This window comes from Xenopus tropicalis, chromosome 4 (genome assembly GCF_000004195.4).
Source record: "Xenopus tropicalis strain Nigerian chromosome 4, UCB_Xtro_10.0, whole genome shotgun sequence".
Taxonomy (NCBI): Eukaryota; Metazoa; Chordata; class Amphibia; order Anura; family Pipidae; genus Xenopus; species Xenopus tropicalis.
This window is the reverse complement of record NC_030680.2, coordinates 84,416,143-84,488,231: the sequence shown is the minus strand read 5'-3', so window position 1 is coordinate 84,488,231 and position 72,089 is coordinate 84,416,143. Positions and strand designations below refer to the sequence as shown.

The following is a 72,089-nucleotide window of genomic DNA, read 5'->3' as shown; positions in this document are numbered from 1 at the left end:
TTATTGAGAAGACACTTACAGGCAGCGCTCGCTTGGTGAAAGTATCTTGATGTCTGTGATGTGGGGGAGGCACAGACTGCAAGGAAGTAAGGGGAATAGAACCGCCCAGCTTCAGCTGACGTCAGTGAAGTGAAACAGTAATTGACAGCTTGAGAAGTGCCAGTCGGGTTTGCAAAACAGTCGGGTTTTAGACATTCATGTAACTTTACTAAATAAAGCAGACATCTGGGCAAAAAACAATCAGTATAGCCCATAGCTAACTTTTGATGTACACCATTATTTTGAGGACTACATTTTTCATGTCAGTATCACTTTAAGATATACTAATCATAAACATATTACATATTATGTACCTGTAATATATATATATATATATATATATATATATATATATATATATATATATATATATATATATATATATATATATATATATAACGAACCCAGGGTGGCACTCTGCTTCAGCTCTTAGCTCGGGTGCAAGGTAAATGATTTAAATATCCAAAAAAGAGCAGCAACACTGAGTTATATTCCAAAAACAATCAATTGTGTATTAAAAACGCATGAACAGCCAACGTTACGTTTCGGTCCCCATCGGGACCTTTCTCAAGGCAACCATGCTAACCAACCCCATGTTCTATTTATCCATAGTGAACCAGCAAATAGGAAGTGACATCAGTGCACACATGCCATAAAGTGACTATTGCAGTAAAGCATGTAACCAATGCTGCAAAGTGATCCGTGCCATAGATTATCATTAGATAATTAGTGCTCACATAAAGTGTCTATTGCACACATGCCATAAAGTGACTATTGCAGTAAAGCATGTAGCTAGTGCTGCAAAGTGATCCGTGCCATAAATTGTCATTAAAACATCACATGCCATAAAGTGACCACTGCAGTAAAATGTGCAGCGAATGCTATATAGTGATCGGTGCCATAAATTATCATTAAAATATTCCAAGTGCAAATCTGGTGCTATTAAAATTAATACCCCTTTAAAACAATCATTAAAGTACAGTGAAGTGATTCGGCAAAGCAATCATTAAAAATCCGTGAAACCGTACAATACATCATGTTAAAAATATACACATTACAGTGTCATGATTTTATAGTGTGTACACAAAAAAGTGAATAAATACAATTAAACTTATATCAATATAAGATTAAAAACATCATAACATGTATGTACGCTGCGCCAATCAATTCAAACCAAACACTATCCTAATTAGTGGGGGCCCCCAATCTAATTCAAGATCTGCCTATTATTACATTCACATGCATATGCACATATCAGTTCCACAACAAGATATACCAACTTGAGGATCCCATTTACCTATATCATATAATAAATTGTAATAACAATACCAGCACAATCCCAATGTGAAATTGGACAGAAGAACTCACAGAAAACAGTTCAGCGATAAGGAACTATTTAAGCCCCTAGGAGCCACGCAATCCAGTTCATATGTCCAAAATGCTTCTCTTTGGAGTAAAATACGATCAATGTCGCCACCCCTTTGCACACCTGAAATACAATCAATAGGCATGCATTTAAACGATGAAGCTGGATGCTTAGCATGCAGCCAGTGTTGTGCCACAGGTTGTTTGGATATATCCTGTTTTCCCTCCTTCTTTGCAGGTTTAGGGTCCAGAGCAGCCCTGATAGTAGCACGATGCATATTAATCCTTTCCTTTAATTGTCTACAAGTCTTGCCACAATAGATCAGCCCACATGGACACTTGATAATATATACCACATTACGTGTGGTGCATGTGAGCCTGTGTCTAATGGAGTATGATTTCCCAGTGTGCGGGTGATGAAAGGAGTCCCCTACTATTAAGGTATTACACATTACACAGTTGCCGCATCTGAACACACCCATCTTGCCCATATTTGTTTGTGTGCTATATTTGCTTACCGGATCCGCAGAGGATAATAGCTCCTTTAAATTTTTGTTCCTCGAGAGGTTCCTCGAGAGAGGGTATCCGACGGAACTGATCACAGGAATTACAACATGGGCTAAATCCCTAGACCGGGAGGCAATTTTGAGGGATAAACTGGAACAGGAGGGGGATGTTGAAAATGATGTTGTGTACTACATGACCACTTATGATGCGCACACCCCATTTATTCAAAAATCCATATTGCAGCATTGACCCATTGTGAAAACTGATGCTGAATTGACAGCGATCAATCGAAAACGGGTCCGGTTCGGATATAAAAGGAACAAGAATTTAAAGGAGCTATTATCCTCTGCGGATCCGGTAAGCAAATATAGCACACGAACAAATATGGGCAAGATGGGTGTGTTCAGATGCGGCAACTGTGTAATGTGTAATACCTTAATAGTAGGGGACTCCTTTCATCACCCGCACACTGGGAAATCATACTCCATTAGACACAGGCTCACATGCACCACACGTAATGTGGTATATATTATCAAGTGTCCATGTGGGCTGATCTATTGTGGCAAGACTTGTAGACAGTTAAAGGAAAGGATTAATATGCATCGTGCTACTATCAGGGCTGCTCTGGAACCTAAACCTGCAAAGAAGGAGGGAAAACAGGATATATCCAAACAACCTGTGGCACAACACTGGCTGCATGCTAAGCATCCAGCTTCATCGTTTAAATGCATGCCTATTGATTGTATTTCAGGTGTGCAAAGGGGTGGCGACATTGATCGTATTTTACTCCAAAGAGAAGCATTTTGGACATATGAACTGGATTGCGTGGCTCCTAGGGGCTTAAATAGTTCCTTATCGCTGAACTGTTTTCTGTGAGTTCTTCTGTCCAATTTCACATTGGGATTGTGCTGGTATTGTTATTACAATTTATTATATGATATAGGTAAATGGGATCCTCAAGTTGGTATATCTTGTTGTGGAACTGATATGTGCATATGCATGTGAATGTAATAATAGGCAGATCTTGAATTAGATTGGGGGCCCCCACTAATTAGGATAGTGTTTGGTTTGAATTGATTGGCGCAGCGTACATACAATGTTATGATGTTTTTAATCTTATATTGATATAAGTTTAATTGTATTTATTCACTTTTTTGTGTACACACTATAAAATCATGACACTGTAATGTGTATATTTTTAACATGATGTATTGTACGGTTTCACGGATTTTTAATGATTGCTTTGCCGAATCACTTCACTGTACTTTAATGATTGTTTTAAAGGGGTATTAATTTTAATAGCACCAGATTTGCACTTGGAATATTTTAATGATAATTTATGGCACCGATCACTATATAGCATTCGCTGCACATTTTACTGCAGTGGTCACTTTATGGCATGTGATGTTTTAATGACAATTTATGGCACGGATCACTTTGCAGCACTAGCTACATGCTTTACTGCAATAGTCACTTTATGGCATGTGTGCAATAGACACTTTATGTGAGCACTAATTATCTAATGATAATCTATGGCACGGATCACTTTGCAGCATTGGTTACATGCTTTACCGCAATAGTCACTTTATGGCATGTGTGCACTGATGTCACTTCCTATTTGCTGGTTCACTATGGATAAATAGAACATGGGGTTGGTTAGCATGGTTGCCTTGAGAAAGGGACCGAAACGTAACGTTGGCTGTTCATGCGTTTTTAATACACAATTGATTGTTTTTGGAATATAACTCGGTGTTGCTGGTCTTTTTTGGATATATATATATATATATATATATATATATATAATCTATAATATATATATATCTATAATATATATATATATCCAAAAAAGGACAGAGAGCCGCAGTCCCTGAAGAAGAGTACAGTCAGTACTCGAAATGTTGGATTTTTTTCAATAAATTTTTTCACTAAGTAATAAGTCCTTGTGTGTGCGGCTCTCTGTCCTTATATTTCCTCATTTTTGCCAGCACCCGAGGCAGCTGAACCTCAATAGGGTGTGCTCCACTCTTCATATATACATATATACATATATATATATATATATATATATATATATATGTCATCATTTCAACCAAACCGGTTTTAAGGCTGGGCTTTCAGGAATATTTAGTAAAGATTGAAAGCACACACACCTTTTTCTTCCTAACACATGTTGTGCATGGGCATCCAGAATTATCTAGTATAACAAACAAGCACGTACCACTAATCTCCAACTAGCTGGACTACAGTCTAGGTTTAGGAATACCAGGGATATGAAACAATAATTCACATATAATCCCACCAACTGCCATTCAGGCTAGATTCCCAATAATGAAACAAAACAATTTTTCAGTGTGAATGAAATGTATAACCCACTCCAGATACCTTGTGCTTCGGTTTAAACAAAAAAAAATACTTAACTCTGGAGCGCCCTCCTCTGTCCAGACTTCTCAGATGAGGTCTTATGGGGTAAAGTAAAATAAAAAAAAAAAATAGCGTAATACAGTAATGAGATATTAATAATCACCCCTCTAAAACGTGTTTATATCTAAAACAAATCTAGTGAACACCACTACTAAATTTACTTCACTTTTCTGTGAAAACACATAAATACAATCCACCGCGAAATGTTTAAAGTTCGTGTCTATTTAAATAAGTGAATTTCTGTATTTCACACTCTTCCGTGACTTATTTTTATCCTTAGCCAATTGTGCATATACTTACAGACCAACACTGTGGTCTTGGAGCTTGTAACAAATTCCCTTGTGGTTGAACTATAACTCCCAGCTTCTCTTTTTCCACTTTCTCCTGCTGCTGGACAAATATACAACAGACATGTGTAAAATCCTAAAACTTTATTCTAAAACATATTAAAAGTTTAAACTCACAAACGCCATAAAAATTGCACCCATCGGGAGTCCTTTTGTAAACAGCGTCGGATCCTTGCTTGCTTATCAGTCTCTTTATGCGATCTGCAGTACTCGCTTTGATCCTGGCTTGCAAATCTCTCCGTTCGCGTTCTCCCTTTGGTGTCTCTCTCCACCGCTGACGCGTTTCGCCGACTGGCTTCCTCTGAGCGATCCACCATCATGGATGACAAACAATTCATGGATGATAAAGTGAGAGAAGAAAGCCCTCCATACCGAGTTACTGGAACACTTGCACAGTGATGGATTTTCTAGACATGGCCCCCGGTTCTCTCTGGATAGCACATGTGCAGTACAGTCATTGGTTACAGGGTAACTCCAGCTCTGCTGCCAGATTTAGCCATGATTGTCAATTGGTGGCCAAAGGGGATTTTTACAAAAATCTGCAGGTTTTCTATGTGTTACTCTATGGGTGCCTATATAGGGAATACAGCCCTACATGCATAACATGATCAGGCCCCGTTACAAGTACTGACTATTTCCGAGTGGCTCTTGCCCCCATCTGTCTGGTACATGAGTGCCCAATATAACTTTTTTGTTGCTATGAATTCTCTACAGGAGGAGAGTGCAAATTCTGCAGTGGTTTAGTGAAAATATTAACTGAAATATGGAATTTTGGCGCACATCCATACCTTGGAAAAAATTTCACTCATTACTCATGAGCAATCATTGCTCTGTAGGTGATTAAGTAACACACACACACACAAAAATATATACATCAGTGGATAAAGCCATTCTGCTGACTTCTGCACCTCCTAAGTGTTCACCATCAGGCATTAGCAAACACACATGGACATATTTATCAATTTTCAAATTTGTGAATTTGAGTTTGTTTTTCTAAATCGAATAAACTCACATATCAAATGCTTGCTTATAAGGAGCACTCGAAAAACTCGAGTTTGAAAATATGACTTGACTTTGCCTAGAACAACTCCCATTTACCTCAGAAATGCTCAAGCTTTCAGATGGCAAAGTTTTACATTTGAGTTTTTGTTATTTTTGCATTTAAAAAATACCAGACATTCAAGTTTTTGAACTATAAATGAATAACTTGAATGTTGATACATCACCCCTTTAGAGTGGCTAATGGTGCGAAAATGCATACCTTAGTAGCCAAAAGAATAACAACACACCAACAATGGTGTGTGGTGCTGAAAGCAGACAATTGCCATTGCTTGTTAATATACACTAAAAATCCTCACCTGTGGGGATCCTCCACTTCATACTACACAGCAGAATTTAACCACAGCTAAGAACTTGAGAAGCTATTCAGGGATATTTAAATGTGGAAAGGTACACAGTCACTGCTATTTACAACAGTTCTGTACTGCTTTGTTGCTCTCATTGGTAACTATCCAGTAGCTATTTCTCAAAAGTAAGGTATTCTGCCAGATCCCAATTTGAATCCTAGATTTGTTGAAACCTTCCAAAAAATGAAATGAATACCAATGTCACCGAAAGCAGATAGCACTGCATTCAGAGTGAGGTGCAGCTCTTCGTGCTCCACTATAGAAGTGAAAAGAACTGTGCTTTAGAGTACAAAAAGCTGGGCAACATGTGAAGTGTAGGGTTTGTTTCATTTTTTGTAAATGAAGCTGATAAGAACTGGCATATAGCTATTTTCTAAATCTCAGCATTTAAAACATGATATATTCACTTGGAGACTTCCAAGGTTTTCAAACAAATACTTCACCATTTATTTGTTTTGCTATAGTGCCACCTAGAGGTGTATTTCAGTTACAATAATGAGATGAGCTATTTCTAACCCCAACATTTTCAAACTGGCTGCAAGTTGCCCTTATCTATGGCTGTTAATTAAACAATGACATATGTGGGTTACATCAGTTTTCACAGATGTTTAGCTGAAAATGATATATCTATACACTGCTCAAAAAAATAAAGGGAACACAAAAATAAGACATCCTAGATCTGAATGAATGAAATATTCTTATTAAATACTTCGTTCGTTACATAGTTGAATGTGCTGACAACAAAATCACACAAAAATTATCAATGGAAATCAAATTTATTAACCCATGGAGGTCTGGATTTGGAGTCACACTCAAAATTAAAGTGGAAAAAACCACTACAGGCTGATCCAACTTTGATGTAATGTCCTTAAAACAAGTCAAAATGAGGCTCAGTAGTGTGTGTGGCCACGTGCCTGTATGAACTCTTTACAACACCTGGGCATGCACCCACACAAATGGCTCAGGTAGTGCAGCTAATCCAGGATGGCACATCAATGCAAGCTTGGGTTTGCTGTGTCTGTCAGCGTAGTGTCAAGAGCATTGAGGCGCTACCAGGAGACAGGCCAGTACATCAGGAGGAGGCCGTAGGAGGGCAACAACCCAGCAGCAAGACCACTAACTCCGCTTTTGTGCAAGGAATAACAGGAGCACTGCCAGAGCCCTGCAAAATGACCTCCAGCGGACCACAAATGTGCATGTGTCTGCTCAAACGGTCAGGAACAGACTCCATGAGGGTGGTATGAGGGCCCGACGTCCACAAGTGGGGTTGTGTTTACAGCCCAACACTGTGCAGGACGTTTGGCATTTGCCAGAGATTGGCAAATTGGCAAATTTATTAAATTAGATTTTTCAGAATGCAAGGTATATATGAATGAACAATATTTAAAAACATACCTTGGAAGTGCCAGAATCATTTTATTATTTATAAGGTTGTGGGATATATATTATGAGAGATGCAAGCAGTAAAAACACTGTTTGGTGTATTTTCCACTATTGTTAAAGGTAGGATAAAGATAGCACCAGGTAAAATGCCTGGTTGTGCAGCAGCTAATGGTGTTAATCATGGAAGCGGCTTCGGAAAAGCCAGGTAGGTGATGGCTGGAGTAAATGGAGGGTGAGTAGCTTAGGTCCTCCATTCCGTACTCCAATTTAGTATTTTGATTTGGCCAGCTGTAAGTAGCTCTAGCAAAAATGGAAAAGTTGTGCTCAACCACTAAATTTGAAACTATTAGGCGGGGGTGCAATGAGTTTGTGATCACAAAATACATATAGACAAGATATATAAACAATACATAAACAACATATAAACAAGATCCTCTGCACTTACCCATTATCAATATATATAAGACCTTCTGTGCATTAAGCTTCCAAGAAATGCCTTCCCCTTTAAGCAAAACAGGGATTGTTTGTCCATATATTGCAATAGACTTCAAGCTGGCCAACTACGTCAAAGTCATCCTTTTTGGCCAGTCCTACACTGACTTATGCGATTCATTACGAATTCTACTGCTTCAATATACATTTAGCCAAGGGTCTAATTTTTACCTGCAACTTACTTGCTTTCAAGGTTAAAACCCCCGTATGGTTGCCCTTTTATTGGCTCCACTGGGATCACCTGACTATAGCTGGGAAGGGTGGGAGCTGCAACATGGAGTTGGCCACTGCTCCTGTATAAACTATAGCAAAAAAGGGAAATTTTAAAGGTTCCAGAGTGTGAGAGTTACCCTGGAAGGAGAGAGCCCTGAAGAAGGGAAAAATCATAATTATGTTTGCTGATGAACTGTGAACTGTTATGTTTATGTTGGGAGGAGTTTAACCCAAATAAACTTATGTTTTTGAGAGTAAAAACGTGGTGTCACATGTTGTGTCCCTGTCTCTTATGCTCCTGATCCTCTGCATACCTGCCTACCATAGCTAATTCAACCAAAAATTACATGTACAGGCAGTCAGCATGTCACAGTATATATATAAATACAAGATCCACATGTAAAATTCCCAAAAATATCAAGGAAAATAATTAAAAAATAAAATGTATTCATTAAGGGGCAAATTATTCTTGCCAAAGGAAAAATACCTCAGTACTTAATTAGTCGAGCTGAAGACTGCAAACACTTTCTGGCAATATGTCTCCTCTCTAGAAGCATATTTACAAAGGTGAGTGGAAAAACTTTACTGGTATGTAAAAATAAATGGCATGTTTAGAAACCTGCATTGCTTCATAAATATGAAATCATGCATTGCAATCAAGGAAATAAACTTTATAGAACTGATCATGTGATTTGTGAAAGGTGTGGATTTTTTTTTTTACTTTAGCAGAAATTGGCAGAGCAGACCATATCCAATAAAGGTAAAACCCCTCTGTTTTTATTGCATGAAATGCAATGTTTCAGGAGCACTTCCCTTCATGTTTTGTTTTGTTTTTAATTGGACTAATATCTTATATTATAGCATTATTTTATACCGCCCCAGACCAGATATAATGCTTTTAACTCACAGAGACAAATTCAGGAATCAATAAAAATTTGTATATTTAGTTTAAAATTTGACATTTAAAATTAGACATATTGTTAGTTTCCCAGATGCCCGTAGCCATGTGACTCACATGCTCTGATAAATTTCAGTCATTCTTTAATGCTACGCTGCAAGTTGGAGTAATGTCACACTCCTCCTTTTCCCCCCCCCCAGCAGCCCATCAGCAGAAAAATGGTGCCCTGTGCTCTTCCCAGATGAAAGCAGGTTCACACTGAGCACATGTGAGAACGAGATGCCGTGGAATGTTCTGCAGCCTGCAACATTCTCCAGCATGACCGGTTTGGCAGTGGGTCAGTAATGGTGTGGGGTGGCATTTCTTTGGGGGCCGCACAGCCCTCATGTGCTCACCAGAGGTAGCCTGACTGCCATTAGGTACCGAGATGAGATCCTCAGACCCCTTGTGAGACCATATGCTGATGCGGTTGGCCCTGGGTTCCTCCTAATGCAAGACATTGCTAGACCTCATGTGGCTGGAGTGTGTCAGCAGTTCCTGCAAGATGAAGGCATTGATGCTATGGACTGGCCAGCCCGTTCCCCAGACCTGAATCCAATTGAGCACATCTGGGACATCATGTCTTGCTCCATCCACCAACACCACAGACTGTCCAGGAGTAGGTGGATGCTTTAGTTCAGGTCTGGGAGGAGATCCCTCAGGAGACCATCCGCCACCTCATCAGGAGCATATGCCCAGGGGTTGTAGGGAGGTCATACAGGCACATGGAGGCCACACACACTACTGAGCCTCATTTTTACTTGTTTTAAGGACATTACATAAAAGTTGGATCAGCCCGTAGTGTTTTTTCTCCACTTTAATTTTGAGTGTGACTCCAAATCCAGACCTCCATGGGTTAATAAATTTGATTTCCATTGATAATTTTTGTGTGATTTTGTTGTCAGCACATTCAACTATGTAACGAACGAAGTATTTAATAAGAATATTTCATTCATTCAGATCTAGGATGTCTTATTTTTGTGTTCCCTTTATTTTTTTGAGCAGTGTATATATATATATATATATATATATATATATATATATATAATATCTGGAAAGGTAATTGAGATTAATATGGTGCCAGGCCAAAGGCAAGTACCCCTTGTCCCCACTCCCAGGACACTTTAACTCTTGGATATTATCTGAAAGAAATCCTAGCCATTGTGTTTTACCCAAAGGTTTAAACAAATAAATCTGGCTTGCATCTTATGGGTTACTATTAGATACAAGTACAGGCAAGCTATTCACCCTCATCAGGTTTGCTAGATTTGTTTGCTCAAACTTTTGCTGCTCTGATCAAGACCATTATAAGTAAAATATTTAACCTATTAAGAGAAACATATGGGCACCTGCTTAGATTTACCCCTGTGTCAGTCTTAAGTGCCAGATTTTCCTTAGTAACAACAAGTACTATAACACTCTCAGGGCTACATTTTTTTAAAAAAAAAATACAACTTAGATATACAAAAAAAAGCAGCAGCAATGTCCTTGTCATCGTTTCTTTAAAAGATGGGCATTTTGATCTCAAACTGAAATTCATTTCTTAAATAAATTTCCAAAGGTATTACTACAAAATTTGTAAAACAACCTATAGTATAGTATTACTTTCCATTGCAAGTACTTATCATTTTTGATAAAATTTAAATTTTGGATAGTTTCCTTTTGAGTATGACTGCTGCAATTCTGTAAATTTACAATGCCAAAGCCTTTCTAGAATATTGTGCAATTTAGATTCAGCCATGTAATTTTAATTTTTGCCTTTCTCCTTATGTATCGTATCCCCTTGGTTTTGCCCTGCTTATACCAACACACATTTCAGCATTTTAAGTTCTATCATCCCATACATAAGAATATTACAGAATTAGTAAATATGTAGTGACATCTAGGAAGTGCAGAATGGAAAGTGAAAGTAAATGCCTAGCAAAGTCTGCATGACAGCTGAAATTTATAAATACGTTTATAACAGGTATGTATATTTCAATAACAAAAAAAAGTGGGTTTCATGTTTAATTTGAAAAGGACTTTTATTATACAGCTTTTTATGCCTGCTTGAAAGGTCCCCTTTAAAGGCCAGTTCTATCAAAATTCAAACGTGCTTATAAGAGGACTTCAACCACGTTTACTTTAAAACTTTTATATTATGAGGAGAATCAGTATTCTGATAAAACACCAGCAACTTTCTCCTAGCAGGATCTGTGTAAAGCATTTTGTATTATATTGTTGAATGCCTCTCAACAGACGTATAAATCCAAATATTTAGAAGATTATTATTTTGCATAATTTAATTATTAGCAGAGAATATGTAACCTTTCCCAAAAGCCCATGTACAAGTAGACATTCTGATATTACTTTACCTAAATAACATAAAGATGAACAAGGACCAGCTAATTACAAGTAATCAACATCAAAGTTCGTTTACTGGGGCAGGTGGTTTCCAAGAGCAGTGAGGAAATCCACAAACTCTATGCACATTCTGGCACTTCTTTGTTATGATTTAATTAGACATTTTTATTTTGACTTAAAAACATTCCATTACAGTCTTCTGGTGAAAAGCTGAAGTTAAGATGGCTACCATCCTTCAGTTATCACAGTACTGTACCTTTAGAGTAGACAGCATCAGCACTGTGATAACTGAGCCAGGGCAGCCTGTCAGTCACAATGGCCCTGTAAATTACTATTACATATACAAAAGCAAAAAGATCTGAATGATAACATATCTTCTGCAATCTCTTCAAACATGCTGTTATAGCTGTGGAACACCGGTTGCAAGATTTTCCATAATGAAAGTGGATGTAATTCTGAACTTACCAATATATATTAATTACAGATTTTGATGATTTTTAAATCATTTGTAAATGTAATTACCACTGAAGTGTCTGTCTGCCCTTTTTATTATCTGCACAACTGGCTCTGACTACATATATCAAGTTGCAGTAGTCAACTACCCTCCAGCCAGGGCTCCAACTTCCACAATGCCTTGCATGCTCTGTAATAACCAGACCTGAAAGAAAGATTGCAATACAGACTTAAAGGTAGCATTCTGTTTCACACAAAAGTAATAATCTATGACTCCTAAATATACTTAAAGGACAACAAAACCCCACTCCCATTCACTGGTGGGAGGGTGACAATTGATATAAATATTTAAATGCATTCATAAAAAGTAGGGATGGAAAAAAATGGTTTACGCTCATTTGTTCACATTACTGATTGCATATTTCCTGCTTTTTATAAATTTGGCTATTTCCAGTGCTGTGATTCAACCCTGTTATTTATTGGTATGAAAAAAAAACTATTCCTTAGCAATAATATCTTATTTTTTATGTGCTTTTTTTTAAACCTAAAATCCACCTGTCACTGCTAGTAACAAGCAGCTTCCATACATTCATTCACTATGTGTGTTGTCATACACACACTGCACTTTGTGGTGTTTCTTTGCTAACTGCTAGCTAACTTTGCTATTCAGACTGGAGCTGCAACCTCCTGGCGTCCCACCCTAACTTGTGGCTGTGAATAGGTGGGAGAGCATCCACAGGGTGGCCATCAAGAGAGACTCTTGAAAAATGTAGTAAATTCCACATATTATTTCTTACAGACAAAATCAATATTTGGCAAGTAGTAAAAAGAATTTGCTCCTGAAGGGGGTGGGGAGGCCTCATTGCATAGCCCACACATGGGTCCAGACAGGCTTGGAAACATTGGGACTAGTGGGGTTTTTGGACAAATTTTCAATAAATCAGCCTGAAACACTATGGTTTAAACATTCCTTCTATATTTAAATGAGTACAATTCATTGGCACAATATTGTTTTTCACACAATGTCTCCTTAAATATTTTTTCCAGATAAGGGATCTTTCTATTAGGATATTCATATCTAAGGTCTGTTAAAAATCATTTAAACATTAAATAAACCTAATAGGTTTGTTTTGCCACAAATATGGATTTGTGCAGCTTAGTTAGGATACAAGTACAAGGTATCATTTTATTATTATAGGGGAAAAAGAAAATCATTTTTAAAAGTTTGAGTGCTTAATTTGATTTGCTTGATTTACTTAAAATGGACTCTACGGAAGATAGCCTTTCCATATTTTGGAGTTCTCTGGGCAATAATTTTCCATATAAGGGATCCCATACCTGTACAGACAACGAGGAAAGCATATGGCTGCTTCATCTCCCACGGACACCATTACCAAAAGGATCGGCACATTTTCTTGTCCATCTCATTCCAGATCCTGGGGTAGTTAAACGAGATTTTGGTTTTCCCCTTTGAAGTTATTCCTTTTCTATCTCAGCAAACCAGTTCTCTGTGCATAGGAGCATTATCCTGCTTAAAGTACCTTCCAAAAACCGTTAGGACAAAGTAGTAAGAAAGTCAACAAATTAATTGTACTATACTACTACCTGACCCTAGCCAACACCAAATAAAACCTTTTCAGGTTATTATTGCACACCCCACCAAACTGTACAATTGGCCTAAAACATTTAGGTAGTATTCTCCTGACCTACCTGAAATTCAGAATACTCTGTCACAATGCCAGACGATAAAGAGCAATTCATCACTTTTAATCTTTACATTAATTTGCCCAAACTCTGTCCACTTTCACATAGAGCCCCACCTTTTTTCAGGTCCATGCTGCAAGAATGCCCTGAAAAAACAGGTCCATTAGATGGCACATAGGATGTGTTGCCACTGCTCCAACAGAGGTCTCCTTTAAAGGAACAGTAACATCAAAAAATTAAAGTGTTTTAAAGTAATTCAAATATAATGTGCTGTTGCTCTGCAAAAAACTGGTGTTTTTGCTACAGAAAAGCTACAATATAAATAAGCTGCTGTGTAGCCATGGGGACAGCCATTTAAGCTGGAAAAAGGAGAAAAGGCACATAGCAGATAACTAGTAGATAAGTCCCATATAATGGGGGTTTATCTGTTATCTGCTAACAGATAACCTGTGCCTTTTCTCCTTGGAATGGCTGCCCCCATGGCTACACAGCAGCTAACTTATATAAACTATAGTAGTCTTTCTGAGGCAAACACACCAGTTGTAGCAATGCAGGGCAACAGTACATTATATTGTAATTACTTTTATACACTTTCATTTTTTGGTGTTACTGTTCCTTTAACACCACTTTAGCCAACACTTGGTATTAAATATGGTGATGCTAAACTTGTGTGTGGCTGCTCACCCAGAGATTTGCTGAGTTTGCTGTCAAAGACAGCTTGGAACTTGCCAGTGAGTACTGCAACCAAGGACATGTCATTTTACAAGGAGTGTCTGGATAATTTTGTCCACAGAAAGAATACGTATAAATGTGCATACGTGCAAAAGGAGGCAAGTAAGGGCAACAAATTTTATTCCCGATATACATTCGCTATTTATAAGCCACACCTTAATACACTTAATTAACAGACAAACCCCTCTCAATGCCTCCAATACCAAATTAGATTTGTTAACAGAGCTAATTTCTTAATTAAAGATTCAGTGTTATTTCCTGTCTGCAAGCTGACAAGTCATCACTTGATGATGGTAGATTCTGCTGCAATTGGCTGCAGGCCTGGACTGAGATTCAAAATAGGCCCTATCATTTCAAGTGCACAGAGGCCCAAATAGACCCCCTCTAAATACCGACTGTCTATGGCATCTTACAGCAGCCCCTTTGGCATTTGCCAGAATCCAGAGATAGCCATACTGGGCATAATGGGCTATTTGGGTCATTATTAGCTTTTTATCAAGGAGGCAAATTTAAGGAAATGCTCCATGGAACTGATATATGTGGCCCTCCAACTGCCCCAGCTTTTGGCTGTCAAAGAATGCTGGGAACTGTAGTTTAATAACAGCATGCAAATTTCTAGGTTAAAATTCAATACCACAATCTAGTTTAGTAGTGGAATGATTAATCTCTTGTAAAAAAATATTTAGGGACTACTCAGAGAAATAATGTGGAACAAAGAGAGCCATAGGATCTCTGGCATGACAGCCCTGCAAGGCATGGCAATAACAATAACATGAGCGTGTGTCTTTCAGCTACATACCCATGGAGTAGGGACCTCTGTAAGCTCCTCCTAGTCAGGATTGTTACTGTAGCAGCAGCATTCTGTGTCTAGTCGCAGTCCAGCCTCCCAGGCTCCTCCTGCTGGATCTTTCATGTAAACAACTTTTAGCTATATTTACAATTGGAGGGCAGGAAGGGGGATGAACGCCAGAATTAACCACTTTGCTACCAAGGAACTGCTCCTTGGGAAAACATTATGGACACATAGGTGTGGCTGCTGGAGAACTGAACAGAGATCACTAAAAAAAAATATTAATGGGGAATGAATAACATTCTGTCCAATCTGTGGACAGAATAAACTCAAAAACTGACTGGGTGCTGGGAACTGTAGTTAAGCAGCAGCTTGAGGGATTCTTGTCAAGCATTAGTGGTTTAGTAATACTGACATATACCTTTAGGTAGTACAAAATCATTATGGTTTGCTAAAACCTATATAGCTACAAATTAGGTATGTTTAATAACTGCTTTTGGGTGTTATTATATTGGACAGCAACATCTCTAGTTGGGGAGAACTACATACAGGCATACATCAGTATAAAGCAGCTGCCTCATGAAAGTAGCAAAAAGTGAAGAGAAGGCACGCCCTTCACCTAAACCTGTAAGAAACACACTCTTTCTTTCCCAAATCACACCTTAGTGCTTATTTGCTAATGCTTGAATGCCTGCCTGTCATATGAATGACATATATATATATGTGTGTGTGTGTTATTTCTCAGTAGCACAAAACCCTTCCCAGCTTTACCCTAGGCTGCTGCCGTACCACACTGTGCAATTCCTACTGGCCCCATAAACCCCGTATCCCCCACTGTACCCTTTCCCCCACTACCTGCCAGCATCGCCCCATTTCTTACCGCACATCTGCCCTCTCCGACCATCTAGTGACGCAGCAACACAAGCAACGTGACTGTCGCCATTTTTCTGTTTTTATTAAATCTCTCTGCCATGTGATAGAAATAGAAAAAAAAAACTTCCGGGTCTCATGACCAGCAGGAGAAAAACAAAAGGCACATGAGACGCTTGTCAGTTTGTGCTGGAACCCAGTGTGGGCCGTGGGGTGGCTCTTCCCTCCTACATTGCATGCTAACCTTGACGGTGATTGCGCTGAATGTTGGAGAGTAAGCAGCCTGTCCCAGACCTGAGCAACCTGCTGGAGGCTAGACATTTTCATTCTTTCATATATTTCCCTCTGTTGCAAGGCTTCCTATTGTCAGTGTTCTCCTGCGCACTGATTTACTGGTCTCGTCATACAGCTGGATTATCAAGCAGCAGGCATGAGCTAGTTAACTAAAGAGTGATTGTTTTCCTGACTGACACATCGGTTCTTTTTCACACCTTATAATAATAGCTGCTATTTCACAGCTTATTTTCAACCACTTGAGAGATGTTATTTATCCTTTTGTGAAACGTTATGTCTAGTCAGAGTCCAGTCTCCTCCTGCTGGAGCATTCATATAAACACGTTTTAGCTATTTTTTTATATGTACGTGTGTGTGGAAAGTAGTGCAAACACAAAGGGGGTATATTTATCACATTCCACCACAGGGAAATGTCCCTTTTTTTTTTATTTTTTTTAACTTTTATGGGGTTTAGGGGCATATTTATTAAAGGGTGACATCGCACTTGTAAATTGTACCCATTAATAAATATGTTCCTATAGTTATAAATACCACAGCTGAACACAGTTGTAGGTCAACAGTTGTAGGTTCAAACTGTCTGATTTAGGGTTTTACTTTAGGGTTACCAGATACCTTAAAAATTCTGGGACACTTCTGAAAAATCCACCTAGCAGGGTTGAACTGGTTGCAATTTATTTTGAATGCAATTAGCGCTGCCCTGCAACACATATTTATTACACGTGTCCCTGATTTTCAAGTGATCTGGTCACCCTATACTGACAGATTCCCAAGATGGCAGCAGACCTCGATACAGGGCTCACATAATAACATGCAATATTCCGAAATTGCACTTGCCAGAAACAACCAATCAGCAATTAGTTTTGGCTAAAAGTTGGAAAGTTGCCATTGGCAATAATTTCACCTGACTGAGCTGTTGATTAATTGCTGTGCTGTGCTCTCTTGTGGCTTATTCAGACTTGTATATGGGCACAACAGTAAAATCCTTTGATCAAGCCTAGATTGCTGAAAGGGAGCCTTGGGAAATATTATTAAAAGAAAAAAGGATAGCAGCGTATTATCTTGTTTTAGAGATATTTGAATACTGTTCAGACTGTAAGTTCCAAAATGGCTCTTTAGGGAATTATTTATTTAAAGGACTAAAAAAAGTGTCACCAGGGAAGTGCCAATTTGATATGTGCCCCCTCGCTAGTCATTTACTCCTCTTCTGCGAAAAATACATCGGGCCAGGCTAGGTTTTAGCAGACATTGTTGCCACTATATCCTCCTACCTAACCAGGCACCCACTGCACCACTTGTGACTTGGTGCATTCGTAGAATAAAAGTGGGTAGAACAGTTTTGCACTATGCATGCACCAAGTCTGCATACGCTGCAATGCAGCCTCCCCCTATGTATGCATAAGTCTCCTCAGACCCTGACAGATGGCCTGATTGTTAGGGCCAACAATTGCATTGCTTCAGCTTCCCCCAGCGTCCTCCCCAACATCCTCCAGCTCCCCCCAGCATCCTCCCCAACATCCTCCAGCTCCCCCCAGTGTCCTCCCCAACATCCTTCAGCTCCCCCCAGTGTCCTCCCCAACATCCTTCAGCTTCCCCCAGCATCCACCCAACATCCTCCAGCTCCCCCCAGCGTCCTCCCCAACATCCTTCAGCTGCCCCTTCCCTTCCTCCAGCTCCTCCCAGCGTCCTCCCCAACATCGTTCAGCTCCCCCCAACATCCTTCAGCTCCCCCCAGTGTCCTCCCCAACATCCTCCAGCTCCCCCAGCGTCCTCCCCAACATCCTCCAGCTCCCCCAGCGTCCTCCCCAACATCCTCCAGCATCCTCCCCAACATCCTCCAGCTCCCTCAGCATCCTCCCCAACATCCTTCAGCTCCCCCCAGCGTCCTCCCCAACATCCTCCAGCTCCCCCAGCGCCCTCCCCAACATCCTTCAGCTGCCCCTTACCTTCCTCCAGCTGCCTCCCAGGGTCCTCCAGCTGCCCCTTACCTTCCTCCAGTGTCTTCCCCAGGATCCCCCTGCTTTCTGCAGCTCCCCCTGCTCCTACCACCATCCAGCTGCGCCCCAGGGCTCTTCTTCTCCTCCTCGTGACGTCACACACACCGCTATCGTTAGCGCCGCAGCTTCTGCACTGTGAAGGCCTTTATGTTAGAACTGAACTGAGCAGCGCAGAAGCTGCGGCGCTAAGGAGAGCCGTGCTTGTGATGTCACAGGAGCGGAGTCCTTTAAAAGCGGGACAGATCCGTGTCTCTCCGGGACTGTGGGACGGGGTAGCAAAATCGGGACTGTCCCGCGTAAAGCGGGACAGTTGGGAGGTATGGTACACTGAAATAGAGAGCTGAATCTTTAACCCTGGACAGCAGGATTACCTTCACTGATTGAAATACATATGGCTGCAGCAGGGCTGCCATAAGGACCCAATGAGATGCAAAAATGCAATCTGCAGGTTGCAAAAAGGCATCCCTAATGGGGGGAGTGGGTGGTGTTTGGGTGGATCATGGGCAATGTTTGGTATAATAGGGTGTCACAAGCATGTATTTTTTCATGAAAATCTAGCTGGAATATGCTATTCAGTTAAAGGAACAGCAACACCAAAAACTGAAAGTGTTTTAAAGTAATACAAATATAATGTACAGTCCTGCGCTGGTAAAACTGGTAAGTTTGCAACAGAAATGCTACCATAGTTTATATAAATGAGCTGCTATGTCAACAGGGGGCAGCTATTGAAGCTGGGAGAAAGGAGAAAAGGCACATAGCAGATAACAGATAAGCTTTGTAGAATATAATGGGGTTTTATCTGTTATCTGCTAAGTAACCTGTGCCTTTTCTCCTGTAAATGGCTGCCCCCGTGGCTACACAGAAGCTTTATTATATAAACTATAGTAGTCTTTCTAAGGAAAACACACCAGTTGTACCAGTACAGGGCAGCATTATATTATATAGTAATTACTTGTATACACTTTCATTTTTTGGTGTTACTGTCCCTTTAAACCATTATATATTTTGTTGAAGTTTTGTTTTACATAATTTATTCTGTAAGTAACTTTACACATAACCGGTTTTGTTGTATGGATGCTATACATTTGTGAGATAGAATGCTTGTTAAAATTTACAGGATGAAGTTTGTAATATAATAATATATTTTTGTGCACAAACTTGATTTTTGTTCTCATTCTTCACTAGAAATATATCTTTTATATATTTTTAACTAGTGTACTGTATATGTCCAAACATTAATTCTGTCTACTGGGAATTGTTTTGTATATAGAATGTATTTTTGTAGACAAAATGTGCTTTGGACAAACGGCACCCCATACCAAATATCGTACGAAAACTCATTTTGTATGATAATATCAGTGCAATTATGCCCAGATTTAGTCCCTCCTTGGACTACTAAACCTTGCATGCAGGGTAATGGTTGTGTGTTAACAGAAGACTTGAATAGTTTATAGCAGACATAATGAAGTAATGAGTTATCAAGGAGATGAGAATAGATTAGGGTTTTTTGAGTTCCACTCAAACTTTAATGAAATCCACATATGGTTAACAGAAATCTGTTCTAGCAACAGATAGGGCTGCTATCGGATGCTTCTTGCAGTATAGTCTTTGGCACATCCTTTGCCAGCAAATGGTGCATGGCAGATGGCCACACGATTGCCAGAAGGTTGGTTTGACAGATAACTTAACCCCCTTGAACTCTATCCCATAGTAGTGGCATTAGAATTACAGGCCAAAAATAAAGATAGAACAAAGGTTTGTATCAGACAACAATGAATGCCAATGGCATCAATGCACGGATCAAAGTCAATTTTACTAATCAAGGAAGGGAAATGAAAGAGTTTTACAATTAATTCCTTGGCTGGTATGTCACACCTTAGCTTAGTGACAGGTAAAGAGGATTTGACCCACATACCCAAGATAAGTCATGGAAGGCTGGTCAGAATTAGAGGGAACTACACAAGATCACATGTAGAGCATAGACAAGGACATATTAGAATTTCTCTTGCAAGTATAGGATAAGAAATGGCATGATGCTGGTTAATACGTAGGAAAAGGGAGGCAGTGGGGGATACAGTATGTGGTTGGTGGCTCTAGTAGGAATTGCAGAGTGGGGTAAGGCTGTGGCCTAGGGTAAAGCTGGGAAGATTGTATGCTGCTGGGAAATAGCACACATATGTGTAATGTATATCATTCCTCATTTAAGCATGAGCAAATAAGCACTAAGGTGTGATTTTGGGAAGAAAGAGTGTGTTTCTTACAGGTTTAGATGTGTTCTGCTGTTACAAGCTAATTCCCCTCATCAAAGCAAACAAAAGATTTATTGGCAGTTTGTGGACATGCAGTGGTGCAAATCAGGGGTAAAACAGATCATAGGAAAAATAAATTCTTCTATGGAGCTATAAAACAACTAGGGTGAGGACTGGTTTATATTTGACTTGCTTTTTTTCTCATTTTATCCACAGCTAAACCTGTCCCAGCACATAATTACACACCTTAGGGACCATATATTGATGATTTCTAAATGCTAACAAACGCACAGAACAAACCCCTGCCAAATTCTTCTTCCACAGGCATCATAGGTCAGGCAGAGTATGGCACATACAGGCAGCATAGGTCAGGCAGAGTATAGCACACACAGACAGCAAAGGGCAGGCAGAGTATGGCACACATGGGCAGCATAGGTCAGGCAGAGTATAGCACACAAAGGCAGCATAGGGCAGGCAGAGTATGACACACACAGGCAACATAGGGCAGACAGAGTATGGCACACACAGGCAGCATAGGGCAGGCAGAGTATGGCACACACAGGCAGCAAAGCACAGGCAGAGTATGGCACACACAAGCAGGGTAAGTCAGGCAGAGAATGGCACACAGGCACGGTAGGGTAGACAGAGTATGCACACACAGGCAGGGTATGGCAGGCAGAGAATAGCACACAGGCAGTGTAGGGCAGGCAGGGTAGAGCAGGCAGAGTATGGCACACACAGGCAGAGTAGGGCAGACAGAGTATGGCACACACAGGCAGGGTAGGGCAGACAGAGTATAGCACACACAGGCAGGGTAGGTTTCGAGTTATTGCATCTGGGCAACATTAGTTGTGCTTATTATATACTGTATGTGGGGATAAGCTGAAGTACACTAAAAGAGCCCCCTTACATTTTGATATAAGTTAGTGCCCATGGGTAAACTGCCTTTTATAACATATGGTAGATAGGTGCTAAATTACATAAATGCAGGTTCCGATAGCAACGAATCAGATATTTGCTTTCAAGTTGAAGTACACTGTTCCATGTTGTTTGCTAATTGGTTATTTTTGCAAAGTGCTATTTTGCAATTAAGCACCATTGTTGGCAACAGAGCCAAATACAGCGATTGCATATAACAGGGAGGAGAGAAAACAGAGACTCCTTATGGCTTGGGGGTTATATATGAACATATAGGGGCAGATTTATCAAAATGTGAGTTTAGAGCTTATTAAATACATACATTCTTTTTGTTCCTATGGGATTTTTAGAAGCACCTTTATGAAATGGTGAACTCTAACTGGCACAGAGCCAGGTGTGTACCTGGTATGAGCCAGGTATGCACAGGCTATAATGGGGTTTTAGGAGGATAAAATAAACCAGCAGGTACTGTGGTTCTTTACGAAGCACCCATAAGAGTAGGAAGTACAGCTAGTGACACCCATACATTCCCTTTGCTGTTTTAGTTCACCAGCTTTCTTATACATAATGTATATATGCTAAAAAATTTGTCGGGTCAGTGATCCAAATAGTTTTGGATCACTTAGTTATTTAATATATGAAAGTCCATTCACATTGCTTTTTGTGTGCTTGGGAAGTCACTTACTGTTTTTTGTTTCTGTGGGAGCTGCCATGAGCCCAATATGCAGGTTCACTATTCCCTAATGCACAATCCACAGCCCCATTTCATAAAAATATATTCTGTACAAGTGCATACATTTTCAAAAACAGGTGTTTTCAGTTACAAATGTATAATCAAAATATTGGCAAACCACCATCTTGAGGTAAATCTGCTTGCCATCTTTCTGGGTCACTCTTTCATTTACTGGGCCATCAAACACATAGAAAAAAACATGACTTTTTAAAAGAGGTTTTTCAGTGGGGTTAACAAAAAGGTGTGCTTTTTTTGACTCTTTTGAAAGCTTACATCACTAGCCAGACACAGACTTTTAATTCATAGTTAAGTGTGGCCACAAATGCACAGTTAATGGCAGTGAAAGGGGTGAAGTTTACTTTGCAGAGTGTGGTTTGTATTGCCACAAATGCACAGTGAAAAGCAGTGAGAGGGGTGACATTTATTTTGCTGAGTGTGGTTTGTTAATTTAATAAATCTTGTGGCCTTCACAGATTCTGTCACAGCTGTTGTCTCTGTCATTATTGTAGGAATGTCTTTTCTAAGGCAGGTGTCTTTTGGGAATTAAGTCACCATCATCCCATAGCGCACATCTAATATTCTGAATATCTAGTGATGCAGCAACGCAAGCAATGTGACTGTAGCCATTTTTCTAATCTTTCTGCCATGTGAATACAATGAAAAAAATAATGTGGGTTTAATGACCAGCAAGGGAATATAAAAAGGCACATAAAACATTTCTTGGTTTGTGTTGGATACCAGGAAGGGCACTTGAGGGCTCTTCCTACCTATATTGCATTATAACCTTGACAGTGATGTGTAAGACTCAGTAATACAGAAATGGTAACCTGTTTCAGGGAAAAATAACCTGCTTGAAGGGCAGAAGGCTTGATATCCTACTTACTATAATGCATTTTCATGTAATTCAATTCAAGACACATTGAGCAGCAGTCATGAGATAGATCATTCCAAACCTCCACTAACGTTCAAGGCTGAATCCTCAGATATTGAGGTAGAATTCTACCCGTATCTAAAGATTCAGCCCTAAACGCAGCTTTTGCTCAGGAGCTTTCAATGGCACCCGATTAAAATCTTTTGTCTTGCCCAATCAACAAGACGACCAATATCCAAGGCTTTTGCAATATCGCTTGTCTCGTCGATCTGCCGTACATGCACCAAATATCGTACAAAACATTGTTTCGTACAATAATATTGTTGCATGTATGGCCAGCTTAAGGGCTAAATTCCACCATGTGGATGGTGTCGGATCAACAAAATGCATGTGACAAATTGGATGTAGCCACGCATGGCAAAATATAATAGGACTGATACAAAAATAAGATAAACTATATGTCATTTTTTTCCATCCAGCATGACGCGTCTTTCGGATGTGGAAGCAGTGTACTTTTTTGCATGCGGCATGATATTTCCACATCCAGTTGGAGTGACATTGAAATACATTGACAGTCGTGTGTAGATGCAGGAACAAAACACTCCATCCGACTTTATCTGATTTGACATAACATTGTAGCCTGTGGAGATTACATTTTGCAGGATCCTACAAAATCTTGTGCTGTTGCAAAATCTTGCAAAAACACTTGTGTGTTTATCCTTAACAGATGGAGCCTCCAGGATACACTTGGCATGTAAACCTAAGATTCCCCTTCACCTCATTACATGCACACCATACCCTTTATTCTGAAATGAATCTGAATTGTGCAGTAACATGAGTGGCAAGCATTCAAGAAAAAATCAATAATGAAACAAATATGTAACAATATTTTAATGGCCAAATTGCCAGTTTAGAGAGCCTTCTTAGATTGAGTCTGATTAGGCTGATTAGTATCTTGTGTGACTGCCCAGTGGATGCGAAGGTGCTAAAACCAAATTAAAGTATATAACAAATACGTACTGATCCCACCACTAACAAGGTAGCACACGCGGAAGGGAAACTTATTCCAAACTTTCACAAAAATCTGCATTGCAGCACTTCATAGCTTTTTCCTGTATCTTTAGAAAGGTATTGATATTCTTACAGCTTTAATATAACAATTAATTTAGTTAATTTAACCTAGCATTCAGGCAATCATTTTAAGGAGAGACTGGAATATGAACAGGAGAGGACCCAAATAGAAAGATACAAAGATACAAAAATACAAAGTTACAAAGTAACAATTAAAATGTAGCCTAACAGAACAATAGTTTTGTAGCTGCTGGGTTCAGTGACCCCCATTTAAATGCTGGAAAGAGTCAGAAGAGGAAGGCAAATTCTTTACAAACTATAGACACTAAAAACAATAAAAAAAATTAAGACTAATTAAAAAGTTGCTTAGAAATTGCCACTGTGTAACATATTGAAAGTTAACCTGAAGGTGAACCAACCCTTTAATGTTGAATTATTGGATAGAGGTAGGTTTATTTTATTTCTACCTGCATATCTGATGGTTCAACTCTTAAAGGAATACTGCCACGAGAAGACATGTTTTTTTCAAAGCAAATGAATTGAGATTCTCCAGCAGAATGCTGCACTGAAATACATTTTCTAAAACCACAAACATATTTTTTTTATATCTAATTTTGAACTTTCACATGGGGCTAGCTATATTCTTCATTTTCTAGGGTGCTAGAGCCATGTGACTTGTGCTCTGATAAACTTGAGTCTTTACTGTTGAGCTGAAAGTTGAAGTGATATCATCCCCTCCATTTCGCCCCCAGCAGCCGATCAGCAGAACAATAAGAAGGTACCAAGATAGCAACTCCCAGTAGATATCAGAATAGCAGTCAATAGCAAGTCCAGCTTGGGACTCCTCCAGTTAAATTGGAGTAGGACAAACAATAGGTTACCTGAAATCAGATCTAATGTTTAGCGCTGGCTCCTTCTGAAAAGCTCAGGCACAATACATTGAGATAGCTGCCTAAACACCAATATTAACAACTAAAAAAATAAATTTCTTGGTTCAAGAAACAGGTTTTAAATAGTAAAGTGAATTATTTGCTATATAAACCAATAGCCACTATGTGTTTTTTTGCTACAGTACATTAATATAGTAACATTTAGTATATCCCAAAAATTTAGTAAATGAAACATCATTACCCCTAAATTGTGTTTCTTGAAGAATTACTATGTCACCCTTACTTTTGTATATAAATGTATATATGTCTGATTTACTCATTTTCTAGGGATGTTTAAGCCAGTTAGGAAAAGTGAATTAATACAGTTTTCCATAACTCTAACACAAGTAAGTATTTTTTGTGTCCAGAATAACATACCTTTCTCCCTCCATTCAGTCTTATGTAAACTCTTTATCTCAAGCAGCTCAACTTCAGCTCTCTCAGCTACTTCCTAGTTTAGCATAAAGCTCCATCCCCTTCTCTTTGCTGAGCTCTCTTTCTCTCTTTAACTATGAAAACAATATGTAGGCCTGTGGGAAAACATATTTTGAATATTCTGAATACCATGCTTTCTGAAAGGCAAGAGGCTATTTATGTAGAATGTAGTAGGCCAGGGGAAATCCAGTCAACATGTCTGGAAGAATTAAGTGAGTGAGTCTGGTCATACATGTTGAGAATTGGTCAGATAGTTTGGCTGATTTCCAAGGCTCTGCTGTCATGAGTCAAGCTGAGAATTTTTCCTCAGGCGGTAGCACCCAGTGGGTTACAAGAGGCAGCAAAATCTGCTCCTAGTAACTTTACAAGCTTAATATCTGGGGCCCCAATTCTGAAAAGTTAAACGAGACATTGTAGGCTACCTCAGTGCAGCACACCCCTTAGTTTTGACCATAGTGCCACACCAATTGGACATGTATGGCCAGTCATAGGGTTGGTCAGACTGTTAATCCATGATCCACTAGGATTACAGGATTATTGGTTAAGTGCCAGACTCTAGCAGTATCCTACAGCAATGTTCAATCCATTCATGCACACTCATTGAATTTTACATGTATAAATACAGCATAAAGCTAACAGTGTATCAGAAGCCAGCTGGTTAACCTGGAAGCCCTGGATATTAGCAATTGTGCAAGTTAGACTGGAGTCAAGACTGTGGTTTCTGGGTTGACTGTAGTTTCAGCTCATGTTAATATATATCAGTCTATCAGTCCATAAAAATATTAATTCTTCCTGGTATTGTATTGATTGTTGTGATAACACTATGCTGCAGTTAATTACGATAATAATAATAAAAAGCTGCACTGATATCACAGGGCTTGTTACATGTTATACAGTACAAGCCTACCTCAGTTGCGCTTATTTGTTTCAATGTATTGCAAAGTAATGGTATTGGTTAGATAGTGATTACCTCCTTACCACCTTCTTGAAGAAGTCCTTGAAAATAACTGTAGGAAAATGGCAGGTTAGTACCTTCTTGCCATTATGCTAATATATTAGAGAGCTCATTTAAAACCATGTGAATACAATTGCTTACATTTCTTTTGTGCTTTGTACTTGGCACATGATATGGAAGAATATCCAGACAGTGCAACGCGAACATACTTCCATGGACCTTTGGGAGGACCTGAAGAAAGTGTACTAGAATCTTCCTTTTTGTTGATGAGTGTGAAGAGTTGATGTCCCAGTATTGTCCAGCTCACTGGGCCTGGCACTGTGAAAGACCAGAACATCACAGTATTGTCACCTGTCAGTTCTTGAGGCCAGTGGAGGAGTGTAGGATCAAACAGTGGACTATTTGCTTTAGGTATGTGTCTCTTGAACAATGAGAAGCAGTGAATGAGGGAAATCACCAATCTTTAGTTAGGGAAATAGAAGTAAGTAAAGCCAAACAAAACTGAGGTAAAATTTAATTTATTATGAAGTTTAATATTAAACAAATTTTATGACAAAAAGGTAAAAGTGAATATGAAATGTAATGGTGCAACATGTGCTGCACTAATCTTTAATAAAGGAGTTGCGTAGCTTGGTGCAATAATCTCACCTTCTAACAATCGTGGTTGAAAGTAAACTGGGTGTAGGTGTGACCCTCTCATAACAGATCTTTGTGTTTGTACAAGTTTCTCCGGTCCATAAAGAAACTAATATGGTAAAAATATATGTTTCCATTACATTTCAATCACAACATGTTTTTCAATTTTATTACAATGTCTACTTCTTTTTCACAATCAATATATTATTTTCTAATGCTTGAACCTGGCATTGATCAATTTTGTTTCGGGAGGTTACCAATAGAAGGCTTGCTGCTGAAGAAAATATAATTATATAAAGTAGCTGGTCTCCTTTTGGGGAGGCTAAGCCACCCAACATCTTCATTAGTCTCTGCCCTATGGTGCCAAATGTATTAAATCTGAAGCAACTTACTGGTGCACCATTTTCGCAAATTGGTGCAAGTTGTGGTCACAAGTGGAGATTGTGTCAATTCTGGCTTATTTTTTAGAAAAGGCATTAGGGGTTTGCAAGTCTTTTACACCTGAATGTGTTTTGGCATAAGTAACTTTAATGGTGTCAATATGCACAACATTTTCATCCATTTTAATACATACACACTTGCACATGTGTTTGCAAATGAGGTTTTGTATATCCCATAAGAAAACTGTTTTTTAACACATGATAAAGTATCCTCTGAAATGTCATTGAAATGAAGTGATAAATATTTTGGCTTGAACAATTCATGATTAAATAACTGCATTTGGTATGGGAAACAGCCTAAAAGGGATCCTGTCATGATTTTTTCTAAATTACGCTGTTTACATTGCAAATAATTCACTCTACTATTTAAAATTTTATTTTTGAACCAACATATTTATTTTTTTAGATGCATTGTGACTTATTTCAGAAGAAGCCAGTGTTACACATCTATTTTTGATGCCACTATCTCCTCACTGTATAATATATTAGGACCTGGCGTTATTGTTAATAGAAGTCAGTGTATTGTTGCCCATTGTTCTGCTGACTGGCTGCTGGGGGGCTTTCTGTACACTAGTTTGTCACTGAAATTGAAGTCCCAGTAAAGCCGCATGGTGATCGGATAAGGTGGAGGAGAAGTCCGAACGTCATCTGTTCAATCCCTGTGCAGCTCTATCAGGACTTAAACTTCTGTAACAAGAAAGCTGTGTAGGGGAAAGAACATGCAGGTACCTGACCTCCTGCCCTCCACATTTAAGTCTGCAGCTCCCTGAAAGCAGGGGCTCTGGCTAATTCAAGTAAGTGCAGCACTGCAGGTCTGCCCTAAAGGAACAGTTCAGTGTAAAAATTAAACTGATTAAAACAGATAGGCTGCGCAAAAATAAAATATTTCTAATATAGTTAGGCAAAAATGTAATCTATAAAGGCCGGAGTGAGGAGATTTCTAACATAATAGCCAGAACACTACTTCCTGCTTTTAGTTCTCTAACCTCTTAGTCAGCGACTTTAGGGGGGGGCGCATGGGACCTATCTGTTAAGTTAGTTTGTGGGCATGCAGGTCAGATTCAGAACCAAAGAACTGAACAGAAGTGATGAGCAAATTGTTTCACCAGACACGGATTTGCAGCTACATTTTTGAGAACAATTTGTGACCTTTTTACACATTTTTTGCAGTTTCACAATTTTGTTGGTGAAGCAAAATGGGACAAATTCACTGATCACTACTCAACACTTATATCCCATATGGTCCCCCCCTCAAGTCACTGATTGGTTACTGACTGCTAACAGCTGTGAAAGATGTAAAGGAGGAAGTAGTGTTCTGGCTATTATGTTAGACATCTGTTCACTCCAGCCTTTATAGATTACATTTTTGGCTAACTGTATTGAAAACATTTTTATTTTGTGCAGTCTATTATTTATCAGGTCTATCTAGTTTACCCAGTTTCATTTTTATGTTGAACTGTTCCTTTAAATGATCAGAGTGGCAGTTGCAGTACATTATTTAAAGGGTCTAATGGTCTCAGGTTCTTCATTAAAAAATAAAACTATTTTCAATATACTTTTGTTATAAAAAAATCCCTTGCCTGCAATTCCCCCCTGCACTCCACTAGCTCTGATTGCCCAGTGCAGAAATCCTTAGGTGGCTATGGTGACATGATTGACACTGCAGCACACAAGGTTGTTTCATGCCTTTACATCTCACTAAAGCTAACTTCAAAAACAACCCTGCTCGCTGCTTTCCTGCTGTTCAGAACTTGGGTAGTGCTAATGGTTTCAAAGTAACACAGCCAGCACTGTCTAAAGATTTGTGTGCCGGTGGGGAATTGTAGGCAAGATATTATTTTTTAAAAACAGTACAGATATTTATTGAATGTATATTGGAAATAGCCTTCTTTTTAATGGAGGGCTTTTAACAACTGAGACCTTAAGGGGCCCTGATTATTTTGTTGTATTGGGCCTTTTAATTTCTGATTGCAGGCCTGCGCAGTTCCAGATTTCTTATCTGGGCGCCCCAAGGCCACCCCCCTACAACTCACAACACCTTTACCTAGCTATTGAAATGCATTAACTGCAGTTCAGACAAGCTGTGACATTCCTGCCTTAGTAAAATGCTTTCGAAAAGATACAGTTTAATCAAGTGGGAAATACAATAAAGATGACAGATGCAGACAGAGCATAAACACTAGGGAACAAATGTTCTTACTCTTAGAGCTTACCCGCTAAGAAAACTTTAATAAACCAGCTGTGCCATCTATTTAGCAGAAAATCTCAACTGCTTAGCTGGTGCCTGTAGAAATGTCTAGTAAAGATCTTAAAATACTGCCATGGCTTGTCTGCATTTTGTTCTGTAAACCAACATAATGATCATCATTATTTTTACACTGATATATAAAATGTTAGGGAAACAAAATTCAAAAAATGTATCATCAGAAAAAGAACACAGTGTTAGAGGTCCTGATTATGAGAAGTTACTATTTATATGATTTTTTTCCCAAGACTAGTTTAATTGTCATACGTAATAGCTTTACACTAATGAAGGTACACAAACTGTGTGCACTGTGAGTTCCAGCATTCATAAATGTCACTGTGAGCCATTCACTTCCTGCTTATTATAAATTGGTTGAGATTATTAAGATGTTCTATCATATGTGTTAAACCTGATAATGCTAAACAGGTACTTATATGGACCATCTTCTGGTCAATGTTTTTTGGCACACATGATCAGCATGTAATTATGGAGCTTTATTAATTATTGATAATTGATAATCTTCCAAACATATACACACATATTTGCACACTAGCACATCTAGATAAAGCATACATACACTAGAAGACTGGAGCTCCAGGAGCAGATCCATTTTTTCCCTATGATAGGGTTTTGCTAGCAATGGGCACCTGAGGTACATGTTCAAGGTCCCATTGCAAGTGATCCCAGCAGCTGTTTGCTGTCATAGACTTCTCCTACACAAATGAAGACACTCATATCTAATTAATACTTGGGTGGGGAAGCAAGCAGGATTTCAGCTGCCAAGCTGTTGAGAATGCCTACAGTAGATCATTAGTTAAAGGAAGTGCTAACACAATCAGCTTCCCCTCTAAAGTGCCCAGTGTTGAAGCAGGGGGTGTAAATTTAGTGGAAAAGGATAAAATGCAGGGAGTTACTGTATTATTGAATGCAGAGAGTCATTTCATTTTATTGCTAAGTGACTAGCCATTTGCTGTGGACTGTTGAATCAGTCCAATGTGGACATTTTTGTATTGGGCCATTTTTTAAAATACCTTATCTTGCCCTCCCCCCCTTCTTCAGACATCCATGTGTCTCATGGTGCATCAATGAGTATAATTGGAGTAAGGCTTTCACTATCTTAGTTTTGCAGACAAGGAGTTCAGGCAAATATGATTTATTCTGGTCTGCTGTACAGCAGTGCCATCCCCAGGACCCAGTGCTTTTTGTCAAAGCACCATATCTTCTGGGCTACAGCAGCCAGAAAATGGCTGCAGTCAACCTGAAGCACCTAACATTTAAGTCCTGTTGTTGTTACTGTCCTTCTCTAAGGCAGCAAGCAGTGGAGTAACTAGATGTTACTAGATCCCACATGAAAATTATATTAGGACCCCAAAACATAGGTAATATGCAATATATATAAATATATATTTAAATTGTGCAACAATTAGTGCCTTACTGTAATAGGTAAAATGACCTATTCTATATTTAAATTGCTCAACAATTATTGCTATACTGGCCACCCTGCAACCTCAGGGTCTGCTTCCTCCGTAATTATGCACCTGGTAGCGTGCAGCAAGTCACCTCCCTTAAGAGGTCATTAGGCAGGAAGGCTTGTATTTTTCAGGTTGGTAAAGCCTCCAAAATACAGTTCTTTGAAAAACCAAACTACATTACCCCAGATATTGAGTCTCAGGCATTATTTTAAAATGTTTAAACCTGGTGGTCATGTTCCCTTTTGTTAGCCATAAACAAATTAATTTTTTTTAAAAAAATGATGCCCTTTCCCAACAATATGTGATTGATGCTTAGTCGTACATCAGTTAGAAAAGCTAGAAAATACATTTGATGAATAATACATTGCCATAGATGTAGCCCTCTCCAAATGATACAGTTTTTGGCCTGGATGCCAGACAATTATTTCAGGACTTTACCTCAATTTAGTAACAGTTGAATACTACCAGCTGATTTCTGATTGGTTGCTGTTCAATAATTAAACTAAGGCAGTTTTGTAAATCTTCCTATCCCCATCTGGCAAGACCTGTCAATTGTGCAGGCATTTTTCCATTATTATATCTAAATGATACAAAGTAGTTTTCATGTTTTTTTACAGATAGGAGACAGTTGCTAGGTTACTATATAGAAAAACCTAAAATGTCTACAGCAAGGACATCAAATGCAACTCCAGATATATTAAAACACAGCTCTAAGCACCCTGATTGGATTCTTGGAATTTACCACATCAAGAATGCCACAGGATTAATATTAATATTCCATATCTGCAGAATGCAAATCTCCTATAATAGTACAGTACATGTACTATTAGTTTACCTCCTATTTTTGTATAAAACGTGTAGTTTATAGTTTATTACACCTGAAATTAATAAATACAAATTCTCAGAAATACTGTCAAGTTTTAGACTCATTATGCATTTACTAGCATCTTGCATAGATATGCAAAAGACAGAAATAAATAAATTATTGTTTTGTACCTGTGAATAACTTTGTGTCAAGAGGTTTTGGCTTGTTTATCAATGCTGGCTGGTTATTTTATCCCTTTAAAATGTAAATTGTCAGCTGCTGCCTGAAGACCTAAAGAATAAAAAATTTGAGTTTTATAATTTGTTACCATTACTTCAAAAGTATAGGTATGGGACCTGTTATCCACAGGAGATCCGCTCGAGATCTGGTTTTTTTTCCAGATAAAGGATCTTTCCATAATTTGGATCTCCGTACCTTAAGTCTACTAAAAAATGATTTAAACAATGATTTAAAACCCCAATAGGATTGTTTTACCTCCAATAAGGAGTTAGGATCAAGTACAGGCTACTGTTTTTTTTATTACAGCGAAAAAGGAAATCATTTTAAAAATGTGAATTATTTGATTAAATCATTCTATAGGAGATGACCTCATAATTCAGAGCTTTCTGGGTAATTGGTTTGGAGAATGGATGCCATACGTGTATTATTTTCTCTTGGATTTGCCACCACTGAAGTGAGGGATATGGAATATGGATTTGAACAAGGTCTTCGTTTTTCTTGTGGCTGTTGTTGATAATTCTATTTTAAAGAAAGGTTATGCAGCAGAATAGGCCTGTTATAAACAAGCACAAAAATGCAATTCTTAACAACTCTCTGCAGTAAAACAAGAAGTTATAAATAGTGATATATGTATAAAATAATCTGAATTGTATCGGGTAGGGCTCCAGCTCAGGAGACTGTCTGTCATGCCAAAATGTTACTGCAACCTTAAAGTGATAATGACACTAAAAAACACTCTTTAAAATATTAATCTACATACATATTTACCTACAGGTCATGTTCATAATTTTTCTCTGGGCTGCTTTTGTAAGTAATTGTTACTTAAAGTCCCTAAACCTGATTGTCCCTTCTTAACTTGTCAGTTATAGCTTCCGATACTAATGGACTCCTGCTGCACAAATATGGCAGCCCCCTCATAGAGGAACCTAGGGGATCTTATGAAAGCATCAGGCAAAATTATAAAGCTCATGCAAAGACAATGTTAATATATATTTAAAACAGTTTAATTAGAGATATCTTTAAGGGCTAAACTCCGTGGGAGATTTTGAGGGTCAGATTTTATATGATTTTGTCATGCAACAGCATGCGACACCACTTAACAGCACAAGATATTATAGGATCATACAAAATCTGATCCCCACAGCTGTAATGTAATGTCAGATGGTGTGTTTTGTTCCTGCATTTACATCCAACAATCAATATATTTCAATGAGAAAAAGAAGTCTGCCAGACACCATCGCATTTTATGCTGTTGGATTAAGATGCAACATGCTGCATTCCCTTCTGACAGGTGTGTCGTGCCAGAAGGTAAAGCTTCCATGTAATTTACACATCAGATATTTCTGAGGCTACATCCGACTTGTAGGATTCATTTTGTCGATCTGACAAAAGCTCCATGGAATTTAGCCCTTAGTGTCGGGCCAAGCATGCAAGGGTACCCTAGGCACAGCCAATCTGGTGGTGGGTGGGAAATGGGGTATGCATGATGAGTGATAAATGGGGGGAGGGAGTGACAAGCTTTGTTTATGCCCCCACAGCCCTGCTCATCACCATCATAAGCAAAATTGCCAGTGCTGCCATGGCTACAAACCAGACTTTACATTTCTCTCCTTTAGGGCAAGTACTCAGTGTAGGCAGACAAAAGAGGTATGTTCCTACTGCCCGCCAACCGTTGCGCCCTAGGCACATGCCTCTTCTGCTTACCCTTAGTTTCTGCTTGCCCTGTGTACAGTTAAAGCAGATCCAGACTTGGTTCCAACTGAGCATGTTCTGTGCTGGCTGTCACACAAAAGAGAATCCAAAGTGGTGCGAGATTGTCTGTCAACCTTGCTGTGCAGTTCTACACATAGTCAGGCTAGGTAATACATACGGCACTGCTTTTTGTTACAAGGTGGATGTGCCTCACAAGCATACATCACACGTATGTGCATAATGAGCGAGTTGTGGCACTCACTCAACACTCATTATGTTCATGGATGTGACCCAACATGGCCGCCCCTCTCAGTGCAGATGGCGTAGCACTTGTGGGGGCACTTTTGTTTCCACCAGCTCTATAAGCTGTACCTCTGCTGGGGGAAACAATTTCAGGGTAATAGGTGCCCTTTAAATAATAAGTAATAATAGTTGTTCTCTTTTTCCTTTAAATTCCTCTTTAATTCCCCAGGAAGCTGAACATCTAACAACATACAACAGGGCTGCTCAGTATCACATTTTTTTTGCATTTTATTTACACTTGCAACAAATAGTTCCTGTGGACAGCTACTGCATCTCAAATCTCCCATATATATACTTTAACCTGCTTCAGCATCTATATCCTTATTATGTTAAATGGCAGATTTCACATGCAGGTTTGCAACTTTGTTCCTACTCTCATTTCTCACAGAATGTACAGTAGTCCTTCCTATTATTTCTCACGTTGTAATTTCTAGATATTAATCCTTCGCCAGTTGCTGAGATAAAGCTGGTATGTGGGGGTTAAGTTGAGCAATAACTTGAAAGCAACAAGTTGAACATCCCCTCACGCATCTATTTTTACAGAGCGTTCACGACGCTTTCACACCACCAAACAGCTGTTCATGGAAGCATCTCGTCGGGGCGTCTGGAAGCTGTAGTTTTTTAATCTTAATACAGACGCAAAAAATATCAGGGACAGAACTCCATTTCCCAGCATGCCTTGCTGCTGGGCGGCTAGTAGTTAGAATAATGTAGCATTCTTCCCTGCTGATGTGTGAGGGAGCTGCCTCTGCTCAACGTCGAATCGCGTACTCCCCCTTTCCTTCTGTGCAACAGACACTTTACACTCCCTTAAAGGCGCAGCCCTTTGGAAACACTACACAGTCTCGTCTAGGCTGCATGGGAAGGAACATGCAATCATTTCTTTCCTTCTTTTTTGCCTTTTAAACGCCATATTGCAGAAATTCCGTAAAGCAGAAGAAGGTAAGGCATTTTACTTTTCAAGTCACGGATTTATAGCTAATCTGTACGTGTGCTGCGCTGTACCTTCAGATCTCTAACAGTAAGAGAAGTGTGGAGCAGTCATTATCATTAGGATGTTCTGTTAAAAAGTAAAATATAATAAATTGCATTCACTGGAGATTTTGTATTAATAGTGGCTGTCAGTATGATGTATATTTCTGATACAATGTTGCATTCTGTAAAACAGTCCTTTTAACTCTTTCCTCAGGTAGAGGGGCTTAACCCTCTGATGCCATTAGGATTTTAATGTACTGAACAATATTTAGCTATACAAATGGGATAACAAATCCTTCATGTATAATTTGATTTATATTCTACTTTAACATAGCACAACACAAAACACAAATCAGGCAGGTTTTACAGAAGTAGTACCATTTTAATGTACTACATTTTATCGCAGGAGAAGCCCTAGAAATCAAGCAAATGCTGTATAGCTGAGGAGTATTTAGAGAGCTTTAGCAAACTCATTAATAATTTAGTCTGCCCATCCTATACCTGAAGTAATGCTTCATTCTTAACCTCCCGAGGGTAGTTATTCCATTTTAGATTGATACTGCAAGGCATTACCAGGCTTTGTCACTGTTACTGTAAACAATGAATGCATTTTTTTTTCTTTAAGTAGTAACTATACAAAGAGCTGCACACGTTCTGTAATGCTGCAAACACTGTTTAACACTGTTTGCTCATGCTTGGGAATTGCAAGCTCTATGTTTTAAGGACCCAAATCAGAGGTAATACTTAATAATCGAGTGCTCAATGAGTTAATCTCATTAAGTTTTCGTCTGGCATCTAAGGATGGGCTGGAACATAGTGAGAGGCTGTAACCAAAAGTAACTTCCTATTGGTTACTTTTCAGATCTGTTCAAAAGTTGGATTCCTTAGACTTGAATACACCCAGATGGCGTCCAAACTTTTAAGAGCTGTCATCCTTGGGCCACCAGGATCTGGAAAAGGGACAGTGTGCCAGCGAATAGCAAAGAACTTTGGGCTTCAGCACCTTTCCAGTGGGGACTTCCTCAGGCAAAATATCAGAGCGAGTACTGGTAAGATAAGGTTTTAAAGCAGATTGACTGCCTGCCCTTTTACAGCCTTCTGATACACATCAGAGTATTTGTATGGAGTCAGGTAGAACCCCCAACTGAAGATACTGCCAAGCTTACAGATACTTATTACTGCCCCCCCATGCCTTTGAGCTGGTTTCCATTTTCACATATGGCTTATGTGAGTCTCAGCTAACATTCAGAATGTGATTACTCTAACTTGCACGTTAGGCTGGATTTGAGGTCTTTTTGTTAATTGATTCAGGTACCTTTTCCTATGTATATATTTATATATGGATCGTGCAAGACCTGGGGTTTTCCAGATAAGATATCTTTTCATGATTTGGATATCCATACTATAAGTCTACTAAAAACTATTTTAACATTAAATAAACCCAATACGATTGTTTTGATTCCAATAGGATTTAATTATATCTTAGTGGGGATCAAGTTGAAGGTACTGTTTTATTACTATAGAGAAAAAGGAAATTGTTTTTAAAAACTTGAATGTTTTAATTATAATGAAGTCAATAGGAGATGATGTTCCCATAATTCTGAGCTTTCTGGATAACGGGTTTCTGGTTAATGGATCCTATATCTGTATAAAGTTTCGTGCACAGGTATATCACAATGATCTGGTCAGCTTGATATTTTTAATAATTATCAACTCATAATTTAATGTTAATATTTAAAGAGTATAAGATGAATTAGCTGCAGAGGGAATCTGAGGTGCAGGTTTATGACTACAGATATATTAGTGCAGGTTCTCCTCCCAGATAAACAATGAGCAGAGATAAATCCATCAAATGAATATATTCTTTGTTATTCTGTGCCCCGGAGGGAAACCCATAACCAGAAATGGAATGACTTTATGTACCTTTCATTGAGCTCCAAGTTCATTTTAATCATTTTTAGATTTGTGCTATTTTGCATTTTGAATGCAGCTTTAGACCGCTAAACTTTGTATGAATCTTCAACTTGAGCAAGGAGCTTGCATTAAAACACACATAGAAATAAAATTAATTTTCTAGCCAAACTTTGAGTGTTATGAGTAAAATGAATATATGCCAAACATCTGTTATAATATTATGCTTTGCACAGTTTAATGACTAGTTAGCACACCATGAAAGGGTGTGCTGTTTACAATGAAATGATACTTGGAGACTTCTAGTTGACTACTTGTTGATGGCTGTAAATAGATTTTCTATGGGGATGCTAACTTTGTAGTCCGTGTGACATGCTTAAAGAACCATGTAACCTACTTTGCTACAAGTTGCTTGTATGGCATTGGCTTTAAGGTGATATCACACAGAGAACCATCCTTGTGTATGTTTCTTCTGTTTATGTTTTACTTTGTATAGCATGCAATTTAAAATAGTTAGACCTTGCATAAACATAAAGTCTGAGCAAGGGCTTGCATTAAAAACACTCTTAATTGTTTAATGTTGGTATGTAATGCTTTACACAGCGTCATGACTGCTTCATAGTTTGGAAGCCATGACAAAGTATGTAATAGGGACAGTGAGTAGCCTATGTCATATGCCCCTTAGAAAATGATAAAACCTCTATTCTGCTGTGTGTGGGGTGCTGTGTGAGTGGCACATTTTCAGTGAGGTATTTTATATGCTCAGTTTGTTGTTTGTCGTTCTATTTCAGATTGGATGTACATGTAAATGTCATAAATTATGTCTGTCTTAAATATAGTGTTTCTAAATAAATGAATCTTTTTGTGCATGTTTCCCCATTAGAACAGTGGTTCCCACTCTGTAACACAGTGGAATAGGGGCCCATTATATAGATTCATTCTTGTATGTCTTGTAAAGGAGAACCAGAAAATATAGAGAACGTGATACTTATTTGTCCCATTATGTTAAACTCTTTGGCAAAATTGGAGAAAATTAAACTGGAGAACTTTCTTTCCCCAATATTTAATAAAAGGCACTACTTTTGCTCAGGAGCAGTAACCCATAGCAACCTATAAAATGTTTGCTGTAAAACAGGTGACCCGTAAATGCTGCCTGTTGATTGGTTGCTATGGGTTACTGATCTTGGACAAACTTAGTGCTTTTTATTATATAACCCCCTTTGATTCTATTTAATCCCATGGTATTTATATCTTTATACTCCCAAAATCATATCAGATTAATGTGTAAACTATAGGACTAATTGTAGGCATAACAAGGTTTTTACTGCTATCTTTATTACTAATACATTGTTCATCACTAATAAGCACTGCATAGTAGCCCAAAGTTGCCTTGTGAAAAAACTTGGGGCTATTATGTGAAGTACAGGCAATGCTTATGTTTTCCCACGTCAAATTGCATAAATGCCGCTAGGAAACCATTTCAGTAGATTAGTCACCCGTGGTCTACTGCGGACAATTGAACTTCACCTGTGCCATTACCCTTAATGTTTTGCGTTGAAAGAGAATTTCCATTCATGCACATCCAGACTCCATGCAGATTATGTTTGAAATTAAACCTTGGACCCTAGTAGGATGGACTTTTTAGATCGATCAGCATATTTGGTTTCAGTTACTGAAAAAATATGACCAATAAACTCATGCTACCTAACATAAAGGGTTTTGCACCAACGGATTCTGTTACGCAAAGGAGTTAACTTTTTAAAACAGATAAAAGAGTAAGAGGATTGAATTGATGTGAATTGATGGTTTGCTTGTGACCAGGGATTGGTTGTGCCTTGGCTTCTGAATGCCTGGAGCAGAAAATCTTCATTATAGATTACCTGCTATCAAAATCATCATCCAGCATTATCTGGGGTTTTCTACACTTATTTGTTTTTATATAAATATTTAAATTAGTTTGATATTAAAAGATATAAAAAATGGAGCATTCATACACTTGGTTGAACATGCAGAGGTTGATAAATGGGTAGACAGAGGTGTTAGGCAACTGATATTGGCTGGCAGAAGCGTATGACAAGATTGGAGCTAGAATCAAGTCTTGATCATGGAAGATATCAAAAACCATGTACCCTGTTAATCTGCTGCATGAACATTAACAGGATCAACTTTTAGGTTAAAAAGTTAAGTCAGAATAATAAGCAATGAGGAAAGGGATCTGAAGATAAACTGTTCTTCAACTGAGCAAAATTTGTAAAAAAAGAAAGCTTTAGAGGAATTAATCTGTGGTTAAATAGAATTTGTGGTTCATTAGTGGCAGGTTTGCAGGCCTGTACTATTGTGACCTTATGCCTCCTGCCCCAAGGGTAGGCTTGCTGTGTCCCTTGAAATCTGCTGTGATCCAGCTAGAGAAATAATGAAAAGTAGCTCTTTCTTTAGGCTTAGCACTGCTGACACTTTCTTCAGCACATTAATTCTGTCTATACATCTTGTTATATTTGTGTTGGAAAGTGGTGCAACCTATGCCAATATTTATAAATGTGCTTCCTGGACTATAAGACTATAAATCTTTCCCTGTTCTCCAGGGCTATTCACACTGAATCTTACTGTAGACTTCTGATTTCCATTTTTATCTCTAGTCCTCTGTTCTTTGAAGGTATCGGTTAGATCAGTGAGAACAATCTTCCTTTCTATGTATCCAGCCTAGTATGAGATCTGGTACTTAATACAAGTGAGCAACCTTGATGCTTTGGAAAACTCTCTCCTCCTAGTGGAAAAAAATCCATACATGTATAAAACCTGTTCTTAAAGCCCATAGGAAGGTCTCTGGCACACAGTAGATAGGCATCTTGGGTTTCGACTTATTCTACAGACATTTCTGGATATAAGGAAAATATCTGCTTGTTTGGTAAGGTCAAATTGATCCTATTGTTTGGCCCACACTCCTCGCTGATTTTTAAACCTGCTAAATTAACATTTGCGAATTTTCTGGCTAGATATATGTTGGGCAGGCTGCTTTTATCGGCCCATGTATGGCCACTTTATGACTGATTGCAATGGATAAGCATAAGATAATCTTATGTTACTATATCCTTCTTTTTAATCTGTGGTACACAATTATATATAGAACCTTTTGTGGGTGAAAATTACAAAATGAAAAAGGGGGCGGTACAAACAACATTTTGGGATATTTAAGTAACCGGGACCCAAACCATTCCATTATATATTCATTGATCAGAAATTGTATTCTCTGTTTAAGTAAATTGGTAATGTGGTGAATTTTCATTTTTGGTGAAAATACTCAGGATATACTGGATAAAGTTGTTGAAATGTTTTGGCTGGATTGCCAGCTGATATCTGACATCAACAGTAACGTCCCAGGGGCTTACAACCATGTATACATCCAGGTACAGAAATGTTTTGCATGCCTTGCCTTGTGTAGCCTGATGGGGTTATGCAGGGTTTTTAAGTTGCCCATATGGTCCTTGGCTTATTGGCAACCACTGTTATCTCCTCTGCTGCACTGGGCACATTCAGTGAATGAATAGGTGTCCTTTTCATATATGTTCCATGTTACACTGATTTGATCTCCTTGTACAGGTTTTAATCTAATTGCAGCTGTTAAAAGGGGTGTCTTAGGCCCCAAAATCACCACCAGGTAAACTGTTAAAATGTATTATATGTAATGCATGTATTACATGTATTTGTTTCTGCACAAGGGAGTTGCATCAGTATTATACGGGCATGAGATCCATTACCCGGAAACCTGTTATCCAGAAAGCTCCGAATTACAGGAAGGCCAGCTCCTATAGACTCCACTTTAATCAAACAATTCAGATTTTTAAAAATAATTTCCTTTTTCTTTGTAGTAATAAAACAGTAGCTTGTACTTGATCCATACTAAGATATAATTAATCTTTATTGGAGGCAGAACAGTCCTACTGTTTTATTTTTAATGTTTTAATGATTTTTCGGTAGACCTATGGTATGGAAATTTTAATTACAGAAAGACCCCTAATCTGGAAAACCCCAGGTCCCAAGCACTCTGAATAACAGGTCCCATTTCTTGTATATTGTATATTTCTCTTTGTATTGGACACCTAATATCAAAAGTCATAAAGCGAGTAAAAACCCAGGCTGTAACTGTTACTCTACCCAACCGCTTCCCAACGCTAATGCTATTGATTCTGCGTCAAGCATTAAGATAAATAGCAGCAAGGTGGTAAAAACAGAAGGTGAATGGTTACTTTGTATTTTATAAAACTGTTTCATTGATGCGTTTATAATAATAGGTATGCTGGTCCATTACACTTCAAAGATAAAGAGAGCCTTAATGCTTGCATGGATATATAAATAAATGTATGGATGAATAGATAGATCCAGATTTAAAATAGGATGCCCAAAGAGCTATGTGCTCCAAACAACACCAATGCTTGGAGTACCATCTGTTACTTATACAGAATGACCACACATCTTCTCCTGTCTCAGTGATTTATGTTGTATTGATTACCAGCAGAGGAGCATAATAGCACTGTAAAAAGAACACACATCTACCAGTCAGAGCAGAGCTGTATAAGAGTTCACGACTAGACACCCTTAAGCAAACGCGCTTACCATGAATAATACATGTCCATGCACTTGCTGTTCTGAGCGTGACACTTTTTTGTATATCTTGGCTGAGAGTTACTGTAATGCTTGATCCATGGCAACGACATTCGGATAACTTAATCTCTTATCTGCCACTGACATTTAGGCTCAGATCTGTGAGATGGCAACAAAGGCCTGGGTCTATGTGGAGGCAAATCTTTAAAGGGAATCAGGCTTTCCACATAGCAAAAGATAAAGTTTTTTTTAATGTGCTGAAATGATTTGGTTTAAAGGAGAACTCTACCCTTAAAATGAATTTGGATGGAAATTCTATATTTTATATACTGAACCTGTTGGACCAGGCTAAAGAGTTAGTACCTCTCTAGCAGTATTGATCCAGGCCTTTAAAGGAACAGTAACACCAAAAAATGAAAGTGTATAAAAATAATTAATATATAATGTACTGTTGCCCTGCACTGGTAAAAGTTGTGTGTTTGCTTCAGAAAGACTACTGTAGTTAATAGAAATAGCGGTTGTGTAGTCATGGGGGCAGCCATTTAAATTGAAAAAAGGAGAAAAGGCACAGGTTACATAAGAAGATAACAGATAACTGTGTAGAATACAATGGGAATCTATGCTACTTATCTGTTATCTGCTTAGTAACCTGTGCCTTTTCTCCTTTTTTCAATTTAAATGGCTGCCCCCATGGCTACACAGCAGGGTATTTATATAAACTGTAGTAGTGTTTAAGAAGCAAACACACAACTTTTACCAGTGCAGGGCAATAGTACATAATATATTAATTATTTTTATACACTTTCATTTTTTGGTGTTACTGTTCCTTTAAGTTGTCACAGGTGTGTCAGTGACACACACATGCTCTGACCAACTGTTAAGAAGCTAAGCTGAGGGGTTGTCACAAATAACAAGCAGAAAATGAAGCTGGGCTGTCATATAAACTGATGCAGCAGGAGTATTATTAAATTCTGATGCTAATTGCACTGGTTTCTGAGCTGTCATATACTAATTATCTTAATTATTTATTTATCAGCCTTATATTATGACATTTCTATTCTATATATACAGTATATTGTAAGTCGGTCCCTAAGCTCAGGTAACTGACAGCAGCACAGAGCATGTGTAGTGAATAAGCAGAAGAGAAGATTGGAAGCTACTGGGAGAATCTTTAGAGGCACAGATCTTCCCTCCTAAAGGGCTGTGGTTGCCCTGGGCTTGTACATGAGCCCAAAACATAGCATACATTTCTGCCCTACTTCTTAAGTTAAGCTTTAGTTCTCCTTTCATGTAATACTTACAAATAAGTTGGGGATGCTAAGAATGAGGTGGAGCAATAATTTGGCATAAAAAGGGTTTTAGGAACTTTCCAGAACTAAGGATGACCGAGAGTAGGATGAAGATGATTATTTTTTTAGACCATTGTGTTGTGACACTAGGGCCCAGAAGAAATTAAGGTCTTCCATAACTTCATCTTAATTATGCTGATCATTATTATGCCTTAGGTGCCCTCCCATGGTTGTGCCCTAGGCACGTGCCTCTGCTGCCTAGTACTGGCTATGACATCACTGATACCCAACATACTGTGCTCAGCTGTGGCCCTCAAGGTAGCTGCACAAAAGAACATGTTATGGGTGTTTTTTGGTTAAAAGGTATCACCAACATGCCGCCCTAGGCCCGGGCCTTTGTGGCCTCTCCACAAATTCAGGCCTGACTCCACAAGGGAAAATTTCAGGCACTGGTTTGTTCTGATATGTAGAACATGATGATGTAGCAGCCCTTCAAATTCAAGTTATTTATTTTCTGAAAGTGGACAACAGTAGGAAATACCAGGAATGCCAGTAAACTTTTTATGAGGCTGTTTTAGTGCATACTTTTGTCAGTTAGATTTTTTTTCCTGGAGTTCTTTCCACATGGAAGGTGATTTTCTGCTACAAGTTGGTTAAACTGCAGAAACTGTATCTTCTCTGGGGCTTACTTAATTCTTACCTTCACCAACCAACCCCTGCCCTGCTCCTTTTTGTCAGCCATACATGGCAGATTTAAGCAGTTTTTGTGTCCCTGTATTAGCCCACTTTCATCTGCCTCCCTGATAGATAGCATTTGTTTACTGTAAATATAATGTAGTGGAATAATGGTCTATAACTACATTGAAATAACAAATCAGCCTAAATCAATATTTTTGTCCAATTTTTACAAAATTTGGCTGTTTTTTTAAGGTTTGAACACATTTCTGGGGGTTTTGGGGTCGTGTTTTATGTGTTATTACAGTTTTGTTAAAAAAAGGTGAAACTGCCCTTTAAGCTGCAAGTCTCATTTCCCCCAAGAGACCTGTTTAACTTATTAGTTACAATTGTATCTAAGCGCAGGTGTTGCTTATTAAATTTCAAAAAGCTTACTTATCTAATTAAGTTTGAGAAACATTGTATCCTTTTTAGCATTCAGTGCAGGGAAATTTAAAGGGAAATGAGGGACTTTTCTGTAAGAATCCGGGACTGAGGACTGAGCTGTTAAAATTGCGACTGTCACGCGAAAATTAGAACAGTTGAGCCTGAAGCTACAACAAGAGACTTATTCATCAAAATTTGCATTTGTGTAATTTTTAGAGGGTTTTCATCCTCTTCTTTTTATAAAGCACGACTGTTTCCTTATTTATTAAAAACATACATTAAAAAGTGTGAATAACCTGAATCTTACATTACTTTAATAGCTCTTATAGCTCCACAAATTATTTTAAAAAAAATCAAATACGTCGAAGTGAAAGGAATGCAAAAAATTCCTAGGATGCCTCCCATTGACGTCTACATGACATCTCAACCTCTCCAAGCCTTTAGATGGCGTATTTTTACCTAAACATTTTACATGGTATTGATGCCTAATAAATAGCAAAACATTTTGCTTTTTTGAGAAAAAAAAATTGAATTGTGGAAAAAAATGTGTTAATTTATAAGCCCCCAAGTGTTTGCCTTTTCTTTGATCCCTCTGTTTCGAGATATATATGCTAGAATAAATTGGCCTTTTGCAAATATACAGTTGTTCCTGTGTTGACAATGTATGTTTACAGCTTACAAACCACATAACTTTTAAGGGTAGACAGGTCTATAGAAGTTATCTGAGGCTGTTCCTTATAAACTTAAAAAAAACAGCTCAAGAAAATTGTCTTTACCAGGTGACTACTGATTTCAGTTTTATAAACCTTTACCTATTTGTCTTTAGAAGTTGGAGTCATGGCCAAGAAATACTTAGAGCAAGGTCTTCCTGTTCCGGATAGTTTAATCACCCGTGTCATGCTTTTTGAGCTGGAAACAATGAAAACCCAGCCTTGGCTGTTAGACGGTAAGTCTTATAATTCTGTGCAACTGTGCTACAGCACCTATTTGTTTCATATGCCATTACCATGATACATGTCTCCAGTGTAAACATTTTACTTTACCATACTTTTTTTAAAGAACAAGGAAAGGTAAAAACTAAGTAAGCTTTATCAGAAAGATCTATGCAAATACAGCCGTAAACACTAAGAGAAACCTCAAATCTTCTTTCGAGTACACTTTTTCTTCTGTGTCAGACTTCTTCTCAGAAAAATCCTTCAGAACACAGCATGAATCTGCTCAGTTTGCTCCTCTCTCACTCTCCCATCATCTCTCTCCCCTTCCCAACTGTGCTGTAATCTGAGCCACCAGCAGCCAGAGCGGCAGCATGGAATCTACTGAGACCAAGCTAAATTCCAGCTGCTGTCTTAAACAAAAAGAGGAAGATTTTAGGAATGTTAACTCAGGTATGGTAAAGCTGTAATATAGAGTTCCATCTTACACTATTGTGACTAATCTATTGGCAACAAAATGCCAAAATGCCTTTCCTTCTCCTTTAATACTGATATTTTTTGCAAGTGGTAGTGCGTGTAATGTGTGGTCTTATTTGTTTTACACTGGCAGAATTAGCACATCTTCAGCCCCGTATTATTATTGCAGTCATCAAGTATTGATCATCATCATGCAAGTATTTATAATGGGCTGACATTTTGTAGCTTTGTATAATAACAAAAGGGCAAATTCAGTGTGCAAGTACAGATTAATGCTGGATTAAGTTGGATTTTCTTGTCTGTTTTCTCTTTTTAGAAACAACAGAAATAATGTACTCAGATTGTACAGTATATTTACTTGTTATGATTGAATTTTAGTTATTTGTATCTTTCCTAAATGGCCTTCTTTTACATCTTCTGTACATTTAGTAAGTTTATGCTCAGGATCTTATTATTTTCGAGAGATAGGTTTACTTTTATGTTTATGTATATATAGCATAGGTTATGACTTTGTTTAGAAGTGAGGTAATCCAATATACTAATATATAGTGTATATTAGTGTATGTATAGTGTACTATGCCATATGTTTGTAATTTTTACTTTATCTAAACATTCTTTCCTTTTTTTATTTTCTTTTAATGGGCTAATTGTCTTTGTGAAAACTCTTGGAGAAACATTGAATAATAATATGTTACAAATAAAAAGAAAAAGTCATGAGGTAATCCATGCAGGAGAGAATGTATATTATTTTTATAATTTATATATACAGATGTTTTGAGACCAGTCACCAGTGTCTAAAGGAGAACTAAAACTTAACTAAAGACATAGGCTAGAAATGTTGTAAATTGGTGTGCTTCTGTACCAGCCTAAGCAAACCACAGCCCTTAAGCAATGAAAATCTGTGCCCCCAAAGATGCATCAGTAGCTTCCTATTTTCGTTTCTGCTGATTCTCTGCACATGCTCTGTGCTGCTGTCAGTTACTGAGTTTAGGGACCAACTCACAATATACTGTATATATAGGATATAAATGTCACAATATAAGGCTGATTAGTAATTAACACAGATGATTACTGCATGGCAGCTCTGAAACCAGTGCTATTAGCATCAGACTTTAATCATCAGCCTGTTAGGATCAGCTTATATGACACACACTGAAGAAGGAAGCACTGCAGGTACCCCGGGCTGGTGCTGTTCTCTCTTAACAGGGGCGCCAGCCCAGGGTAAAAGGTAAGCGATTAAATTCACTTGGGGGAGCCTAACATTTTGGCACCCCCTAGTGACTTAGGCTTTCCTTCTCCTTTAAAAGGAACACAATAGTTAATGTTCTACAATTACTTAGACAATACCTTGAACTTAATTCAAATTAAAATTTGTAGAATTTGTGGAAATGTAAGGCACACAAATGTTGTTCAACTAATCTAACCAACCTAGAGCTAAGCTGGCTGCAAGAATGGGCTAAAAGCTTAATATTGCATATTTTATTTTTTGTTCTTGTCTTTTTTCCAGCATGAAACCATGTAAGTGAAATGATAAAATTGGTCAAGGGTTTGAAAACTAGTGATGCACAGAATACGGCCAAGATTTAGCTTTTTTCAGCAGGCTTCAAATTTGGCCAATCATGCCCATGGCCGAATCTGAATCTTGTCAAATAAACACGGAAGTTGAAATTTGTGCGTGGTTGTCTTTACCCCTTATTTATCCTGATTTGCGTATGCAAATTAGGATTTAGATTCAGTTTGGTATTTGGTTGAATATTTTGCAAAGAATTTGAGGTTTAGTTGGATCCTAAAATAGTGGATTTGGTGCAAGGGGTGGTTCAACTTTAAGTAAACTTTTAGTATGTTATAGAATTGCCATTTCTGAACAACTTTTAAATTGATCTTAATTATTTATTTGTTATAGTTTTTGAATTATTTGCCTTCTTCCGACTCTTTGCAGTTTTTAAATGGGGGTCACTGATCTCAGCAGCCAAAAACTATTGCTCTGTGAGGCTACAGTTTTGTTATTGTTACTTTTTGTAACTTTTTGTAACTTTCTTCTCTATTCAGCCCCTCACCTATTCTTATACCAGTCTCTGGTCGCTAAGGTAACTTGTACCCTAGCAACCAAATAGCTGCTGAAACTCCAAACTGGAGAGCTGCTGAAATGAAAATGAAATAACTAACAAACTAAAAATAATAATAAAAAATAAAGACCAATTGCAAATTGCCTCAGAATATCACTCTCTACATCATACTAAAAGCTAACTCAAAAGTGAACAACCCCTTTATATACTTTTGTAAGGCACTTCTCATTCACCGGACTCCGGACTGTGAAACATCCCATTAAGTACAAAATATTTAACTACCACAGATGTCACATTAAAGGAAATGAGTGACTCATCTATCATTATAAAAACACAGCCTAGTAGTTGTTACATTTTATTCTCACATGAACACCTTCCTCTGTGAAAGAATGTAGCCTTTGGAAAACAGTTACTCGTTTATTTTACTTTCCACTTTGTTTTTATAAAAAATAATTGAGCAGCTGGACTTCAGATTTTCTGTAATAATGGAAAGAAGGTTGTTTGCATTAAATATGGTTCCAGCTTACTTGTTGCTGGTGTCTTTTCCTGTACATATAGGCATATATGTCTATATAAAAGTGGTTTCAGGTTGCTATTTTGGATGGGCTGTTTGTTGGTCTGTCCAGTGTTTTTAAATATGTCCTGCATCATTTCCCTATCAGGGATATTAGAAACAGGGCAATGTGGTATGTCCACAGACCTTTATGAACATCAAACTTTGGGTGCTGTTTATACCACCTAGACGTAAAACCATACCTCCCATTTTTGCAATCACACCCCCTAAATACCACTCCTATTTGACTAAATTTGGCAGGGTATTTAAAGTTTGAACATATTTCTGGGGGGTTTTGGGGTCCTGTTTTATGTGTTTATTACAGTTTAGCTGAAACTTTAGGTGGACTTGCCCTTTAAGTTCCCCCAAGAGACCTGTTTAGCTTATTAGTTACAATTGTATCTCAGTGCAGGGGGGGATTTTTAACTTTCTATGCTCTCTGCCAACAGCTACTTTTTAATTAAATTTGTATCTTTTTTAGCATTCTTTACAGGAGATCAAAGGGAAATGGGGGACTTTTCAGTAAGAATCCGGGACTGCGGGTTGAGCTGTCAAAAGAGGGAGGGGACAGATGGGAGCTATGGTAAAACCAATATTTATCATGGGGAAAGTTTACATCCGCAACCTGTACTGCAGAGTGGCCTTTCAGTTTAGCACGTGTGAGACAGCACAGTTTACTTTCACTGATAAAAACAGACTGTGGCTATATAGTTTATATATGTTGAAACTGAACGCATCTGCGTGTTCTACACTTTTTTCTTTAAAGGGGTGCTCCACCTTTAAATTACCTTTTAGTATGATGTAGAGACTGCTAATCTGAGACATTTTGCAGCTGCTCTTAATTTTTTATTATTTTCATATTTTTAAATATTTAGCTTTTTGTTAAGCAGCTCTCAAATTTCAGCAGCTATCTGGTTACCAGGTCCAATTTAACCTAGTAACCAGGCAGTGATTTAAAAGAGAGACAGGAATATAAATAGAGGAGGGCCTAAATAGAAAGTTAAGTAATAATAACAATTAAATTGTAGTGTCACAGAGCAATAGTTTGTGGTTGCTGGAGTCAGTGACCCCCATGACCCAATGACCCCTCAGAAGAGGAAGGCAAATTATTCAAAAACTATAAAAAATGAAGACCAATTGAATACTTGCTAATAATAGGCTATTCTATAACATACTAAGTTAACCTGAAGGTGAACCACCCCTTTAAACTTAACCCACAATTGCATTTTTTGTCAAGTAATATCATACTGTGGGAACTGTGTGCGGTGAGGCCATGCTTGGACACCAAACTATACCATTTTCTTTAACTTATTCTTATACACAAGAACATGCTTAAACCTATAATAAGTAAAATAACCTGGGCAAATAGGTTATATGCATTTGTAAATGTAAGGATTTGCATGGTAGATTCTGAATCATATACTTTTATGTTGTAAGAGACTGTATTCATTTTTATAGGTTTTCCACGCACTTTAGCCCAGGCAGAAGCTCTTGATAAAATATGTGATCTTGATCTTGTGATCAGTTTAAATATTCCATTTGAGACACTTAAAGATCGTCTGAATACTCGCTGGATTCATCAACCCAGTGGAAGGGTCTACAATCTGGAATTCAACCCTCCCCATGTGCAGGTAAGGAAACCATGTAAACTAAATTTTGTTTGGTAACATACTACTAGGCAAACTCCATTTATAGGTGTGGGGAAAAATAGTACCTTTCATGTTATTTTTGCTTTTTGGTAAAAGTACCAGCACAAATCTGTTGACTAAATTGGACCTCTGTAAAAACTGTCTCTCTCTCAGTAACTTTAAGGCTGTTTCTTCGCTGTAACTTCCTTTTTACAGTAGTTATGCATCTGTCACAGCAGTACAAATAAACAGCATTGATATTCCTTGGGAAGGAAAAAGATGTACTATCATCATGACTTAACTATAGAGGAAAAAAAATAAATAAATAAAATATATATATATATATATATATATATATATATGTGTGTGTGTGTTTGTGTAAAAACATATGGGATATGTCCAAGCAGTGCCTTAGAATAGATGGGCAATATAAATATCATCATCCTATCTTTAAATGGAAAGTTCTAAACCCCGTAACAGTGTCTTCACAAGCATGAGGTTCCAGTATTCAGGTTGGCACAAGCCTAAAAACATTTCTAAAACATCAATCCAGAAAAACCACTTTTGGTATGTGAGCGATAATTTGAAACTGACAAGCCCATTCTTGTCAGAATACATAACTGACCACGCTGTCTATAAATACTAAAAGGGCCACGTAGCTACAGAAATGTATGACAATATAGCACCAGCCTGGGTTCATAAGTTTGAACATTGCATTTGAACATCTGAACATTGTTCTGCGCATTGAAATGTGGGCATTGTAGGCATTATAGATAGCGGGGGATTTTTTTTGCCATAAAATGATCATCACACCACAGGCCAACCCCTTATTTTAGAGGAACTGAACTTTCAACTGAACATAGGGGGTTCTTCACAGTGTTATATTATGTCCTGCTAAGTGATTTTGTGATGGCAGATTCTATTAAGACCGACTTGGATTATTTCTTGAAGAAGCATAGTATCAAAGGCTTTTGTAATACTAAATTTGTATGTAGTTAGTATAGATATTAGTATTTATTACAGTTTATAGTTTATATTTGTGAGTATATAAATAAGTCGGTAAGAGGTTGTTTACAGTATATATATGCACTGGAGTTCTTTTGGAGAGCATGAGCTTCATGGACTTTTACCTATGTAACTATACACGAAAAAGTTGGGCTTGCATGTGCTTATAGGCACATGCCTCTGCACTTGTTTACAAGACTTTGCAAAGGCTAGAGATGAAGCATAAAGCGCCTGCACAAGCCATCAGTTTATTATGTCTAAAAAAATTTAATACCCAGGCTAGAGAAGACTGTCATCCAAAAACTAAAAAACCCTTGAGTCCAAACAAATATGGCCAAGCCGTAAGTCAACCATATTGACCTGAAGCCTTATTTAGAAACCAGCTGTTACACATGCACACTAACTCTAAGGGGGGAATTCACAAAAGTGCTGATATTGAGACAAAATAAAAGTGGAGACAGATTTGTCGGATTGTCCACCTAATTCACAAACCTCTGTCTCCACTTTTGTGAATTTGTCTTTTCAACAGACAGTTTTCAGATTTTGTCATTTTCCCGACATTTTTTTAATGAATTTTTGTGGCCTCTCCACAAATCCGGGCCTGGTAATTTTAGTTTGCCCAGGGAAACTATACATCATTTTTTTCAGGACAATCTGGGCTTTCTAATGTTTTCTATATTTCTGTGTAATTCCACTTCTGTAACGAGATGTATGGGTCTGATACCTTCTTCTCTAGCCCCTACTCATTACTGGGCAGCAGCGGCCCCCACACCAACATGGCCGGTGATAGGGGCCCAACAGGACTAGGGCCAACTGGGTTTTTATCCAGTGCCCTGTTGGGGCCAGTCCAACCCTGTACCCCAATATCCCAGTTTGGGTTCCAGTGTGTATATGCTGTCAAGCAGCTCTGTAGTTCTGGACATGCTATGGGGGCACAGATAAGTTGGGGCAAATGTCAGTGAAGTGATTAAAGAGGGGGCACTGCTGCTAAAACTAAACATTTTCCTGGAAGGCTTTACTTTTCCTTTTAATAAAAATGTTTACAATATATTCACAAAACATTTTATTATTGCCTCATTGATTAAGCTAAAACTAGCATAATCATGCAAATGTCAGGTAAAAACTTTTTATATATAAGATATTAATTAAACTTTTTTTAATCAGTGTTTTACTTGTTTATAAAATGTTAATGAGGCTTTTTGCTCCTATTGTTCTAGGGTTAGACAGAAACTTGTCCCCTAACAATAGGCTGCTAATCCCCATTAATATGTTAATGATCCCCCAATGGGGCCCCCCAGAGGGGTGAAATGGAGACTGGGGGAAACCAAACAAAACAGAAGAGCGTAGAATTAGCCTGACAGTTACACTGAGGTTCACTCCATTTTGAAAATGTCGGGGAAAAATGTCGGGAAAAAATGTCGTTAAAATGTCGTTTAAAGGACAAATTCACAAAAGTGTCTGTAAACTGTCTTTCTTTCACCAAAAACGGAAAAGTGGCGGTTGAGTCCCCCTTAGGGGGGAATTCACAAAAGTGGAGATAGCCCTTTTTTGGAGTAAAAGTGGTGGAAAAACTGGTGGAAAACACTTTCTCCAGATTCACAAACAGAAATCCTTCTGAATTCCGACTCAACCGTCACTTTTCCGTTTTTGGTGAAAGAAAGACAGTTTACAGACACTTTTATGAATTTGTCGTTTAAACGACATTTATACGACGTTTTAACTACATTTTTTCCCGATATTTTTCCCCGACATTTTCAAAATGGAGTAAAGCTCAGTGTAACTCTGTCAGATCAATTCTAAACTCTTTTGTTTTGTTTCCCCCAGTCTCCATTTCACACCTCTGGTGGGGGCCCATTTGGGGGATCATTAACAAATTAATGGAGATTAGCAGACTTTTGTTAGGGGACAAGTTTCTGTCTAACCCTAGAACAATAGGTGCAAAAAGCCTCATTAACATTTTATAAACAAGTAAAACACTGATTAAAAAAAGTTTAATTTATAATTTATGTATAAAAAGATTTTACCTCACATTTGCATTGTTATGCTAGTTTTAGCTTAATCAGTGAGGCAATAATAACATTTTGTGTGAATATATTGTAAACATTTTTATTAAAAGGAAAAGTAAAGCCTCCCAGGCAAATTTTTAGTTTAAGCAGCAGTGCCCCCTCTTTAATCATTTCACTGACATTTGCCCCAACTTATCTGTGCCCCCATAGCATGTCCAGAACTACAGAGCTGCCTGACAGCATTGGCCCCCACCTGTTCCCATCCACCATCTTGGGGATCAGCAAACAGCACATACACACTGACTCCCAAACTGGGATATTGGGGTACAGGGTTGGACTGACCTCAACAGGGCACTAGATAAAAACCCAGTGGGCCCTAGTCCTGTTGGACCTCTTTTCACCGGGCATGTTGGTGTGTGGGCCAGATTGCTGCTGCCCAGTAATGAGTAGGGGCTAGAGAAGAAGGTATTTAGACCCTTAAATCTTGTTACAGGAGTGGAATTACACAGAAATATAGAAATCATTTGAAAGCCCAGATTGTCCTGAAAAAAATGATATATAGTTTCCCTGGGCAAACTAAAATTACCCCTCAGGAAATGCCCCCAAAGTGAAATGACAAATGGCATATGAAATGCAAAATCCTGCTGGTAAAATCCTTACCCCAAGGCTCCTGTAGCTGAGGGACTGGGTTTGATGGCACCGACAGATTTACTAAGAGCTAAAGGCAAATTCATAAAAAAAAGTCGGGAAAATGACAAAATCTGAAAACTGTCTGTTTAAAAGACAAATTAACAAAAGTGGAGATAGAGGTTTGTGAATTAGGTGGAAAATCTGACAAATCCCCCCTAAGGGGGGAATTCACAAAAGTGGAGATAGCCCTTTTTTGGAGTAAAAGTGGTGGAAAAACTGGTGGAAAACACTTTCTCCAGATTCACAAACAGAAATCCGCCTAAATTCTGACTCAACCGCCACGTTTCCATTTTTGGTGAAAGAAAGACAGTTTACAGACACTTTCGTGAATTTGTCGTTTAAACGACATTTTAACGACGTTTTCCCCGTTTCCCCTCTGTTTTGTTTGGTTTCACCCAGTCTCCATTTCACACCTAAGGTAGGGGCCCCATTGGGGGATCATTAACATATTAATGGGGCTTAGCAGACTATTGTTAGGGGACAAGTTTCTGTCTAACCCTAGAACAATAGGTGGAAAAAGCCACATTAACATTTTATAAACAAGTAAAACACTTATTAAAAAAAGTTTAATTTATATCTTATATATAAAAAGTTTTTACCTCACATTTGCATGATTATGCTAGTTTTAGCTTAATAAATGAGGCAATAATAACATTTTGTGTGAATATATTGTAAATATTTTTATTAAAAGGAAAATTAAAGCCTCCCAGTGCTCCCTCTTTAATCACTTCACTGACATTTGCCCCAACTTATCTGTGCCCCCATAGCATGTCCAGAACTACAGAGCTGCTTGACAGCATTGTCCCACCTGTTCCCAGCAGAAAAAAATCTTAAAGCAAATTGATTACAAGAGGGTCATGCTGTCAGATAGGGTGCCCACATCAAATATTTTAAAATCTTTATGTTGAAGTTTGTTTTGTTCATTACCTCTATATTCGCTTTTCTGCTTTGGATTCAGGGAATTGATGATATATCTGGGGAACCGCTGATCCAACAAGAGCATGATAAGCCGGATGCTGTTATTTCAAGATTACGCCAGTACAAAGATGTGGCTAAACCAGTCATTGAATTATACAAGTGAGTTATTATATAACAGTTTACAGTATTTACAGAATAATGAGAATCAGCAAAATTCATTATTTGTGTTAATATAGTGAATAATGTACCCCCTGTTGTGAAATATAAGGATATTATAAATCATAGAGGAGTAACATGACCATATATAGGCACAGGTATGGGATCCATTATCTGGAAACCCGTTATCCAGAGCTCTGAATTATGGGAAGGCTATCTCCCAAAGGTTCCATTTTAATCAAATAATTAAAATTTTGAAAAATGATTTCCTTTTTCATTGCAATAATAAAACAGTACATTGTACTTGATCCCAACTAAGATATAATGAATCCTTGTTTATGATGAAAAAATCCAGTTGAATCCTTGAATTACTTACATGCAAATGGCATCCCAGGGTTTAAGGGCCATTGTCCTTGTGTGTACTTTTCTAGATTGTAATGTTGTACAGTGTTGCATATCCTAGTAGCACTTTATAAATAAAGCAATAAATACATAGATATATACTTACCAGACCAAGGGTTCGGCACATTACCAAGAACATGAGCTCCAGCCTGTACCAGAATGTTTTTTTAGAATGTCAGTTTTGCATCTTAACTAAAAACTAAGTTTTATACCCTAACTGAAGTCATGGAGCATTCTAGAATGCTTGGGACCTGCACTTACCCACAAATGGTTTAACAAATCTTATCAAAAGGCGAGTTCCGAGTTCAAAACTGGATAAGTTCTAACAGTGCTTTTACTTGACTCATGTACCTTCTCCACTCATACAGTAGTGCTAACAAATTGGTGTTCCCAGTGATTTTGCCTTTCCCTGTCCTTTAAGCAATTCGCACATACAGGCAGCCTCACTCACAATTTAAACATTGCCTCAGGGAAATTAATGATTGTGTGAATACAACCACTATTGGATTTTGCTCCCTGTAGAAAACTGTCTTTAAAAGCATGTGTGGCTTGTGTTGGTGCAGTTAGGCCATCAACATCTATGCCATAGTTTTCCTTTAATATAGATGGTTCAGTACTGTGTCAATGGCACAAACAAATACTCATCACAAATACTCATCTAGTCACTGAATTTTACTTATAGTTTGGAGCACATCGAGCTGCAGACTGCTCTTTCCCCTTAGTTGTTTAGTTGTAACACTTAAAGAAAAAAAAATGTGCCAATATTTTCTTCCAGTCTACCGCCAATACATCCATTGTGCCTATAATATAACTGTTTTTAGGTTAATTAGGTGCAGTTTTGCAGAGTTACCCTGTACTTTCCACATGCTGGTAAGCAGACATTCAGTGGAGAGTTCCCTTTGTGCACCACACATGAACACTCTTTTTTTGCAGTTTTGTAATCTTGTGCAGTTGCATGACATGTTCTGTAATAGAATGTCCCTACTCCACGTACATAATGCCCATAATTATGCAGATGCCACTCAGAGAATGTGTACAGGTGCATGTTTATACCAGTATTAGGATTTGTGCCTAGTGAGCAATGACACTGGAACGATGTGGGAAATCCTGCATTGTGGAGAAAAAAAATAATAATAGCAACACACTGGTGACATGTTGATATAAACAGCCTGTCAGAAATTGTGCAGTTTGACCATTCATATGGATAGCCAAATGCCCACTTGTTAATATGGAAGTGGAAGTGCAGGCCCATGCAGTTCACCTGTTGTCTGTTGACCTGATTTTTCCATTTAGTTGATCAACTGTGCTTTCGGTATCTTCTCTCTTTCTGGGCATTGTTCCAAATGCTAGAACTGTGCAGTGCTTTTGTGATGCTCTCAGAAACCAGCTAGAGTATTCATATTTAATGGCTCCAATTTTAGAAAGGCTTATCATAAATTATTATATGGTAAAATATTAACAGAAAAGAAAGTAAGTTACTGATTGCATATCACTGAAAGGGGAAACACCCAACTAAACTAGCAGAATAATGGCAAAAAATAGAGTGGCAAAGGTTTAAAAACAGCAGTAACTACCTATATTCCAATGAAACCTACAAACCAGTACATTTTTACTACTGAGTACAAGATTAGAATCCCTTAAAAGATAAAATTATTCTAATAATGAACTGTGACATGAGGGTTCTCAACATTTTAAATAGGAAGAGTGAAAACTAAGGTGGCTTTACCTCCCTCTGATGCTTATTTCATTTTTCTAATCTCAACATTTGTTATATGTGTTTGACTCCTGCAGCTGCCTAGAAGTGAATCTCTAGTGGGGTATAAAGGCTCTTCGAAATATAATTGCTACATAAATTTTGTCTCCATGCTTTTTTTGTTTTGTTACATATTGCTGCTGTATATTTTTTGAAAATTACTTAAACGGGAATTCACCTTATTATTATATAGAGTGATGTAGACAGTGATATTCTATTTGAATTTTTTTTGGTGGTTTTTGAATTATTTATAATTTGTTCTGCAGCTCTTCAGTTTGGAATTTCAACATGGCTAGGTTCCACTTTTTCTAGTAACAAAGTGCAGGGGCCCTGATATCCAGAATGCTCGGGACCCAGGGTTTTCCAGATAAGGGATCTTTCCGTAATTTGAATCTCCATAACTTAAGTCTACTAAAAAATAATTTAAACATTAATAAAACCCTATAGGAATTTTTTTATCTCCAGTATGGCTTAATTATATCCTAGTTAGAATCGAACACAAGGTACTGTTTTATAAATGTGAATTATTTGATTAAAATGGGGTCTATGGCAGATGGCCTTCCTGTAATTTGGAGCTTTTTTGGGTAACGGGTTTCTGGATAACAGATCCCATACCTGTATTGGTTTGAATGGCAAAATGGAAAACAAAAAGCAGATGGCAAGCAAAACTAGAAATATAAGTAACAAGTACCCTCACTGTCAGTTCTTTTTTCCATTAATGACTTCCTGAGACAAGTAGTTCAAAAACGATAAATTAAAAAAGTGAAGACCAGTTGAAAAGTTGCTAAGAGTAGGCCTATTTATAATATTCTAGAAGGTAGATCAAAAATGAACTAATTATTTAAGATGGGTTTGCCAAAGAGCTTACATGTTGCCTGCATATAGCTTCATTTTTCCTCTCCGGAGTGTCTGACAGAGCTGAGCCTAGGAGATCTGTATGTGATCTCATGATGTCTGATTGTAATAATACCTAAACTAGAGATATTTTATATTAGAAATCTAATGCTTCTGTTAGTTCTTATCCAGGTATGTGTTTTTTTAAAAATGTGTTACTTATAGGGGCACATTTACTAATCCACGAATTCGAATCTGAATGGGAAAAATTCGGATTGGAAACGAACATTTTGCAACTTTTTTGTATTTTTTGCGATTTTTTTTGTCGCCGTTACTACTTTTTCGTAAATTGTCGCGACTTTTTCCATAGCCGTTACGACTTGCGCGAATTGTCGCAACTTTTTCGTAGCCGTTACGATTTGCTCGTAAATTGTCGCGACTTTTTCGTTTTGAGCGCTCGTAAACGGCGGGCAAAACTTTCAGACTTTGCATGATTTTGGAAGCCTCCCATAGGACTCAATGGCACTCTGCAGCTCCAACCTGGCTCAAGGAAAGTCACAATACTGAAGCTCGAATGAATCCGAAACTTTCGTACTCGGCGCAACGTCTACGAAAAAGTCACGACAATTCGCGCAAGTCGTAAGCTACGAAAAAGTTGTGACAATTTGCGAAAAAGTCGCGCCAATTTACGAAAAAATCACAAAATACCGATCATTACGAAAAAAACGCATTTGGACCCTTTTCGGACGTTCGTGGATTAGTAAATGTGCCCCATAGTGTCAATTGAGAATTTAAAGAACCTCTTTATATTTGATATTTTACCATTTGTGCAAGAGAACTTTTATTATTTCAATTATTATTTACAATTCTTTGGGGAAAGCAATTTATATAGAGAGAAGGTTGAAGTACTGCTTTAATAATGCTTAGGGATCATTTTTATTCATTAACCTGGACTTTTTTTTGTCCTTTTAGGAATAAAGGGATACTCCATACCTTTTCAGGCACTGAAACAAACAGAATTTGGCCATATATTTACACACTGCTGAGTACAAAAATCACACCAGTGCACCCAGAAGATACCAGCCAGACCTTTTGTGCTGAGGAGCATTAGAGCACTTGGTTATTTCTTTGGCTTTTTGTCCAGTATCCATGTGGTGCTATGCTCTTTCCAAATGTAAATGCTGTTAAGTTTAGCCGCTTTTTGCATTCATGTCTTGAAAAGTCTAAGGGTTTTTAAATCAGTATATTGTTGTAGAAATCTCTTTTTGTAAACTGAGGAACTCTCTTAGTCTAATATGGTTGAAGTTTTTTTTTTTTTTAATATATATATATATTTGATGTTATTTTTAAAGGAAATATCTACTTACACTTACAGTTGTGATCTTTATTATATGTGAATTTATGATAAATGTATTTTTGTGAAAATGTAAAAAAAAGTTTAAAAAAACCTGAAAGTCCAAAGAATGTTTGAGATAATGCAGTATTCTTAATGTGATTTGTTAAGTATATATTTTATCTTGGTACTAAATGTATACACTGTCTGTTTCTGTGCTACAGAGATGCCTAATGGTGAAACCCAAAGGCAAAGGGTAATTCATTCAGTGTCATTCAATGTCAAGTCATTCAGTGCTGGAATTAGAAATGATAAGACCAATGCATGCAGGGTGGTGGCTGTTTATACCAAAGACATTTGGTGGAATCCCAGTGTTAATGTTCTTGGTCTTCTGCACCTAACTGCAGAGACTATACTAGGATGGCCACCCTGTAAACATATTTTTGTATGTGCACACTTAATTTAGTATTGAATCAGACCTAATTACCACTGTGCATGCAAAGGACCCTTTTTGCTTACATGGACTTCAATAAATTAGAGAAAATGCTGTGTTAAACTACAACTTCCAGAATCCCAACTGCTATTAGAGGATGCTGGGAGCTGTGGGTCAACAACTTTTAGATGACTGAAGACTGACCCTTCTTGCCTTAAAATGTAATATTAAAATATTAAGGAGAAATATAGGTCATGCAGCCAGTGGCATGGAGTGAGTTACAATTATAGCTGAAACTTATGAGGGATAAATTAAGTGTACAGGGGTAAGTTATCACTCGCATTGCAGGATACAATACACAAAGAACAGATACAAGCAACCATGTTTTTTGTACTTTGCACCCTACCCTGTGGCCTGCCCCTTGCATTATATGCACCCTACCCTGTGCACATAATGGAGCACAAAGACCTGTGCTTTCTGCATGAATACAGACTTGTCTGCATTTGGAAGTTCTGTACTCATGAATGGTGGGCAGGGAGAGTCATTTAGGTGTCCCTCTACCCTCCATCTACTCATTCCCTAATTTTAGATTTGCCATGATGTGCATAGTGCAGCAAGACCCCAGGAAAAAGCACTTTTTAAATAAGTAGTAAGGGGCAAGATTTTCACCCCTTAATACTCTAGCACTTACATCTGGGGTCGTGGTTAAATTACACCTCGTATATGGCTGTACATATCAGTAATGCCAAGTGTTGCTTGGTTCCATGGCAAAATCATTTTAGGTATTTATGTTTTTAAAAACCTTGGGAAGGTGATCAGTTTTTTGCTTGTGTATTATAATAATGCATCAGTCAGGATTGGTAGTATTGGGCCCCCAGCAGTTGCTGTGTCTGCTGACTCTGTTGTCAGGGCTCTGGCTAGATGGTTGATAATTGTAGTTTTGAAGTTGATGAAACACCAAAGGTTGCCTAATATACTTGACAATACCAATAGATTTATTATTTTTTCAAAAATTCTGATTGCAACATATTTGTAAATTAGAATATGCTGATAAGTAGCTAAACAGTTTTTATGGTAGTAGTCATATATTACTTTTGGTATTAATCAGCTTACTCATGCATCTGCTCTAGAGACTCATCTATGTGTTGTGTGTCTGTATATCTACCTGCATATGTCTACCTGCTTATTCATGTAATCTGGAAATTGATGTGGCCTGTAGAATCTGTTCACCTTCCATTTATATCCATATTTCTATCTTCCTCTCTATTTTTTAGCAAGAAACAAGGATTGTCACTTCTAGATATGTGTTCAAAGACTGTGTTTTAGATTGCTTGTACCTGGAAGCAGCTGCAGAATTTTTAATACATGTACATTACAACATTGGTTTTTTTTTTTTGCATTTGGATTGTAAAAATCTGACTGTAAATCCCATTTAAAGCAGTTCATATAAACTATATTTCAACCATAGAGGCTGGTATGTAAGGCCTGCTAGGGCTATAGGGCCCTATTGAAGATAAAAAGGAATCAGATGTAATTAAATTGAGTATATGATTAACAAGTATTCTTTTTAAATGTAACTATAATACTCTCCTCTTTGGTAATAGTGGTTATTTAAAGGGGTCGTATGGCTAATTCTCAAATTATATACTGTAACTGCCTTGATTAAAATGTTGGGCTGGGGCTGTTATGTACATAGGGTTGCAAGAAATTAATACCAAAGGCTGGTTGTGCTACTGTTCTGGTTGCTTGAAACAAAATCACTTTTGAAAAATTATCTCCCAAAAATGGTGATTATTGGTTTTATGTGGCTAGAAGAGCTTTACAGTATATCATTAATTGTGAATAAGGTGATGCAACCTTAATCAGAATGTGCTAATTTAATTCCAATTGCTCTGTTATCTTAAGAATGTGCTAAAAAATAATGGCCAGTGGCTAGAAGTGATATTAAGGTAGTATAGAAACCTACTTGCTGAATTTTGGTCATGAAATAACCCAGTGGTAAAAACCGTGGCAATTATATAATTAATAATATATAAACATCAGCTTAGTACTGGCAAGATATACACCAAAGCCCTGAAAAAGGTGATTTCCACAGTCTCCCTTAATCTTTCCTTTCAAAATTGCAAATAATCTCAACAGAAAAAAGGCTATAATTCTACTTAACAATAATCTCACCTCAGGCTAACTGATAATTCTGAAGATAAACCTAAAAACAATTTCTGTATAGAAATATACTATGCAAGACTAAGGAAACCAAATAACCTGGTAACGTCTATATTTTTTTCTGGAAAATTAATTTAAGAGCAAATGAAACTGCAACATTTGTAAATAGTTGACATTAGAATGACAAAAGTGCCATCTTCCACAAAATTAACCTGTAGTAATAATTGTATGTATGTGAACATAATAGCAGAAGGCAAATTTAATAAAATATTTTGATACCTATATATGTGACATTTATACCAAAAAATATTAATTGTACTAATGAACTTTATCTAGCTAGCTGTGAATGAGCTTAATTAAGGAACATTTAGGGCAGCTTTAGAACTGTAAGATAGTAACAGTAACTGTGCAGGTGCCTGTTTTGATAAATCAGAAGTTTTTATACCATGAAATCCCTGTACTATTTTGCCTGTACTTTACTCCTTTTAGCTTAACTATCTTCAGTTTCTGCTGTCATTATTCATTTATAGTTCAATAATAGGGTATACATAGTAGCCAGTGGTTCCTTATTTTAGGGACAGTCTTTGGCATTTAAACTGCCCAACTGCCCAGAAGTAATATAATCTAATTAAAAAAATCTATTCTCAGTGTTTTAATGTTATTACTTTTTTTAAATGTGTTGCTATCACTAAACTGTATTATTATAATACCTGACAAAATGGATGGTGGCCACATTGTCCATTTTCAGTGTTGTTTTCATAAGCCACAAAGGTAGAAAAACAATCTGTCACTGAATATTGTTTTCAGTTTCCAACTATGTAAATGCTATTACACTTTAAAAAGATACAGCTTCTGTAGCCATTCCCCTATACTATAACAGTCTATGCAAATGCACTACAGAATATTGTCAGCAGCACTAATTTTTGAATGCCTAAACTGGCACCTTCATATTAATTATGCCCTGAATGGCGAGAAAATCTGAGGTGGTAGCAAGAAGAAAGCTTGGATGGGGGGGGGGTCCAAATATCAGCAGTTCAGGATGGAATGGGGCTAAGAAATAAATGGGCAAGATGGTTAAAATGTACTTCCCTTCTCTATTATACTTCATTATACACTTGTGTGAGCAAAATACTTGTCTTTCTGTCTATATATACTTGTTAATAAGCTATGTTCTCATATTGTACTTGTTTATCATACAGCAAACAAAAATTAAACAAAACAACTTCATCTCTGCATATTTAACCACAGGCTAAATTACTGTAGAAGTGCTTGCTGTCTTAAAGAGTTGTCCTGCCAGCTTTCTGGTCTGGAGCGATACAAGCACTTCAGTAGCTATACAGCTGAAAGTGGTCACCCTTGCTTTCCATAATAAACTTGAATCCCTATTTTTATACAATATTAATGATGCTACTGTTTTTTTTTTTTTTTGTAAATGCTTTGTGTAGAAATGTCAACTGCAGGATTATAAAAGCTTATATGAATCTTTTTGCCTTAATGTGCAGAATGTCATTGTACATAGTGCCACTCTTTTTGTATAAAGTGATTGTTTTTCTGTGCCAGAAAATTCCAACTAAAGTGATGTGCCTTTATAAGGCTATGTACCCACTAGCATTTCTCAGCTGCTTTTCTATTTTTTTTTTTACTTAGGCGTTACAGATCACTACTGAAATTTCACTTTTAGTTAAAGTTAGTTGCAAATACTAATGTTGTACTGATGTTGCATAACGCTTTACATTTCGTGAATTGCTTTTGTGCTCACATTTCTGTACAAAAGAGAAGGCAACTTTAGAATCCATGAAGAAGTATCAGCAGCTATTGCCATGTGTATGGAAACACTAAGGGGTATATATATTATAGTGTGTAAGCCAACATCACCGGTGATGTTGTCCATAGCAACCAACTAGATCTTTGCTTTTGTTCTCTACCTTGTAAATGACTACATTGCTGACTGCTTGCTTTGGGCAACATCACTGGTGATGCTGGCTTACACATTGTAATAAATATGCACTTAAAGGACAACGAAAGGTTAATAAACATTAGTGGCTGAAAAGAAAGGCATTCTGTATAAAACCTGCTGTGCAGAGTGGATCCTGTGTCCCTTCTTTCTTTGAGATGTAAACGCACTGCTTGTACAACCAAAGTCACAGGGCTGGGTAATGTAGTCAAAATCTCGCATATTCCCACACCGCTGCCGCTGGCACAGGAGAGTCGCATTCCAGCGGTATCACTGCTACTGCGCATGCTTTATTTGAATACCCCTTTCCTTTTCTTTGCAGCCGCGTCACCCTGATTACAGTTAGCCCGCCCCCCAGCCAATAGGAATCAAAGCATCTTGTTGCTATGACAACGCTCGATTCCTTTACATTTACACGGAGCTGCGGGCAGAATTTGCGCATGCGTACTATCGAGCTGTGAGCGAACAGGAGAAGCAATACCTCTTTCAACATGGCGACGCCGATGGGTTAAACGAGCTGAAACTTTAAAATTTGAATAACTACTTAGATCTTCTCTTTGGTGAGCCCTAACTATAGCGATCTACCTTTACTCAAAGAGAACTAATAAGTGGTATAGCCTGTTAATTTTGACTTTCATTTTCCTTTAAGTCCACATAGGCCTCACCATATTTCAAAGTGAGACCTATAAATGATGTTCAGAAATTCTGCTTTATGCAGTTGTCTCGTGGTGCACTCCAGAGTGAAGTGCCACATGAGTTACTTTATTACAACCTTCCCTCTTGGTCTGTACCCACAGGGACAGATCTCAGTCAAAATGAAAAAATAGGTCTTGATCTGCTTTTTCTGTGTTTAGTGTTTGGTCTCCCTTTCCATCAGCACAGACCCACAGGGAAGAATTAAACCAATTAATTGATGAGATGCTGGAGAGAAGAAGGCATTGGGATGTACTGCAGCTGCACAGTGAAAACCTAGTGGGTATGTAACCTAATAAAGGTTAGTAGATTGAATAATCATGAAAACATCTCTTTAAATTTTGCTCTGCAGTTTATGGATCACAAGAAACATGATAGATTGGCACAATTGTTAAATTTAGTTGTGCTCTACAGTGTTTTCACTAGATGTCTTTAGTAACATATTTTAGGATAAGTATATTTAAAGGGGTGGTTCACCTTAAAGTTAACTTTTAGTAGAATGTCCAATTCTAAGCAACTTTTTAATAGGTCTTCGGTATTTTATATTTTTAATATTTTTTTTTAATTATTTGCCTTCTACTTTCCAACTTTTAAATGGAGGACACTGACCCCAGCAGCCAAACAACTATTGCTTTGTGAGGCTAAAATGTTATTATTATTTATACTTTTAATTACTTAGTTTTCTATTCAGGCCCTCTCCTTGAACCCTAGCAACCAGATAACTGCTGTAATTCCAAACTGGAGAGTTGTCAAACAAAAAGTGAAATAATTAAAAAAACACAAATAATAAAAAATGAAGACCAATTGAAAATTGTCTCCAATTACTCTCCACATCATATTAAAAGTTAACTCAAAGGTGAACAAAAAGTAACTCAAAGGTTTAAATGGTAGTTCACCTTTAACTTAACTCTCAGGGGCACATTTACTAACCCACGAACGGGCCGAATGCGTCCGATTGCGTTTTTTTCGCAATGATCGGTAATTTTGCGATTTTTTTCGTATCTTTTGCGATTTTTTCAGCGTCTTTACGATTTTTGCGTAAAAACGCGAGTTTTTCGTAGCCATTACGAAAGTTGCGCAAAGTCGCGATTTTTTCGTAGCGTTAAAACTTGCACCTTTTAAGTGTTAATGCTACGAAAAAATCGTGACTTTGCGCAACTTTCGTAATGGCTACGAAAAACTCGCGTTTTTACTCAAAAATTGTAAAGACGCCGAAAAAATCGCAAAAAATACGAAAAAATCGCAAAATTACCGAAAAAGTCGCAAAATGTTCGTTTCCAATCGGAATTTTTCCAATTCGGATTCGAAATCGTGTCTTATTAAATCAGCCCCTTAGTTTGACACAAACAGTGGTATTTTAAGGCAATTAGCAATTGTTTTTCATATTTTATTTTTTTGAATTAATTAGCTTTTTCTACCGCAGCTCTCCAGATTGAAATTTCAGTCCAAATTATATGGTCCACTTTACCCCAGCAATCAGGCAGTGGCTTGAATGAGAGACTGGAATATAAAGTGTAGGGGGATTTAAAAGAAAGTAATAAATAGTAAAAAGTAGCAATAGAAATACAACTGCAGGCTCAGAGTGCAATTATTTTTGGCTGCTGGGGTTAGTGATCCCCATTTGAAAGCTGGAAAGAGGTAGAAAAGGAAGTCAAATAATAAAAACTTCTAAAAAATAAAAATGAAGACCACTTGACAACATGCTAAGAATAGGCAATTTTATAACATACTAAAAGTTAACCTAAAAGTGAGCAACCCCTTTAGTAAGAGTGTTTAGCACTTAAACTGGTAAAATGTCACAGTGTATTAAAATACATTTATCAGCTGAAAAAAGTCATTATATTTATAGCACTTTATACCATAAAAATAGTGGCACCCCATCTGTTGGAGACCTATGATTCCTAGCATCCCCTGAAATGCACTGGCTGTCATGGCGGAGTTAACACTTGTATCCAAGGAGTAGCTAAATATCCACTGGATACTGAATAAAACAGCTGATCCCTCCACATCTATTTTAAAAATATTCAGACAAGCTTGATTAGGTATTTTTTTTCCAAATTAAGGGTGATTGGGCATTTTTCATGCCTATACAGTAGTAAAACGGAAAAGCTCTTGTTAAATTGTAAAATGAATTACAAAATATACTCAGTATCTTGTTGCTAAAAATAAAATTGCAAATTTACATCTCACGTATATGTGTTTGATTTTTTTCAGTGGGGACATTTTTATTTGACTGTTATATAATGGTTTTATTGAGTTCCTCAATGGTCACAATGTATAAAATCCATCTCTAGGGACTAATACAAAATACAAGAAAAAAATCCCCCCTCCCAAGCTGCACTTGGCAGAAGGGAAGTGTGGAGACAGGCGGGGGGTGGGTGGGACATGGGCAGTGGGCGGGCAAAATAAAGGTTTCTTGCAATGAGCAGCTGTTCTCCTGGCCCCTTTGAGGGCCCTTACAGGGGGCACCGGCACTAACTTACGCTGTTGGAATATATATATCTAGTGTCTGCTCTCCAATGCTAATAAATTCCATGTAGCGGGGTGCTCAGTCAAATTAATTTGTATAGTAAATACATTTTCAGACTGGCACACCCTAATTAAAATTCCATATATTGTCAGCACATCACACAAAATTCAGATATTTCGGTCCTTATTAGGACCTCAAGGATAGTGCAATCAACCAAACTTAAATACATATCAACAATGCAAAACAGAACAGTGAGTGCCCAATCCAAATCTTTTGAATTTGAATTAATTATATATGCACTAACATAAGATTATATAGATAACACAATTGTATTCACGAATACACAAAATGATTGGTCGATTGTTCAATTGTTTTAAAAACACTTGCTTTGTGGATAGAAAACCACATACAAATTTTATTATGAATATCATATACAAATTTTATTATGACGGTAAACCACCCCCTTAACCGGATTTTAGCTGATTACTAAAAATCAATAGTCCAATAAAATCTTAAAATCAGAGTTTGTCATAATTTTTTGTGGTTCCTGTTATCTGTTGTGGTTCCTGTTATCTGTTGTGGTCCTCCTTCACTGTAAGGTACTAACAAGCTAACAACAGCTATTTTTGCTGACAAGGATGATTTTTACATATTCTCTAATAATATAAGTTCAGTTTATTTTTTACAGTAGAAAAAATAGCCTCCCATGAGCTTCCTTTGTTTCCAAATCTGTCATGCATTCTCTCGAGCCATATGGCATACTCTCTTTTCCAGCTACACATGGCTTCCATATGTTTGTGATGAATAAAACTCAGTTAAAAAGTCAGAAATATGTGCAAGTCATACCATTCAGCATAGATGGATGGTGATTTTTTTGTTTGGGAAGGCTAAAAATATTAAGTATCTATATGCAATAACAGTAACCACACTCATACAGACTAGCATTTTTTACATGCGTTTTCCTGCGCTGGATCTTGCATGTGTTTCAGCGCTGGGGAACACAAAAAGAAACGCAGCCCTGTATTTCCTATATGACTGTAGTCATTGTGGCACAGGCAAGTGTGGAATGCAGGTGGAATACAACTTGCTGTGTTAGGAGCTTACCTGTGCCACATAGAGTACAGCCTAATAGGATATATAGGCCTGCATTTCTTCCTGTGCTGAAACACATGAAAGATCCAGCACAGGGAAACGCAGGGAAAAACACCTTCAATTTTTTAAAAATGTTGTCACACACATACATTGACAACTTTAAAGGGGACCTGTCACCCTAAGAAATAATTACAGATTGCTTTCTATTGTGTTTGTCAAGCAAAGTAAACTTCAATTACACTATATAAATTATTTTAAACTTGTTTCCTTCAGCACTGGAATTCACAATTGCAGAAAACAGACAGGCTCCATTTTGTGGACACTGTTATTAAGGCAAGCTGTGCATCCTGCTAAAATCTTGTTTCTGTGCCAGTATGGGGGGACCTAATACCCATATCCATGCACTGGTAACACAATTAGATGGTGAGGAGGGAGGGGGAATTTGAGGAGTGCAGTGACATCTAAGAAGTTCTGAATAGAAAGTGAAAGTAACTATCTGGTCCACCCCTATGCTTAAGGCATAGAAGCGGGTCAGGCAATATATAATTGACAGCTGGGACTTTTAAATGCTTATATAATGGGTATAAATCTGATGTAAAAATTCAGTTTGGAGCAGTTAGGGTAACAGGAAAAAAAATCATTAATTTTTTGGTGGCATTGGTCCTTTACAGCTGAAATTTTTCTTTAACTCTGTTCAGTTACATAACGCTGTCTCTCTTAGAACACTTAATATGAGATTAATTCTAAATCAACAACTGCCTTACAATCAACTCGCAGCATCCATTTTTAAGTTCCACAGATTGTCTCTTGCATTTTTCTGTCAATTACCAGCCAGTCCAGCTCAGCTTAATATCTGCAGTTCCAAAACTTAAGCCCCCCACAATAACCAATTCCAGCTGAACATTTCTTCCATAAGCCTTAAAAGAGTACATATTTCTAGCACCCCAAATCCTTTATCACTCCCTCTCATTTCCTAGAAAAATTAATCTAGATAGCCCCAAAAGAATCAGTTTTCACCTCAGACTTAACTCTTGGGTGTACTTCTAATTTATATGAGTTCAACATTGAATCTATTACAACTATGTAAAACTTTACCGGCACTCCTACAGTTCTGATATAGTACAAGCCTATAAAAATAGATGATATATAAAGGAATATATGTGTGCTTATCTTACTAATAAGGTAAAGCACCTTCTCCAGCTCTCTGCATTGCTTTCCCTTAGTAATTTCAGCTCCATGTAGCACTCCCTCTGCTGGGCGGGCTAATGTTACACTGGGAAGGAAGGCAGGGAAGTGTAGCAGACTATGACCAGAAACTAAGGAAGATTGTACTTAGCCTGAAAGGTGGCATACATTAAAGGAAAAGTAACACTAAAAATTTTTAAGTAAAAAATCTATTCTACCCTGCCCCAATAATTGCCCTATCCTGCAAACCATTTAGTATTTTGAATGCTTTATTAGAAAATATCTGTTAAAACTTTGCGTCCGGTCATTTGAAAAAAGGCGAAACGGCGATGCAGGGGAAGCATCCACTATGCGGCGATCGATTGATCGATAATAGCCTTCCTTCTGTATAGGAAGAAGTCAGACTAGGATCGATCAAACGATCGCCGCATAGTGTTACTTTTCCTTTAAAGGAGAAGGAAAGGCTAAGTCACTTGGGGGTGCCAAAATGTTAGGCACCCCCAAGTGACTTAAATCGCCTTTTACCCTGGGCTGGTGCCCCCAAAATCCCAACTTTACTTTACTTTAAAAAATCGGGTGTAAACATCACTTGCATGTCAGACACCAGAAATTACACTAGGTGGATCTCCACGTAATTGTATCCACTTTGCTACAAAGTGTGCATGCAGTTGTGGTAATTTTGCCAAAGTGGACACAACTGAGGCAGATGCAGTGCGACTGTGTCAGGCGAAACTCCTGCATGCAGCACAAATGACACTTTCATTCTGTGAAAAAACGCAGCATTGTGGGAAAAAAACATGGCTCAAAATTGCTCTTTGCTCACTGCCTCTGCAGATGTAAATGAGCCCTTTATTTTGTTCCAGGGCAATCATTTAGTTTCCTTCATGTTCAACAAATGGGGATTTCGGTAAAGAAGAACCTGTTGGCCTTTCTAAACACAGCAGATTCCTGTTGAATTGCAAGTGGACAAAATGTAGCACTGATTTTTTTCTTTTTGTTGCATAAATATCTAATATTGGATTCTAAGAAATCTGTTCATAAAACACATAGCAGGAGGGGGAAACGGCTTCATCACACTATAATATATAAAAGTTTAACCCTCGATAGTTGCAGTACAACTGGATTGTCCCAAGTTACTCCATCCTATGACAGCAGGGCAAATAACAAATTGTGGAGGGCACAAAAATGTTATATTCAAGCGGGTAACTCAGCCCCTGCTATCACACCCCCATAGCTATGTGTACAGTGTGCAGATCATTTTTGAGACCAGCCAACAGGGATTTAGTAGGTTATAAATTCATTTACATCCTTAAACAAGCAAAGTGCAATTTTGAGTTCAATCTCCATGTTTTTCCTCAGGCTTCCAGTGTCATTGCAGGCACAAAGGGGTGATGCACCTGATTCACTACAAAGGCAACTGCACACACATTTCAATGCAAATTAGATGCAATAGTGTGAAAGTCTGTCTGACATCATTTGTGGTGTTGGGTGTGTAGAGTGATGTCGAAACCCGATTCTTTAGGTGCGAGTGCACTGCACCTAAGCACACAGGAAAGCCTGTAAATACCACCTGGTAGCTCCAGGGATCCCTTGTATCAGTAGGAACAGCAGTGATTTGGAACGGAAGGCAGGAAGGAATGAGCGGCGCAGTGTGTGACTATGTGCAACTGCAATTTGATGCAAGTACCTTCAATGAAAGCAGTTTTATATGACACTGACTTTAGGGAAATTTGCACATGCAGTTAAAAATGACCACTAATGGGCTGGGGCACATTCAGGTGAGTAAAGGAGGATACCCGGAATTTTGCTTGCACATGAAGCACATTAATGTTTTGTGTGTGTGATGCAGGTACCCTCACCCTGCAGGTGGACGTCGCCGTGGTTTGCTTGTAATTCTTTTATTTTTTATACATTGTATAGTCAGGCCTGGATTTGTGGCAAGGCCACAAAGGCCCGGGCCTAGGGCGGCACAAAGTCCGGCGCTGTGTATAGTCCTGCAGAATATAATAAAAATAATAATAAATAACACACAGAACACTGTATAGGTTGCATATTATCCATTGGTGATTTGAACTGATCCTGGGTTCCAAACTGCAGTAAATGAGTGGAATATGTGGCATTGCTGCACTCTATCCATTGGTTGGTCTGGCCATGAAAGTTCAGGTGCCCTTAGCAAGGATGTTTGTGTAGATAGAGCAGTACTGGAATAACACACAATATCCATGCTTAACCAGAAAAATATATCCTCATTAACAGTGCCTAGTGATGCAAATCGTTACTACCAGAACATGTTATTGCTAATTGTCTAAAACTATTTAAATAAACTAGTATTGAAACTTTTGTACATTCAGTCTTAAGATGTTATTATTGTTATCTTATGGTGCTCCTGTTCCAGTAGGTAGTAAAATGGTATTCTATTACTCATATTCTATGCTGCTTCTACCGGGTTGTGTTTAATCATGTGCATGTTTAAGTATATATTATAATAATTTGTAAATATGTGGTCTAATGGAGGTTTTAAGTCACTTGCACTTTAGGAGAAGGGCTTGTAGTGTATCAACCCATTGCAATCAAAGGCCCTGATATGGGCACTGTTTTTTTATTAAGACTATGCCTGAGTGCACCTTTTTTTAACTGGGTCTGTTGTCTTGCTGGTAGTGAGTAAAACTTTAGTTCCCAGACCATCTCACTCATCCTTTACATTTTACACCAGTCATTAATACTAATTCTCCTTACCTTATTTTTCAGATGTTTTTTCCATCATTGCTAGGGTTTTGTATACCATAAGATGACTCTTAAATTAATGAGTATTAATTATAACCCATCGGCAATCCCAATTTTATCTTGAAAAAAGCACAAACTCGAATTTTGTTAAATCTGCCCCTTAGACTTCAAGCTTTTTTTTCGTCTGCTGCTAATTCCAGCCAGGTTCCAGACTCAGTCTTTAATTAATAAAAAACATATATGGAAATCACTCCCCTAGGCAAAAGAATAGGGCTATGAGCACAGATAAAGAGTAAAAAGTATCTCCAAAATACCATTTGATAAATGGAAAGCAGAATTTCAGTTGAGTGGAACAACTCATAATTAAATTACATTGATTTTGCTTGATCAGTTTACTTTCTTGAAATGCTGAAAAAGTTTACCTCCTGAGATCAGCTGATCATTAAGCTGACAAAAATGTACT

General features: G+C 37.8%; 1 protein-coding gene, 1 long non-coding RNA gene and 1 other non-coding gene across 4 annotated transcripts; 1 reads left to right on the top strand and 2 right to left on the bottom strand.

Moving 5' to 3' along the window:
* Nucleotides 1-11,115: 11,115 nt before the first annotated feature.
* On the bottom strand, nt 11,116-15,976 carry LOC116410418. 2 transcript variants are annotated; one of them, XR_004222382.1, is made up of 3 exons: nt 15,142-15,976; nt 13,245-13,342; nt 11,116-12,111 (listed from the first exon to the last, which is right to left on the bottom strand). It is a non-coding gene; the product is annotated as an uncharacterized LOC116410418 (long non-coding RNA). The 2 variants fall into 2 exon arrangements; XR_004222381.1 differs by lacking the exon at nt 15,142-15,976 and having other exon boundaries at nt 13,245-13,882.
* On the bottom strand, nt 11,676-11,758 carry mir101a-2 (microRNA mir-101a-2). Its single transcript, NR_049647.1, has one exon. It is a non-coding gene; the product is annotated as a microRNA mir-101a-2 (primary transcript).
* Nucleotides 15,977-35,006: 19,030 nt separating the features above from the next.
* On the top strand, nt 35,007-62,989 carry ak4 (adenylate kinase 4). Its single transcript, XM_002931597.5, has 6 exons — nt 35,007-35,226; nt 36,122-36,308; nt 44,986-45,105; nt 49,646-49,818; nt 54,475-54,593; nt 58,552-62,989. Exons 2-6 carry the CDS (start codon nt 36,164-36,166, stop codon nt 58,688-58,690), a joined length of 696 nt encoding a protein of 231 aa, XP_002931643.1. The 5' UTR covers nt 35,007-35,226; nt 36,122-36,163; the 3' UTR covers nt 58,691-62,989.
* Nucleotides 62,990-72,089: the final 9,100 nt, after the last annotated feature.

Coding starts and splice junctions, on each gene's coding strand:
- ak4 (XM_002931597.5), top strand. CDS start 36,164: ATGGCGTCCAAACTTTTAAGAGCTGTCATCCTTGGGCCACCAGGATCT. Junction 36,309..44,985: donor AAATATCAGAGCGAGTACTG/GTAAGATAAGGT, acceptor ATTTGTCTTTAG/AAGTTGGAGTCATGGCCAAG. Junction 54,594..58,551: donor CCAGTCATTGAATTATACAA/GTGAGTTATTAT, acceptor TTGTCCTTTTAG/GAATAAAGGGATACTCCATA.